General features: G+C 41.8%; 1 protein-coding gene across 1 annotated transcript; it reads right to left on the bottom strand.

Annotated features, from left to right (window-relative positions):
• Positions 1 to 38,213: 38,213 nt before the first annotated feature.
• LOC109875865 (p53 apoptosis effector related to PMP-22-like) lies at positions 38,214 to 52,358 on the bottom strand. Its single transcript, XM_020468295.2, has 3 exons — positions 51,832 to 52,358; positions 41,239 to 41,379; positions 38,214 to 40,080 (listed from the first exon to the last, which is right to left on the bottom strand). Exons 1-3 carry the CDS (start codon positions 52,034 to 52,036, stop codon positions 39,869 to 39,871), a joined length of 558 nt encoding a protein of 185 aa, XP_020323884.1. The 5' UTR covers positions 52,037 to 52,358; the 3' UTR covers positions 38,214 to 39,868.
• Positions 52,359 to 72,089: the final 19,731 nt, after the last annotated feature.

The raw sequence follows: 72,089 nt of genomic DNA, 5'->3' as shown, positions 1-72,089 counted from the left end.
AACTTCATGTAATTGTCAATAAAAATGCTTGTAATTATACTTCAGTATTCCATAGTAACATCTGACAAAAATATCTAAAGACACTGAAGCAGCTTTGTGGACATTAACTTTGTGGACATTAATATTTGTGTCATTCTCAAAACTTTTGGCCACGACTGTACTCTGAACGGTTGATGTTGAGATGTGTCTGTTACTTGAACACTGAAGCACTTATTTGGGCTGTAATTTCTGAGGCTGGTAACTCTAGCGAACTTATCCTCTGCAGCTGAGGTAACTCTAGGTCTTCCTTTCCTGTGGCGTTCCTCATGAGAGCCAGTTTCATCATAGCGCTTGATGGTTTTTGCGACTGCACTTGAAGAAACTTCCAAAGTGCTGGAAATGTTCCAGATTGACTGACCTTCATGTCTTAAAGTAACGATGGACTGTCATTTCTCTTTGTTTATTTGAGCTGTTCTTGCCATAATATGGACTTTACCGAATAGGGCTATCTTCTGTATATCACAACCTACCTTGTCACAACGAAACTGATTGGCTCAAATGCATTAAGAAGGAAAGAAATTCCACAAATTAACTTTTAACAATGTGCACCTGTTAATTGAAATGTATTCCAGGTGACTACCTCATGAAGCTGGTTGAGAGAATGGCAAGAATGTGCAAAGCTGTCATCAAGGCAAAGGGTGGCTACTTGGAAGAATCTCAAATATAAAATATATTTAGCTTTGTTTAACACTTTTTTGGTTACTACATGATTCCATATGTGTTATTTCATAGTTACGATGTCTTCACTATTATACAATATAGAAAATAGTAAAAATAAGGAAAACCCCTTGAATGAGTAGGTGTGTCCAAACTTTTGACTGGTACTGTATATATTTTTTTCACTTCGTCAGGTAGTTTTTTTCACTCTTTCTAACAATGTAATTCTGAAAGTAAACCCACACCGCTGTACCTCTTAAGGCCTTGGTTCATAGTGCTTGAAAAAGAGTCAACCCCCTTACTCAGAATCCTCACAGTTGAGTCACAGCAGAAAGGAAAGTCTTCATAAGAAGCTAATGCTGCTGAGGGAAGGGATATTTGTTGTTGGGCAGAGGTGACAGGAGTGAGTGGGAGGGAGGAAAAGTGTTAGCGTGGTTCAGCCTACCGCCATTAACATGTGATCTGAAAATAACTTTGCATGCAAAGTGGGTGGCTGTATTATCACCTGGCAGTTACCATGGTGTTGCACATGGTCAAGGGTTAGAACATATGTTTATGTTAAGCCTATCTGAAATTGTTATAGCTCAGAATTTCAGTTTCAATTCAGGAAGTTGAGCAATAGGAAGTGGGTGTATCCGCGTTAGTAACCAATGCTGATCCTGTTATCTAAAAGCAAGAACAACAAGTTGATCATGGTAGCAATACCCAACCGATCATTTCACAACTATTCATTTAGACACAGGCTATGTACACCTTGCCTATGGGGTGACTAACCGACACAGGTTATGTACACCTTGCCTATGGGGTGACTAACCGACACAGGTTACGTACACCTTGCCTATGGGGTGACTAACCGACACAGGTTACGTACACCTTGCCTATGGAGTGACTAACCGACACAGGTTATGTACACCTTGCCTATGGGGTGACTAACCGACACAGGTTACGTACACCTTGCCTATGGGGTGACTAACCGACACAGGTTACGTACACCTTGCCTATGGGGTGACTAACCGACACAGGTTACGTACACCTTGCCTATGGAGTGACTAACCGACACAGGTTATGTACACCTTGCCTATGGAGTGACTAACCGACACAGGTTATGTACACCTTGCCTATGGGGTGACGAACCGACACAGGTTATGTACACCTTGCCTATGGAGTGACTAACCGACACAGGTTATGTACACCTTGCCTATGGGGTGACGAACCGACACAGGTTATGTACACCTTGCCTATGGGGTGACGAACCGACACAGGTTATGTACACCTTGCCTATGGGGTGATTAACTGACACAGGCTATGTACACCTTGCCTATGGGGTGACTAACCGACACAGGTTATGTACACCTTGCCTATGGGGTGACGAACCGACACAGGCTAGGTACACCTTGCCTATGGGGTGAATAACTGTAAGTACCTGCTGAAAATGAGACACAGGGAGTTTCATTTTGCATCATGATCATGTATGAGTCTGAGGTACAGGATGACTCATAAGGTGTCTGCTAGCAGACCAGATGACACCCCTCTGGTACACCAGACAGTTTAAAGTAAGTCAGCAGTTATCAGAGACGTACTTGTGGCCACGATGTCTTAGTTACATAAAGGCTGATGATAAACTAAAGCTAACTAAGGCGGAGTGTCTGATGAAAATGGAACAGACTGATTGTAAAGAATGAAAAACAAACCAGATCCTGTGTGCTTCAATGTAGTCTTGCTGTAATGTTTGTATGTTCTGCATATAGGGTTTGGGTTGGGCTGACAAAAGCAAAAAGTTACGCTTATATCACCGATTTCACAATAAAATCACAGAAAGATTTGACGCTCCTCATAAATAAAAAACACATTTATTTCACCAAGTTTTTTACATTAACCCCAAAGAGCAATAAAATCAGCAGTCAGGCTACTTAAAATACCCATCCAGTGAAAATCTTATTTATGTACCTTTATTTAACTAGGCAAGTCAGTTAAGAACACATTCTTATTTTCAGTGATGGCCTAGGAACAGTGGGTTAACTGCCTTGTTCAGGGGCAGAATGACAGATTTGTACCTTCAGCTCTGGGATTTGATCTTGCAACCTTTCGGTTACTAGTCCAACACTCTAAACACTAGGCTACCTGCCACCCCCAAAATGATCAAATTTGATCATATCAAATTTCATATTCATACCCAAATAATGTTGTTGACTCGTCCTGTACTCGTATTTGTGGCCAAAGCATAAACTGGAAAAAAAAACACTTTTAAAAAACCCACCTCAAACTTTCAAAAAGACGTTTAAAAAATGCTTGCTATTTCCTCATAGAGGATGACGTTATGATCGGTATGCACCCAAACCATTCTGTTGTTGGGGTACGCCCACACAATTCCAAAACAGGAAATAATTTACCTTTCGCTAAACGGTGCGCCTGGCACTTACTACCATATACCTTTCAAAGGCACTTAAATCTTCTGTCTTGCCCATTCACCCTCTGAATGGTGCACACACACACATTCAATTGTCTCAAAGCTTAACAATCTTTCTTTAACCTGTCCCCTCTCCTTCATCTACACTGACTGAAGTGGATTTAACAAGTGAAATCAATAAGGGATCAAAGCTTTCAGCTGGTCAGTCTATGTCATGGAAAGAGCAGGTGTTCTTAATGTTTTATACACTTAGTGTAACTGGTTTGAATGGATAAATAATTGAACTGTGCAACAGGAGTACTTGCTACTGTGATTCCTGAAATGCAGAACCTAACCTGTTGATGGAGAATTTTACGAGGGTATGTTTGGCAGCATGAGTGAAGGATGCTTTGTTGCGAAATAGGAAGCCGATTCTAGATTTAATTTAGGATTGGAGATGCTTAATGTGAGTCTGGAGGGAGAGTTTACAGTCTAAACAGACACCTAGATATTTGTAGTTGTCCACATATTCTAAGTCAGAACCGTCCAGAGTAGTGATGCTAGACGGGCGGGCAGGCGCGGGCAGTGATCGGTTGAAGAGCATGCAATTAGTTTTATTGCATTTAAGAGCAGTTGGAGGCCATGGAAGGAGAGTTGTATGGCATTGAAGCTCGTCTGGAGGTTAGTTAACACAGTCTCCAAAGAAGGGAATTGTATACAGAATTGTGTCTTCTGCATAGAGGTGGATCAGAGAATCTCCAGCAGCAAGAGCGACATCATTGATGTATACAGAGAAGAGAGTATGCCCGAGAATTGAATCCTGTGGCACCCCCATAGAGACTGCCAGAGGTCCAGACAGGCCCTCCAATTTGACACACTGAACTCTATCAGAGAAGTAGATGGTGAACCAGACGAGGCAGTCATTTGAGAAACCATGGCTGTTGAGTCTTCCGATAAGAATGCGGTGATTGACAGAGTCGAAAGCCTTGGCCAGGTCGATGAATACAGCTGCACAGTATTGTCTCTTATCGATGGCGGTTATGATATCGTTTAAGACCTTGAGCGTGGCTAAGGTGCACCCATGACCAGCTCGGAAACCAGATTGCATAGCAGAGAAAGTACGGTGGGATTCAAATTGGTCGGTGATCTATTTGTTAACTTGGCAGAATAGATATAGGTCTGTAGGTCTGTAGTAGTTTGGGTCTAGAATGTCTCCCCCTTTGAAAAGGTGGATGACCGCGGCAGCTTTCCAATCTTTGGGGATCTCAGACAATACGAAAGAGAGGTTGAACAGGCTAGTAATAGGGCTTGCAATAATTTCGGCTGATAATTGTAGAAAGAGAGAGTCCAGATTGTCTAGCCCGGCTGAGTCCAGATTTTGCCGCTCTTTCAGAACATCAGTTATCTGGATTTGGGTGAAGGACAAATGGGGAGGCTTGGGGAAGTTGCTGTGGGAGTGCAGCGCTATTGAACGGGTTAGGGGTTGTAGCCGCAGTGGGCAGCTGGGAGGAGGTGCTCTTATTCTCCATGGACTTTAGAGTGTCCCAGAACCTTTTGGAGTTTGTGCTACAGGATGCAAATTTCTGTTTGAAAAAGCTAGCCTTTGCTTTCCTAACTGCCTGCCTGGTTCCTACCTGAAAAGTTGCATAACGCGGGGGCTATTCGATGCTAATGCAGTACGCCACAGGATGTGTTTGTGCTGGTCAAGGGCAGTCAGGTCTGGAGTGAACCAAGGGCTATATCTGTTCCTGGTTCTACATTTTTTGAATGGGGCATGCTTATTTAAGATGGTGAGGAAAGCACTTTTAAAGAATAACCAGGAATCCTCTACTATCGGAATGAGGTCAATATCCTTCCAGGATACGCGGGCCAGGTCAATTAGAAAGGCCTGCTCGCTGAAGTGTTTTAGGGAGCGTTTGACAGTGATGAGGGGTGGTCGTTTGACCGCAGACCCATTACGGACACAGGCAATGAGGCAGTGATCGCTGAGATCCTGGTTGAAGACAGCAGAGGTGTATTTAGAGGGCAGGTTGGATAGGATGATATCTATGAGGGTGCCCGTGTTTACATATTTGGGGTTGTACCTTGTAGGATCATTGATCATTTGTGTGAGATTGAAGGCATCAGGCTTAGATTGTAGGATGGCCGGGGTGTTAAGCGTGTCCCAGTTTAGGTCACCTAACAGCAAGAGCTCTGAAGATAGATGGGGGGCAATCAATTCACATATGGTGTCCAGGGCACAGCTGGGGGCAGAAGGTGGTCTATAGCAAGCGGCAACGGTGAGAGACTTATTTCTGGAAAGGTGGATTTTTAAAAGTAGAAGCTCAAATTGTTTGGGCACAGACCTGGATAGTAAGACAGACCTCTGCAGGCTTTCTCTGCAGTAGATTGCTACTCCGCCCCCTTTGGCAGTTCTATCTTGTCAGAAAATGTTATAGTTAGTGTTAAATTTCAGGGTTTTTGGTGGTCTTCCTAAACCAGGATTCAGACACGGCTAGAACATCCGGGTTGGCAGAGTGTGCTAAAGCAGTGAATAAAACAAACTCAGGGAGGAGGCTTCTAATGTTAACATGTATGAAACCAAGGCTTTTACGGTTACAGTAGTTAACAAATGAGAGTGCCTGGGGAGTTTGGGAGTGGATCTAGGCACTGCAGGGCCAGAGGGCCAGAGGAACAGAGGAGGAGTAGGATAAGGGTACGGCTAAAGGCTATAAGAACTGGTCGTCCAGTGTATTCGGAATAGAGAGTAAAGGGAGCAGGTTTCTGGGCACGGTAGAATAGATTCAAGGCATAATGTACAGAATATTGTAAATATGTAGAAAATGACAGAAAACAGAGTTTTAGTTATATAGTAAGCATAATCAAACTGTGTTTGTGAACTGTACTAAAATAATAGCCTCTTTTTACTTATGTTATGTTAAGATGTGAATACAGTGGAGGTAAACCTATGCATTGAGTGACGATGAGAGAGATATTGTCTCTAGAAACATCATTTAAACCAGGTGAGGTCACCGCATGTGTGGGAGGTGGAACTGAAGGGTTAGCTAAGGCATATTGAGCAGGGCTAGAAGCTCTACAGTGATATAAGGCAATAATAACTAACCAAAACAGTAATGGACAAGGCATGTTGACATTAGGGAGAGGCATGCGTAGCAGAGTGATCATTGGGTCTAATGAGTAGCTCGGCGAGCTGGAGACATGGCGATTCAGACAGCTAGCGGGCCGGGGATAGCAGGCTAGTAGAAGGGCCTTAGAGGGACGTCGCGACGGAAGAAGTCAGTTGTAGTCGTCCATCAGTCATGATGGATCAGCAGGGCTCCGTGGAGTTAAAGGGCCCAGGCCAATTGGCAAAATAGGTATAGTAGCCCCAAAAAATTGGCTGATGGACTTCTTCAGCTAACAGCCTGGTGTGCTCTAGACAGCTAGTTGTCCGAGCTAAAGGTTAGCTGATGACCGCTAGCAGTGGCTAGCTGACTACTAGCTAGTAGCTAGTTAGCTGGCTAGCTTCTGTTGGGGGTTCCGGTTCTGAAGTAAAGAAATAGCAGATCCATACCACATTGGGTGAGGCGGGTTGCAGGAGAGTATGTTGAAGTTGGGGATAAGAAAAATATAAAAAATATATGAGAAGAAAAAATATAGAAAAATATATATACACGGGACACGACAAGACAAAGACAAAAAACGCCTGGCTGCTACGCCATCTTGGAAACTAAGGACTAAGAATGATATGCTATGAATTTCAATTTGTATTATATGTTACAAATTTGCTAAACGTACAATATGTTACAAATTCTAGCTAAGTGGCTAATGTTAGCTAGGCTAGGGGTTAAGGTTAGGTTTGAGTTCAGGAGCTGGAATTTATTTTATTTTTTTATATATTTTTTTACCTTTATTTAACTAGGCAAGTCAGTTAAGAACAAATTCTTATTTTCAATGACGGCCTAGGAACAGTGGGTTAACTGCCTGTTCAGGGGAAGAACGACAGATTTTGTACCTTGTCAGCTCGGGGATTTGAACTTGCAACCTTTCGGTTACTAGTCCAATGCTCTAACCACTAGAGCATTGGACTCTTCCCCGGTTAGGGGAAGAGTTACCCAACATGCTAAGTACAGTTGTTGCAAAGTAGCTAAAATGCTTATGTTGTCCTTGATGAGATTTTAACTCATAACCTTTGGGTTGCAAAAAATGTATTTTGTTGATTAGACTTATGGCAGCCTAGATATAGATCTGCCCTTTAAGCAGATGATACACATAATATAATATATTACAAGGATAATTAGTTGTCAGTACATGCTCTTTGGTTATGGGTCTGAACCCCGTTCAGACCACTACATACTACACAATACTTAATAAGCTGCTCTGGTACTTTCCTTGACATACATAGGGACGACATTCCAATGTTACACATAAACATGCAAAGTTGTAACAAAACATGCAAAAGTTGTGAGACATTTTTGTGTAACCTGTCAATAATAGGGTATTGTATGAAAAGCTTTGTTTTGTTAAGTATTTATTAATATCAAATAATATCTGTACTGTGCGTTTCAATACTTATTTATATGTCCTGAAATGAATTATTTTTATTAAGAAAACCTGACATGGTCTTGTTGCTTATTTCAACTGTGTGTGTGTGTTTGCACGTAGGTGCGTCAAATTCTATAGAACATACACTACATGACCAAAAGTATGTGGACACCTACTTGTGGAACATCTAAGTTGGTCCCCCCCATTTGTTGCTATAACAGCCTCCACTCTTCTGGGAAGGCTTTCCACAAGAGCATTAGTGAGGTTGGGCAATGGATGTTGGGCGATTAGGCTGGCTCGCAGTCTGCGTTCCAATTCATCCCAAATCTGTTCTCTGAGGTTGAAGTCAGGGCTCTCTGCAGGGCAGTCAAGTTCTTCCACATTGATCTCGATAAACCATTTCTGTATGGACCTTGCTTTGTGTACAGGGGCATTGTCATGTTGAAACAGGAAAGGGCCTTCCCTAAACTGTTGCCACAAAGTTGGAAGCACAGAATTGTCGAGAACGTCATTGTATGCTGTGTCGTTAAGATTTCCCTTCACTGGAACTAAGGGGCCTAGCCCGAACCATGAAAAACAGTCCGACACCATTATTCCTCCACCAAAATTTACAGTTGGCACTATGTATTGGGGCAGGTACCGTTCTCCTGGCGTCCGCCAAACCCAGATTCGTCCACCGGACTACCAGACGGTGAAGCGCGATTCATCCCTCCAGAGATCATGTTTACACTGCTCCAGAGTCCAATAGTGGTGTAAAGCTACACCACTCAAGCCGACACTTGGCATTGTGCAAGAACACAGCCATGAATAAAGAATGGTACCAACACATTCTCCGAGAGCAACTTCTCCCAACCATCCAGGAACAGTTTGGTGATGAACAATGCCTTTTCCAGCATGATGGAGCACCTTGCCATAAGGCAAAAGTGATAACTAAGTGGCTCGGGGAACAAAACATCGATATTTTGGGTCCATGGCTAGGAAGCTCCCCAGACCTTAATCCCATTGAGAACTTGTGGTCAATCCTCAAGAGGCGGGTGGACAAAAAAAACAACCCAAATTCCGACAAACTCCAAGCATTGATTATGCAAGAATGGGCTACCATCAGCCAGGATGTTGCCCAGAAGGTAATTTACAGCATGCCAGGGCAGATTGCAGAGGTCTTGAAAAAGAAGGGTCAACACTGCAAATATTGACTCTTTGCATCAACTTCATGTAATTGTCAATAAAAATGCTTGTAATTATACTTCAGTATTCCATAGTAACATCTGACAAAAATATCTAAAGACACTGAAGCAGCTTTGTGGACATTAACTTTGTGGACATTAATATTTGTGTCATTCTCAAAACTTTTGGCCACGACTGTACTCTGAACGGTTGATGTTGAGATGTGTCTGTTACTTGAACACTGAAGCACTTATTTGGGCTGTAATTTCTGAGGCTGGTAACTCTAGCGAACTTATCCTCTGCAGCTGAGGTAACTCTAGGTCTTCCTTTCCTGTGGCGTTCCTCATGAGAGCCAGTTTCATCATAGCGCTTGATGGTTTTTGCGACTGCACTTGAAGAAACTTCCAAAGTGCTGGAAATGTTCCAGATTGACTGACCTTCATGTCTTAAAGTAACGATGGACTGTCATTTCTCTTTGTTTATTTGAGCTGTTCTTGCCATAATATGGACTTTACCGAATAGGGCTATCTTCTGTATATCACAACCTACCTTGTCACAACGAAACTGATTGGCTCAAATGCATTAAGAAGGAAAGAAATTCCACAAATTAACTTTTAACAATGTGCACCTGTTAATTGAAATGTATTCCAGGTGACTACCTCATGAAGCTGGTTGAGAGAATGGCAAGAATGTGCAAAGCTGTCATCAAGGCAAAGGGTGGCTACTTGGAAGAATCTCAAATATAAAATATATTTAGCTTTGTTTAACACTTTTTTGGTTACTACATGATTCCATATGTGTTATTTCATAGTTACGATGTCTTCACTATTATACAATATAGAAAATAGTAAAAATAAGGAAAACCCCTTGAATGAGTAGGTGTGTCCAAACTTTTGACTGGTACTGTATATATTTTTTTCACTTCGTCAGGTAGTTTTTTTCACTCTTTCTAACAATGTAATTCTGAAAGTAAACCCACACCGCTGTACCTCTTAAGGCCTTGGTTCATAGTGCTTGAAAAAGAGTCAACCCCCTTACTCAGAATCCTCACAGTTGAGTCACAGCAGAAAGGAAAGTCTTCATAAGAAGCTAATGCTGCTGAGGGAAGGGATATTTGTTGTTGGGCAGAGGTGACAGGAGTGAGTGGGAGGGAGGAAAAGTGTTAGCGTGGTTCAGCCTACCGCCATTAACATGTGATCTGAAAATAACTTTGCATGCAAAGTGGGTGGCTGTATTATCACCTGGCAGTTACCATGGTGTTGCACATGGTCAAGGGTTAGAACATATGTTTATGTTAAGCCTATCTGAAATTGTTATAGCTCAGAATTTCAGTTTCAATTCAGGAAGTTGAGCAATAGGAAGTGGGTGTATCCGCGTTAGTAACCAATGCTGATCCTGTTATCTAAAAGCAAGAACAACAAGTTGATCATGGTAGCAATACCCAACCGATCATTTCACAACTATTCATTTAGACACAGGCTATGTACACCTTGCCTATGGGGTGACTAACCGACACAGGTTATGTACACCTTGCCTATGGGGTGACTAACCGACACAGGTTACGTACACCTTGCCTATGGGGTGACTAACCGACACAGGTTACGTACACCTTGCCTATGGAGTGACTAACCGACACAGGTTATGTACACCTTGCCTATGGGGTGACTAACCGACACAGGTTACGTACACCTTGCCTATGGGGTGACTAACCGACACAGGTTACGTACACCTTGCCTATGGGGTGACTAACCGACACAGGTTACGTACACCTTGCCTATGGAGTGACTAACCGACACAGGTTATGTACACCTTGCCTATGGAGTGACTAACCGACACAGGTTATGTACACCTTGCCTATGGGGTGACGAACCGACACAGGTTATGTACACCTTGCCTATGGAGTGACTAACCGACACAGGTTATGTACACCTTGCCTATGGGGTGACGAACCGACACAGGTTATGTACACCTTGCCTATGGGGTGACGAACCGACACAGGTTATGTACACCTTGCCTATGGGGTGATTAACTGACACAGGCTATGTACACCTTGCCTATGGGGTGACTAACCGACACAGGTTATGTACACCTTGCCTATGGGGTGACGAACCGACACAGGCTAGGTACACCTTGCCTATGGGGTGAATAACTGTAAGTACCTGCTGAAAATGAGACACAGGGAGTTTCATTTTGCATCATGATCATGTATGAGTCTGAGGTACAGGATGACTCATAAGGTGTCTGCTAGCAGACCAGATGACACCCCTCTGGTACACCAGACAGTTTAAAGTAAGTCAGCAGTTATCAGAGACGTACTTGTGGCCACGATGTCTTAGTTACATAAAGGCTGATGATAAACTAAAGCTAACTAAGGCGGAGTGTCTGATGAAAATGGAACAGACTGATTGTAAAGAATGAAAAACAAACCAGATCCTGTGTGCTTCAATGTAGTCTTGCTGTAATGTTTGTATGTTCTGCATATAGGGTTTGGGTTGGGCTGACAAAAGCAAAAAGTTACGCTTATATCACCGATTTCACAATAAAATCACAGAAAGATTTGACGCTCCTCATAAATAAAAAACACATTTATTTCACCAAGTTTTTTACATTAACCCCAAAGAGCAATAAAATCAGCAGTCAGGCTACTTAAAATACCCATCCAGTGAAAATCTTATTTATGTACCTTTATTTAACTAGGCAAGTCAGTTAAGAACACATTCTTATTTTCAGTGATGGCCTAGGAACAGTGGGTTAACTGCCTTGTTCAGGGGCAGAATGACAGATTTGTACCTTCAGCTCTGGGATTTGATCTTGCAACCTTTCGGTTACTAGTCCAACACTCTAAACACTAGGCTACCTGCCACCCCCAAAATGATCAAATTTGATCATATCAAATTTCATATTCATACCCAAATAATGTTGTTGACTCGTCCTGTACTCGTATTTGTGGCCAAAGCATAAACTGGAAAAAAAAAACACTTTTAAAAAACCCACCTCAAACTTTCAAAAAGACGTTTAAAAAATGCTTGCTATTTCCTCATAGAGGATGACGTTATGATCGGTATGCACCCAAACCATTCTGTTGTTGGGGTACGCCCACACAATTCCAAAACAGGAAATAATTTACCTTTCGCTAAACGGTGCGCCTGGCACTTACTACCATATACCTTTCAAAGGCACTTAAATCTTCTGTCTTGCCCATTCACCCTCTGAATGGTGCACACACACACATTCAATTGTCTCAAAGCTTAACAATCTTTCTTTAACCTGTCCCCTCTCCTTCATCTACACTGACTGAAGTGGATTTAACAAGTGAAATCAATAAGGGATCAAAGCTTTCAGCTGGTCAGTCTATGTCATGGAAAGAGCAGGTGTTCTTAATGTTTTATACACTTAGTGTAACTGGTTTGAATGGATAAATAATTGAACTGTGCAACAGGAGTACTTGCTACTGTGATTCCTGAAATGCAGAACCTAACCTGTTGATGGAGAATTTTACGAGGGTATGTTTGGCAGCATGAGTGAAGGATGCTTTGTTGCGAAATAGGAAGCCGATTCTAGATTTAATTTAGGATTGGAGATGCTTAATGTGAGTCTGGAGGGAGAGTTTACAGTCTAAACAGACACCTAGATATTTGTAGTTGTCCACATATTCTAAGTCAGAACCGTCCAGAGTAGTGATGCTAGACGGGCGGGCAGGCGCGGGCAGTGATCGGTTGAAGAGCATGCAATTAGTTTTATTGCATTTAAGAGCAGTTGGAGGCCATGGAAGGAGAGTTGTATGGCATTGAAGCTCGTCTGGAGGTTAGTTAACACAGTCTCCAAAGAAGGGAATTGTATACAGAATTGTGTCTTCTGCATAGAGGTGGATCAGAGAATCTCCAGCAGCAAGAGCGACATCATTGATGTATACAGAGAAGAGAGTATGCCCGAGAATTGAATCCTGTGGCACCCCCATAGAGACTGCCAGAGGTCCAGACAGGCCCTCCAATTTGACACACTGAACTCTATCAGAGAAGTAGATGGTGAACCAGACGAGGCAGTCATTTGAGAAACCATGGCTGTTGAGTCTTCCGATAAGAATGCGGTGATTGACAGAGTCGAAAGCCTTGGCCAGGTCGATGAATACAGCTGCACAGTATTGTCTCTTATCGATGGCGGTTATGATATCGTTTAAGACCTTGAGCGTGGCTAAGGTGCACCCATGACCAGCTCGGAAACCAGATTGCATAGCAGAGAAAGTACGGTGGGATTCAAATTGGTCGGTGATCTATTTGTTAACTTGGCAGAATAGATATAGGTCTGTAGGTCTGTAGTAGTTTGGGTCTAGAATGTCTCCCCCTTTGAAAAGGTGGATGACCGCGGCAGCTTTCCAATCTTTGGGGATCTCAGACAATACGAAAGAGAGGTTGAACAGGCTAGTAATAGGGCTTGCAATAATTTCGGCTGATAATTGTAGAAAGAGAGAGTCCAGATTGTCTAGCCCGGCTGAGTCCAGATTTTGCCGCTCTTTCAGAACATCAGTTATCTGGATTTGGGTGAAGGACAAATGGGGAGGCTTGGGGAAGTTGCTGTGGGAGTGCAGCGCTATTGAACGGGTTAGGGGTTGTAGCCGCAGTGGGCAGCTGGGAGGAGGTGCTCTTATTCTCCATGGACTTTAGAGTGTCCCAGAACCTTTTGGAGTTTGTGCTACAGGATGCAAATTTCTGTTTGAAAAAGCTAGCCTTTGCTTTCCTAACTGCCTGCCTGGTTCCTACCTGAAAAGTTGCATAACGCGGGGGCTATTCGATGCTAATGCAGTACGCCACAGGATGTGTTTGTGCTGGTCAAGGGCAGTCAGGTCTGGAGTGAACCAAGGGCTATATCTGTTCCTGGTTCTACATTTTTTGAATGGGGCATGCTTATTTAAGATGGTGAGGAAAGCACTTTTAAAGAATAACCAGGAATCCTCTACTATCGGAATGAGGTCAATATCCTTCCAGGATACGCGGGCCAGGTCAATTAGAAAGGCCTGCTCGCTGAAGTGTTTTAGGGAGCGTTTGACAGTGATGAGGGGTGGTCGTTTGACCGCAGACCCATTACGGACACAGGCAATGAGGCAGTGATCGCTGAGATCCTGGTTGAAGACAGCAGAGGTGTATTTAGAGGGCAGGTTGGATAGGATGATATCTATGAGGGTGCCCGTGTTTACATATTTGGGGTTGTACCTTGTAGGATCATTGATCATTTGTGTGAGATTGAAGGCATCAGGCTTAGATTGTAGGATGGCCGGGGTGTTAAGCGTGTCCCAGTTTAGGTCACCTAACAGCAAGAGCTCTGAAGATAGATGGGGGGCAATCAATTCACATATGGTGTCCAGGGCACAGCTGGGGGCAGAAGGTGGTCTATAGCAAGCGGCAACGGTGAGAGACTTATTTCTGGAAAGGTGGATTTTTAAAAGTAGAAGCTCAAATTGTTTGGGCACAGACCTGGATAGTAAGACAGACCTCTGCAGGCTTTCTCTGCAGTAGATTGCTACTCCGCCCCCTTTGGCAGTTCTATCTTGTCAGAAAATGTTATAGTTAGTGTTAAATTTCAGGGTTTTTGGTGGTCTTCCTAAACCAGGATTCAGACACGGCTAGAACATCCGGGTTGGCAGAGTGTGCTAAAGCAGTGAATAAAACAAACTCAGGGAGGAGGCTTCTAATGTTAACATGTATGAAACCAAGGCTTTTACGGTTACAGTAGTTAACAAATGAGAGTGCCTGGGGAGTTTGGGAGTGGATCTAGGCACTGCAGGGCCAGAGGGCCAGAGGAACAGAGGAGGAGTAGGATAAGGGTACGGCTAAAGGCTATAAGAACTGGTCGTCCAGTGTATTCGGAATAGAGAGTAAAGGGAGCAGGTTTCTGGGCACGGTAGAATAGATTCAAGGCATAATGTACAGAATATTGTAAATATGTAGAAAATGACAGAAAACAGAGTTTTAGTTATATAGTAAGCATAATCAAACTGTGTTTGTGAACTGTACTAAAATAATAGCCTCTTTTTACTTATGTTATGTTAAGATGTGAATACAGTGGAGGTAAACCTATGCATTGAGTGACGATGAGAGAGATATTGTCTCTAGAAACATCATTTAAACCAGGTGAGGTCACCGCATGTGTGGGAGGTGGAACTGAAGGGTTAGCTAAGGCATATTGAGCAGGGCTAGAAGCTCTACAGTGATATAAGGCAATAATAACTAACCAAAACAGTAATGGACAAGGCATGTTGACATTAGGGAGAGGCATGCGTAGCAGAGTGATCATTGGGTCTAATGAGTAGCTCGGCGAGCTGGAGACATGGCGATTCAGACAGCTAGCGGGCCGGGGATAGCAGGCTAGTAGAAGGGCCTTAGAGGGACGTCGCGACGGAAGAAGTCAGTTGTAGTCGTCCATCAGTCATGATGGATCAGCAGGGCTCCGTGGAGTTAAAGGGCCCAGGCCAATTGGCAAAATAGGTATAGTAGCCCCAAAAAATTGGCTGATGGACTTCTTCAGCTAACAGCCTGGTGTGCTCTAGACAGCTAGTTGTCCGAGCTAAAGGTTAGCTGATGACCGCTAGCAGTGGCTAGCTGACTACTAGCTAGTAGCTAGTTAGCTGGCTAGCTTCTGTTGGGGGTTCCGGTTCTGAAGTAAAGAAATAGCAGATCCATACCACATTGGGTGAGGCGGGTTGCAGGAGAGTATGTTGAAGTTGGGGATAAGAAAAATATAAAAAATATATGAGAAGAAAAAATATAGAAAAATATATATACACGGGACACGACAAGACAAAGACAAAAAACGCCTGGCTGCTACGCCATCTTGGAAACTAAGGACTAAGAATGATATGCTATGAATTTCAATTTGTATTATATGTTACAAATTTGCTAAACGTACAATATGTTACAAATTCTAGCTAAGTGGCTAATGTTAGCTAGGCTAGGGGTTAAGGTTAGGTTTGAGTTCAGGAGCTGGAATTTATTTTATTTTTTTATATATTTTTTTACCTTTATTTAACTAGGCAAGTCAGTTAAGAACAAATTCTTATTTTCAATGACGGCCTAGGAACAGTGGGTTAACTGCCTGTTCAGGGGAAGAACGACAGATTTTGTACCTTGTCAGCTCGGGGATTTGAACTTGCAACCTTTCGGTTACTAGTCCAATGCTCTAACCACTAGAGCATTGGACTCTTCCCCGGTTAGGGGAAGAGTTACCCAACATGCTAAGTACAGTTGTTGCAAAGTAGCTAAAATGCTTATGTTGTCCTTGATGAGATTTTAACTCATAACCTTTGGGTTGCTAGACGTTATACATCCACCCAACCATCCTACTTTCATTTTTGCCTTGAGTAGCCACCTGTTTTATGTAACCATACCAAATGTAATATATACTAATTTGAGTGTCCCAGATTTACGTTTACTATACCCAAAAGTTTCCTGATTAGCAAGGGGTAGTCTGTGTTTAATTTCATTGTGTATTAGAAACACTGTTTGAGATCATTGGGGGGAGATTTCACCAGTGGTTGAATTTCGAAATGGGCTTTCAGGGAAAATGTTGTCTGAGGTTGCAACACTAACCAATGGGGGCGAGGCTTAGTGAAATGTCAATTATCCTTTTTTGGAAGGAAAACTATTTCACTCATATTGTAATTAGGTCATCATTACAATGGCTTTATAGACATCTGGAAACACTGGACAGTTGTTTTTAAGGGCCAGTCTCTATCCTTTAGTCCAAAAATAGACTTTATTAAGGGTCCTGAGTAGGTGTTGACTGGGGAGCATTATAAAGGAACCTATCATCAGAATAAATTGTTAGGAACCTACAGTCCACAGCATATACATTTATATATTTATACTCCAGCATTTTGGATTTGAGATCACTGTTTCATATTAGGTGACAGTACAGTATGTCACCTTTTATTTGTGGGGATTTTCATACATATCTGTTTTACAGTTTAGAAATTAAAGCTCTTTATGTATCTAGTCCCCCATTTGAAGAAATCATAAATATTTGGACAAATTAATTTATGGTGTATTAAAGTAGTCCAAACCTTAGTATTTGGCCCCATATTCCTTGCACACAATGACTACATCAAGATTGTGACTCTACAAACTTGTTGGATGCATTTGCAGTTTGTTTTGGTTGTGTTTTGGATTATGTTTGGCCCTTTTTAGTCAGCTTTTTGCAGACAGTCATGTTCTTCTGCTAAAATTCAATTTCAACTAGATTTTGAAAATACATTTACTGTTTTGCAGAAGGCCACAGAGTTTAGTGTTTTGTGTGCACTGTTTTGAAAATCGACAAGATTGTTCCAAAAAATGTATGAATGATTGAGAAAAACTGTAACTGAAGTCTTCCATGATAAGAAAAAAGCTTTAACAAGACAAAAACATGAATCCTTAAAATGGGGGTCTAATTAGGTCACATGTCATTGGGTTATTGGGTCACAGGAGCATCATGCCCATTGGCAATAGTTTTAGTTGCATCTCAAAGACAATACTAAAACACTTCAGTAAAAAATATAAAATTTAACATATGTGGGTCGGCCCGTTGATTCTTATCGGAGCTGACATTTTCAAAGAGCCAAATCGAAAGCTGCTCATATGTTAACGAGGCACGAGAAAAGAAGTGGGGAACAGGTGTGATTTGCATGTTGGTTTAAATGTGAGTCCATCTACAGATTAAAACAGTTAGCTGACTAATTCTCTGCACATGAACTGCTGGATGGATCCCGTAAATCTGAACTAACTCTCTCAGCTAAACATATGCATCTTCACCTCAGGGGGTTGTCCCCAGTGAAAGAACGTTTCTGAATAGGCCTCTGTAGAACCAGACTCAGACCCTTTGAAGACACTCAAAGTGCACCATGCCTCTGAGTCTGCCTAAGTCCCTGAGAAGAGGTTACAGACATGGGTGGCAGGCTGGCCTGGACGAGGTTGGGGTAAAGGCCTATATCAGATTTTGTTCACTGTTAGTTATTTGTCTAAATATAAAATCAATCTGTTTTTATGTCACTATTCAACACAAAGAAATGGCTACAGTGCAGATGAGACGTGACTGTCATGTTATCATCTACAGTATCTATCACCTTTTGAGCTCATTTAATACACAGCAGCTGTGAGTTGATACTACTCATTTCTAGATGTTAGATATGTTCAATCTGGTAGGTATTTCAACTTCACAAGTGAAAGGAGAACCAGGCATTGTGCCAAATCAATGTTTTATTATGGGGTCACTTATAATCATAATTAGCAATCTTATGAGACCTCTTCTACTTCCTCTCTAGATGAAATTCCACTTTGTCTCTTCATATAGATTATGTCAAACTGAAGTCTAGGGATTTACCCACCTGGGATTATTTGGATTGTTCTGGGTAGTTCCACCAATTAGGTACATTTTGAGTAGTGTAAAAACTTTTGATTCAGCTAATTGTAATATTCTGTCACAAAGAGCAGATGTTCAACTTAATAAAAACATGTTTTCCCATCTCAAGAGGTTCAATTTAAAAATACTATTGTAAGTCTCTATTAAATGCCAAATAAAGTAACAGCGTTGATCGTAACAGGGTTGATCGTAACAGGGTTGATCGTAACAGCGTTGATCGTAACAGGGTTGATCGTAACAGCGTTGATCGTAACAGCGTTGATCGTAACAGGGTTGATCGTAACAGCGTTGATCGTAACAGCGTTGATCGTAACAGGGTTGATCGTAACAGGGTTGATCGTAACAGCGTTGATCGTAACAGGGTTGATCGTAACAGCGTTGATCGTAACAGGGTTGATCGTAACAGCGTTGATCGTAACAGCGTTGATCGTAACAGGGTTTTCATCTTAAATAAGCCAGACATTCTCTTGTGAGGCTTGCTTTGTGCAACAGGAAGTGGTAATTCACTAAACAATTCAAATTGTTAAAACATTTCTAGCCTGGCTATCTATGGGTAACAGGGTTGTCGTGGTACTGTATGCTCGACCCACTAAGTTTTCCGCCACAAAACACCAGAAAATGGCCAAAAAGAGTAGGACCAGCTCACCTGCTTTTACACCAGGATTTGACTATTAGATGTTCAATGTTTCTTTAGATTTTTAAATGAATACTTTAACCATATTAAAACAAAATAACTAGGGCTTTACAATGATGGTGAAAACGTGGAGAAATGTTAAGGTTAAGTCTGTTATCAAAATGCAGAATTTTGGTACTTCAGCAAATGTGTATTTATATTAAGAAGCAGATTTATAGTATTTTCCATGTGGTCTATATTAAAGGGCACTTCATTTAATATAACAGGCTTTAAAACGTTACATATTTGGAGCACGATTACTATTTAAAATATCAAAGGGACGCAAAAGGAAGTGAATTTATTTCCCAGTTTAAGTGTCTCATCTGGGGAGTTTACAGACATGACATGAGAGCATTATCTGATAACCATTGCATATGATTTACACAAGTATGTTACATCAAATAATCCATTATTCTGTTTGGTTCCAGAGTGAATTACTTTTCAATAATATTTTTTTTATGTGGAATTCAAGTCTAGACATTATGTCTAGACAGTAAAAGAGCATCACAACCCAACTGATAAACCCTTTGAAGGAAGAAACTAAACAAATGCTTCTGAGAGATTTTCCTTGTGTAGACATATCATACTTTACCAAGTTGGTGATGCTGCCATCGTGTGGCTCGTTCTGTCAATCCCATCTAGAATACCTTTTTTATTTAACCTTTATGCAAGTCAGTTAAGAACAAATTCTTATTTACAATGACGGCCTACCAAAAGGCAAAAGGCCTCCTGTGGGGAAGGGGCCTGGGATTAAGAATAAAAATATGGGAGAAAACACACATCACGACAAGAGAGACACCACAACACGACATAAAGAGAGACCTAGGACAACAGCATAGCATGGCAGCAACACATGACAACACAACATGGTAAAAACACCACATGACAACATGGGTGCAGCACTACATGGTAGCAGCACAAAACATGGTATAAACATTATTGGGCACAGACAACAGCACAAAGGCAAGAAGGTAGAGACAACAATACATCACACGAAGCAGCCACACAGAGTGTCCATGACTGAGTATTTTAATTTAATTTATTTAATGAGGCAAGTCAGTTAAGAACAAATTCTCATTTACAATGACAGCCTACCCTGGCAAAACCAGGACAACGATGGGCCAATTGTGTTCCTCCCAATGGGACTCCAAATTACAGCCGGTTGTGATTCAGCCTAGAATCAAACCAGGGTCTGTAGTGATGCCTCCAGCACTAAGATGCAGTGCCTTAGACCGCTGTGACACTCGGGAGCCCTAAATTGAATGAAGAGATGGAGATAAAACTGTCCAGTTTGAGTGTTTTTCGCAGCTCGTTCCAGTCGCTAGATGCAGCGAACTGAAAAAAGGAGCGACCCAGGGATATGTGTGCTTTGGGGACATTTAACAGAATGTGACTGGCAAAACGGGTGTTGTAGGTGGAGGAAGAGGGCTGCAGTAGGTATCTCAGATAGGGGGAGTGAGGCCTAAGAGGGTTTTATAAATAAGCATCAACCAGTGGGTCTTGTGACGGGTACAGTATACAGAGATGACCAGTTTACAGGAGTATAGAGTGTAGTGATGAGCATTGGTGGCATATCTGATGCCAAATGGGAAAGAACATCTAGCCACTCGAGAGCACCCTTACCGCCGATCTACAGTGGCGAGAACAAGTATTTGATACACTGCCAATTTTGCAGGTTTTCCTACTTGCAAAGCATGTAGAGGTCTGTCATTTTTATCATAGGTACACTTCAACTGTGAGAGACGGAATCTAAAACCAAAATCCCGAAAATCACATTGTATGATTTTTAAGTAATTAATTTGCAAACAGTATTATTTCCCAATAAATACTATAATACTGACCTCTGGTGGTTATTGTTCAGAGTCACATTTAAAAAGGTGGAAGTATTATACTTCAAATCAAATCAAATTTTGTTAGTCAAACGTGCCGGTGTAGACCTTACAGTGAAATGCTTACTTACGAGCCCCTAACCAACAATGCAGTATTAAAAACAGATAAGAATAAGAAATAAAAGTAACAAGTAATTAAAGAGCAGCAGTAAAATAACAGTAGCGAGACTATTAGGGGGTACCAGTACAGAGTTAATGTGCGAGGGCACCAGTTAGTTGAGGTAATATGTACATGTAGGTAAAGTTATTAAAGTGACTATGCATAGATGATAACAACAGAGAGTAGCAGCGATGTAACGGGGGGGGGGGGGTGCAAGTAGTCTGGGTAGCCATTTGATTAGGTGTTCAGGAGTCTTATGGCTTGAGGGTAAAAGCTGTTTAGAAGCCTCTTGGACCTAGACTTGGCACTCCAGTACTGCGTGCTGTGCGATAGAAGAGAGAACAGTCTATGACTAGGGTGGCTGGAGTCTTTGACAATTTTTAGGGCCTTCCTCTGACACCGCCTGGTATAGAGGTCCTGGATGGCAGGATGCTTGGCCCCAGTGATGTACTGGGCCGTTTGCACTACCCTCTGTAGTGCCTTGTGGTCGAAGTCCGAGCAGTTGCCATACCAGGCAGTGATGCAACCAGTCAGGATGCTCTCGATGGTGCAGCTGTAGAACCTTTTGAGGATCTGAGGACCCATGCCAAATATTTTCAGTCTCCTGAGGGGGAATATATTACATACAATTGAAGTCGAAAATGTACATACACCTTAGCCAAATACATTTAAACTCAGTTCTTCACAATTCCTGACATTTAATCCTAGTAAAAATTCCCTGTCTTAGGTTAGTTAGGATCACCACTTTATTTTAATTAAAGTGAAATGTCTGAATAATAGTAGAGAGAATTATTTATTTATTTATTATTTAATATTTATTTAACTAGGCAATTCAGTTAAGAACAAATTCTTATTTACAATGATGGCCTTGGAACATAGGGCTAGGCCCCTTTTTTCTCCACTTCCTGTCTGAATGACTTGCCCAAAGTAAACTGCCTGTAGCTCAGACCCTGAAGCCAGGATATGCATATAATTGGTACCATTGGAAAGAAAACACTTTGAAGTTTGTAGAAATGTTAAAATAATGTAGGAGAACATAACACAATAGATATGGTAGGAGACAATCCAAAGACAAACTAACCAGATGTTTTGTTGTTGAGAGAGACCATCCCTTTAGAAAGGCAAGTAAAAGTAAATAGCTCCCTGGATGCAATTCCTATGGCTTCCACATGGTGTCAATAGTCTATGTTGAAGGTTTCAGGCTTGTAACCTCCAGTGTCTGACACTGGAGCAGAGACCAAGTCCTCATGTGAGGTTTCCAAGACCCTGGCTTCTGTTGTGGCTGCCTTACCTCTCCCCCCTGGCCTAAAGAGGAAGTTCTCAGACGAACCCCTAGGCTCTGCACCCCCCAACAAGCTGCCCAGAAAACTAATAAGAAATATCAGTTTTAGCAGAAGGACACAGTCTTGGAAACTCGTGTTTGCGCGCACCCTGAAGAAATTAAGCACCTGCGAAAATCGGTTTCCTATTGAGCATACTTCTTTCCGTAAGAAATATTATAGTTTGATTGCATTTTAGAGTATCAGAGGAGAAACGTATTTCGACTTGTTTTAACAAAGTTTAGGGGTAGGTTTTCGGATTCCTTTCTCTGCATGTTGAACGAGTGGATTACTCAAATCGATGGCGCCAGCTAAAAATACTTTTTGGGATATAAAGAAGGATTTTATCTAACAAAACGACACTACATGTTATACCTGGGACCCTTTGGATGACAAATCAGAGGAAGATTTTTTTTAAAAAGATTTTCAAAAGTGAATATTTAATCGTTATTTGTGAATGTATGAAACCTGTGCCGGTTGAAAAATATTTTGATATGGGGCACCGTCCCCATACAATCGCATGGCATGTTTTCGCTGTAATAGTTACTGTAAATCGGACAGTACAGTTAGATTAACAAGAATTAAAGTTTTAAGATGATATAAATGTTTAAAATCCATATTATGGGGGGATCACGTGACCCTTGGACGAGATGGCCGCATGAACTAAGAGCTCCGCACAAGTAGTTTCCAATTCCTAATCTTACCTCCACTCCAAGTTCAAACTCATTTAGCTTTAGTAAGAAAAAGTCATGGCGGCTACAAAAGGCGACACTACAGGTGACATTTTTACCCGGACTCGAGTATTAGCGACGGAAAAAGCCTCCAAGAAGAAGCTAGCTTCAGAAAAAACTAGCGCCATTAGCAAGAGAACCCGCTCCCCCACGAGGCACAACGAATGCCAACCTCGCACTCTGCCGAAGACATCCTTTCTGAGTTGAGATCCCAACGTACAGAACTAAACACTAAATTAGATGCCATTAACTCTCAGCTCAGTGCGATAGGGGGCAAGGTGACAATCCTGGAAAACGCTTTGCCTGACATCAACAACAAGAACCATAAACGCGGGGCGCCTGGACGAGGCAGAGGGGCGAATCCTATCCATGGAAAACTTATTGACAGTTGCCATGGAAACAATAGCATATGCTAAAAAGAAAATCGAGCATCTGGAAGAGAAAACAGGACCTGGAAAACAGGGGGCGAAGGAATAATTGTGTTCTATTCAATCTGGGCGAAAAAGAAGAGGGAAACATGCCACTGATCCGCTACCTGCAAGACAAACTTCCCGAGTGGCTCCACATGTCCACCGACAGGCCCATAGAACTCACCGAGCTCACCGAGCACTGAGGCCCCCACCAGCAGCCAGACAACCACCGCGCCCAATCACCATACGTTTCCTGAGATTCACCGACAAGGAACGAGTCCTACAGGCGGCGAAAAACAACACCATCACAGTGGGAAACACCAAACTCACTTTACACCAGGACCTGTCAGCTGGAATACGCCGAAAGCGCCGAGAATTTGACGAAGTGAAGAAATACTCCATTGACCGAGGCATCTTCAGGGGATTCAAATACCCAAACGAGCTCAGGATTCTTCACCAAGGAGCCTTGCGACACTTCAAAACTCCCGAAGAGGCAAAACGTTTTTTGAAAGACAATCCTGGCCAATGAGAAACAGACCAATGACTAAATGCGATTAATGCCATTACTAAAGGAGGTAAGACGACATATAGCCGATATCCAGAGACCCACCCCCTAAAGGTCATTATAGCCATCCAATTTATATTTATTTTCCTTTAACTGAGAGGGATGGGCTGTATAGCCTAACCCAGGCCTACTAATGTTTCAGCCTACTTTTATTTCCCTGTTTTTTTGTTTGTTGTTGCTATTATTACTTGGGGTTCCCTATGTCCCTTGGGGGAGGTATATGTAGGCTGGGCTATTGATTTTATTTTCCTCCCCTCTTTTACTGTGGTCTGGACAGGGGGGGGGGGGGGGGGGTAATAGATCCAACGGGAATGTGTCGAGTTGTTTGGGAACTCGGCTGGGGTGTTCAGAGATTATTTTATGTACACCATTTATTTTCCTTTTATGTGAACGCAGCTGTAATTACTATCCACTTTTACCCAGCGATGACTTGCACTAAAGTTCGATTACTGCTCGATGACGATGACTAGTACCTTAAATCTATTGACATGGAACTGCCATGGTCTAGGGCATGCAATAAAACGAAAAAAGATACTATGTGCTCTAAAAAAGGAAAAAGCAGACATCGCGCTATTACAAGAGACACACCTCTGTGATGCTGAACATGCCAAACTCCGCAGAGCTTGGGTAGGACAGGTGTATTTCTCATCTTTCAAATCAAACAGTAGAGGCACAGCCATACTTATCCATAAAAATGTTCCATTCATAATTTACAAAAACATATCTGATCCGGAGGGGAGATTTATTTTGATAACTGGGTCACTATATGGTCAACCAATTACTATATTAAACATATATGCCCCTAACACAGATACTCCTGCCTTCATGTCAAAAATTATAACCCTGTTCAATGAGCATTGTGTCTCCTTTGGCGTGGTGGCCGGAGATTTTAATTGTACCCTTAACCCAACCCTAGACAAATCATCTCAAGTCCCCACCACAAATCCTAGATCTGCAAAGATGTTGAACTCTCTTACTAAAGAGATGGGACTGATAGATATCTGGAGAGAGACTAATAGCTCATCTATGGACTATACATACTACTCTAATGTCCATAACACCTACTCCCGTATAGATTACATTTTTATCCCAAAGAGTTTCATAAATTCAGCCAATTGTACAATCGGACCATAGCACTTTCAGATCACGCCTTTGTCCACCTCCGCTTTGACCTCTGCAAAAACATCCCGAGGTCAAAGAGCTGGAAATTCAACACCTCCATGCTATCAAACGAAGCGTTCCATACATTGGTAACTACATGGATAGACAACTACACACAAGACAATAAAGATTCTCCTGTTTCTCCGGCCACAATGTGGGACGCTGCTAAAGCCACACTAAGAGGTCATCTAATTGCATATGCTTCCTCTAAGAAAAAAGCAATGGAAGCACACAGGCTAGATCTTGAGAGGGAGCTGGAATGCTGTGAAAAAATACATAAACAATCCCTAGACAGCACCTCCTGGAGTCATCTTAAAGTAGCCAAAGCCAAACTGAATTTGGACTACACTCGGGAGATAAAAAAAAAGTTTTCTTTACTAAACAGAAATACCATGAGTATAGCAATAGGCCCAGTAGATTGCTTGCTTACCAATTAAAAAAGGAGCAGTCAGAGCGTACAATCATGGCTATCCGAACAGCAGAGGATGAGGTCACATATGACCCCAAAAATATCAATTTAACTTTTCATGATTTTTACTGCAAACTATATACCTCTGAGAGAAAACACACGGAGGCAGAACTCCACTCTTTCCTAGAGGGAATCTCGCTACCTAAACTATCAGAGACCGACCAAGAAGATCTCAATTACCTCCATGCCACCTAATAAGTCCCCAGGCCCAGATGGATTCCCCAGAGAGTTCTACAAAGCTTTTTGGCCCCAGCTCAGCCCTATCTTCATGCCAATGCTGGAGGATTTGTGCAAAAACGGAGTTCTCCCAGACTCAATGCACACAGCTCGCATTACAGTGTTGCTAAAAAAGGACAAGGACCCCCTATCCTGCTCGTCCTTCCGGCCCATAAGCTTGTTGGATTTCGACTATAAAATAATTACCAAATTGCTCGCCAAAAGACTAAACACTCTTCTTCCCAAAATAATAAAAGCGGACCAAACTGGATTTATTAGAGACAGATACCCTTCTGATAACATTCGCCGTCTTTTTGATATTATTGATCAAGTAAACGCACAGAAGACCCCTGTCCTGCTGGCTTCACTGGATGCTGAGAAGGCGTTTGACAGGATGGAGTGGAGCTTTCTGTTTTCAGTCTTAGAAAAGTTAAATATGGGCCCAAATTTTATTAAATGGATCAAATCACTATACTCTCATCCAAATGCCATGGTGACTACTAATGGACTGAACTCTGACAGATTCCCTCTGGAACGGGGCACAAGACAAGGGTGCTCGCTGTCCCCGCTGCTCTACTTGTTGGGGGCGGAGCCTCTGGCAGAGCTGATAAGGAGCAATCCAAGTATTATGGGTGTTTCTGCAGGCGGCCTGCAGCACAAGATTTCGCTTTACGCGGATGATGTCTTGCTCTACATATCCAACCCTGAGAAATCCCTCCCTCTCATTTTAGACACAATTGCTCAGTATGGCAAGTTTTCAGGTTATAAGATCAATTTTAACAAATCCACTGTCTGCCCTCTCAATATTACACTCACCAGCTCTATGAAGACACTTTGTCCTTTCCAATGGAAAACACAGGGGTTTCAATACCCCGGGATCTTCATAACACCAGATCTGAATAGCCTTTTTAAGGAAAATTATCTTCCACTCCTGGACCGAATCAAGAACGATCTCCAAACCTGGATCTCCCTCCCAATTAGCTTAGTAGGAAGAATTAATGTAATCCGTATGAACGTCCTCCCTAGACTGAACTACTTATTTCAGATGCTCCCATGCTATCTCCCAGTTTCCTTCTTCAAAACAACTAACCAAAGCATCACCAAATTTATATGGGGCAATAAAAAACCTAGGATCAAGTTTTCCACTCTATCGAAACCTGAATCTAAGGGTGGTCTTGCCCTTCCCTCCCTTCAATTGTACTACTGGTCTGCCCAAATCCGCAACATGCTAACATGGATCACAAACAGACGAGTCAACGTGGATTCAGATAGAAGCCCAATCCTGTGGTTCATTGCCCTTAAGCTCAATTATATTCATTAATAACTTTAGTGAAGTGGGCAACATATACAAAACCTTTGTGATTTACAGCACCCTACTAGCGTGGAGGGACTGTAAGAAATACCTGGGCATTTCCTCCCAAATATGTTCTCACTCGCCTATAGTAGGCAACCCAGACTTGCCAAAAGCCCTGAGGGATGCCAACTTTAATCTTTGGCATACTCTAGGAATCAGGACCTTTTCAGACCTATTTCATCAGAAAACCACTACACTGAAATCCTTTCAAGAGCTCTGCAGTGAATTCGATGTGCCAAGATCCCATTTATTTTTTATATCTTCAAATTAGACATTTCATTTCCTCATTTACCTCCAAGAGGAGGTTTAGAACTCAGTTGAATGAAGTTGAAACCCTTCTTGTCACAGCACAATCCATTAAAGGCAAAATATCTTACATATATAGACTCCTTTCTGAGAAAGGAAGCTCCTCCTTTACTCCTTTGAAATAATCTGGGAAAAGGACCTTGGTCTGACTATCAGTGATGAGTTATGGGCGGAGGTTTGCGACAGGGTATACTGCTCCTCTACCAGTGTAAAAATGAAAGAATCTAATTACAAATGTTATTATACTCCTTTGAGACTCCATAGAATGAAAACAGATATGTCTCCTAACTGTAAAAGATGTACCTCTGAAAGTGGAACCTATATGCATGTATTTTGGAGCTGTAGAGAGATCTGTACATACTGCTGCACAGAAAATACTAGCGGTACAGTTTGATATGACCCCGTGTATCTATCTTCTTAATGCCCAGCAGGACTTTGTTCTTGATCCTGACAGAGAAAATTTGCTCATGACTATTACATACTTTGCTAAGAAATGTATTCTTCTATTGTGGGCCTCAAATACCCCTCCTACATTTAAATTGTGGATTGACCAGATTGTTGACTTTCTTCCTCTTGAAAAGCTCACTTATGACCTCCACAAGAGACAGCCCAAGTTTGATAGACTCTGGTCTCCACTATTCAACTATATTTCAAACTGGACAGAGTGAACGGGGTGACTAGGGAAATGCACAGATACATGTTGTGTAAGGTACTGTAAAACCTAAAAACAAATTATTGGCCCGTCGTCTCAGCGAATGCTTGAAATAGCTGATAAGAACCTTGATAGTGCTGCTGCAAGTGGTATGTTTTTCTGTGTGTTTTTATTTTAATTTAGTTTTTGAGTATGTGTGTGTATATATGTATGTATATGTGGGTATGTACGTATGTATGTATGTATGTATGTATATATATATATGCACCAAGGAAAATAAATGCTTTTATTTGACTTTATCATTCATTTAATTGTTTTTTTATTTTTTCAAATGTATTATTATTTTTTGACTTTTTCTTTTTTTAAAGCCTGTCACATCTGTGAATGTGGAATGTGTTTTTAAAGCCTGTCACATCTGTGAATGTGGAATGTGTTTTTAAAGCCTGTCACATCTGTGAATGTGGAATGTGTTTTTAAAGCCTGTCACATCTGTGAATGTGGAATGTGTTTTTAAAGCCTGTCACATCTGTGAATGTGGAATGTGTTTTTAAAGCCTGTCACATCTGTGAATGTGGAATGTGTTTTTAAAGCCTGTCACATCTGTGAATGTGGAATGTGTTTTTAAAGCCTGTCACATCTGTGAATGTGGAATGTGTTTTTAAAGCCTGTCACATCTGTGAATGTGGAATGTGTTTTTTAAGCCTGTCACATCTGTGAATGTGGAATGTGTTTTTAAAGCCTGTCACATCTGTGAATGTGGAATGTGTTTTTAAAGCCTGTCACATCTGTGAATGTGGAATGTGTTTTTAAAGCCTGTCACATCTGTGAATGTGGAATGTGTTTTGTTGGTTGATTGAAAAACAAGAAAACTTAATAAAACTTTAAATTGAAAAGAAAAATCCATATTATTTTTAAAAGATTATTTGAATCGCGTGCCCTCCAGTTTCACTGGAAGTTGTCCCGCTAACTGGACCACTAGCCCTAAGACGTTTTAACTGAGATTGCATCATCATCAAATTGGAGTGGGTCTAGGCTTTCGGGGATGATGGTGTTGATGTGAGTCATGACCAGCCTTTCATAGCACTTCATAGCTACAGACATGAATGCTACGGGTCGGTAGTCATTTAGGCAGGTTACCATAGTGTTCTTGAACACAAGCACTATGGTAGTCTGCTTAAAACATGTTGGTATTACAGACTCGGGCAGCGAGAGGTTGAAAATGTCAGCGAAGACACTTGCCAGTTGGTCAGCGCATGCTCGCAGTACACATCCTGGTAATCCGTCTGGCCCTGCGGCCTTGTGAATGTTGACCTGTTTAACTGTTTAAAGGTCTTACTCACATCGGCTGTGGAGAGCGTGATCACACAGTCTTCCGTAACAGCTAGTGCTATCATGTATGTTTCAGTGTTATTTGCCTCAAAGCGAGCATAGAAGTAGTTTAGCTCGTCTGGTAGGCTCGTGTCACTGGGTAGCTCTCGGGTGTGCTTCCCATTGCGGTCTGTAATGGTTTGCAAGCCCTGCCACATCTGACGAGTGCCAGAGCCGGTGTAGTATGATTCGATCTTAGACCTGTATTGACGCTTTGCCTGATTGATGTTTCGTCGGAGGGCATAGCGGGATTTATTGTAAGCTTCCGGGTTAGAGTCCCTCTCATCGATTTTATTCTCCAAAGATTGCACGTTTGTTAGCAGAATGGAAGGAAGTGGGGGTTTATTTGATCGCCTATGAATTCTCAGAAGGCAGGCCACCCTCTGGTCCCTTTTTCTCTGCCTCCTCTTCACGTAAATCACGGGGATCTGGGCCTGTTCCCGAGAAAGCAGGATATCATTTGCTTCGGGCTCATCAGACTCGTTAAAGGAAAAAAAAGATTCTGCCATTCCGTGGTGAGTAATCGCAGTCCTGATGTCCAGAAGTTGTTTCTGTCATGAGAGACGGTAGTGGCAACATTATGTACAAAATAAGTTACAAAATAAGTTATAAACAACGCAAATCAACAAACACAATCGGTTGGGGACACGTAAAACATCTGCCTTCAACTCCAGCGCCATTTTTAACCAGTCATGCTATACTGTTTAGAGGCTGTGTTTACACGGGCAACTCATTCCTGATCTTTTATTCTCATCTTTGGTCTTTTGACCAATCAGAGGCTACATTTACACAGGTAGCTCAATTCTGATATTTTTTTCTCATTCAGCAGACACTTTTATTGAGAGAAACTTACAGTAGTGAGTACATACCATTTCATTTGTCCATGGGAATCCAACCCACAACCCTGGCTTTGCAAGTGCCATGCTCTGCCACGCTCTGCCAACTGCACCACACAGGACACAGCTCAATTCTGATCTTTTTTTCACATCTTTGGTCTTTTGATCAATCAGATCAGATCTGAAAAGGATTGAATGTGAAAATAACTGACGTGATTGGTCAAAAGACCAATTAGTGGAACAAAGGTCTTGTCCTGCATGCTTTTTAAAAGGTTAGACATATGGCTGAAATAGTTATTTCAAAGGCAAAATGCTGAAGCATTGAGAGTATTGAAATCCAGACATGTACAGTGTACACAAAGAGGGTGTGCCAATTTCCTGGATTTGTGTGTGTAACGTGAAATCATTAACTCTAAACACTAAACAGTCATCAGAGTTCAGATGATCTCGCACCAGATGTCTTTGTCTGCCTGATGAAGCTCTTGTCAGGGCATGCTGAATAGAAAACAGTTCTCACTGTCTCAAAAAATGTGTCAGTCACACTAATAAGAACTCCCAAGGTGTGGCGTACTGGGTGTGTATTCAATGATCATCATTACACAAAGGTCAGCAACCGCTAAGCCGTGAAGTGGTAGGCCACATAAGCTAACAAAACGGGACCTGAGTGATGAAGCGCGTAGCGTGTAAAAATGCAACACACAACCAAATTCCAAACTGCCTCTGGAAGCAACGTCAGCACAAGAACTGTTCGTCGGGAGCTACATGACATGGGTTTCCATGGCCGAGCAGCCGCACACCTACAGTAAGATCACCATGCGTAATGCCAAGCGCCGGCTGGATTTGTGTAAAGCTGGACACAATTGGATTCTAGAGCAGTGGAAAGGCGATCTCTGGAGTGATGAATTACGCTTCACCATCTGGCTATCCAATGTACAAATCTGGGTTAGGCGGATGCCAGGAGAATGCTACCTGCCCCAATGCATAGTGCCAACTGTAACGTTTGGTGGAAGAGGAATAATGGTCTGGGGCTGTTTTTCATGGTTTGTGCTAGGCCCATTAGTTCCAGTGAAGGGAATCTTAACGCTACAGCATACAATGACATTCTAGATGATTCTGTGGTTCCAACTTTCTGGCAACAGTTTGGGGAAGGCCCTTTCCTGTTTCAGCATGACAATTCCCCTGTGCACAAAGCTAGGTCCATTCAGAAATGGTTTGACGAGATCGGTGTGGAAGAACTTGACTGGTCTGCACAGAGCCCTGGCCTCAACCCCATTGAACACCTTTGGGATAAATTGAAATGCTGACTGTGAGTCAGGCCTAATCGCCCAACATCAGTGCCCAACCTCACTAATGCTCTTATGGCTGAATGGAAACAAGTCCACGCAGCAATGTTCCAATATCAATTCCCAGAGGAGTGGAGGATGTTATAGCAGTAAAGGGAGGACCAACTCCATATTAATGCCAATGGTTTTGGAATGAAATGTTCAACGAGCAGGTGTCCATAGACTTTTGTTTATGTAATGTAGCTTGCTATTGTGTATCAAATGCTTTCTCCTTTGTCCTCAATGGGATTCTCACAGCAGAGGCAAGATAATTATTTTGACCACACGGTCAATCTATGATAGGACCATTATCAATACGTCCAGCTTTATTTTACTGGTTGACTGATCTCTCCTGAGTTTTTGCGAGACCAAACTGCAGAGGCATCACCATTTGCACTAATCTAAAACATATGGTTGATTCACTGATTAAAAACACCCAATTAGATAAGATGACTCAGTTACTTATCTAGTGCAATCCCTGTCCTTGGGCCTGTATCAGATCAGCAAGAAGATAACGGATTCAATTGTGTTATCATTGAAGTTGGAATACTGTACTGTAAAGTGGTTAAAATATTCAACATCTCCTAGCTATAGCTAATAGCAACCCGATGAACTCTGTCCTAGTGAATAATATACTGTACAGTCATGGCCAAAAGGTTTGAGAATGACACAAATATTAATTTTCACAAAGTCTGCTGCTTTAGACTTCTTTAGATATTTTTGTCAGATGTTATTATGGAATACTTAAGTATAATTACAAGCATTTCATAAGTGTCAAAGGCTTTTATTGACAATTACATGAAGTTGATGCAAAGAGTCAATATTTTGCAGTGTTGATCCTTCTTTTTCAAGAACTCTGCAATCCACCCTGGCATGCTGTCAATTAACTTCTGGGCCAGTGAGGGCAGCCCATTTTTGCATAATCAATGCTTGGAATTTGTCAGAATTTGTGGGCTTTTGTTTGTCCACCTGCCTCTTGAGGATTGACCACAAGTTCTCAATGGGATTAAGGTCTGGGGAGTTTCCTGGCCATGGACCCAAAATATCGATGTTTTTTGTTCCCCGAGCCACTTAGTTATCACTTTTGCCTTATGGCAAGGTGCTCCATCATGCTGAAAAGGCATTGTTCGTTACCTCCAAAGGCCATCCTCCAAAAGTTTTCAGATGCACTCACACCTGCCTGCTGCCATTCCTGAGCAAGCTCTGTACTGGTGGTGCCCCGATCCCGCAGCTGAATCAACTTTAGGAGACAGTCCTGGAGCTTGCTGGACTTTCTTGGGACCCTGAAGCCTTTTTCACAACAATTGAACCGCTCTCCTTGAAGTTCTTGATGATCCGATAAATAGTGGATATTGGTGCAATTTTACTGGCAGCAATATCCTTGCCTGTGAAGCCCTTTTTGTGCAAAGCAATGATGACGGCACGTGTTTCCTTGCAGGTAACCATGATTGACAGAGGAAAAACAATGATTCCAAGCACCACCCTCCTTTTGAAGCTTCCAGTCTGTTATTCAAACTCAATCAGCATGACAGAGTGATCTCCAGCCTTGTCCTCGTCAACACTCACACCTGTGTTAATGAGAGAATCACTGACATGATGTCAGCTGGTCCTTTTGCGGCAGGGCTGAAATGCAGTGGAAATGTTTTTTGGGGATTCAGTTAATTTGCATAGCAAAGAGGGACTTTGCAATTCATCTGATCACTCTTCATAACATTCTGGAGTATATGCAAATTGCCATCATACAAACTGAGGCAGCAGACATTGTGAAAATTAATATATGTGTCATTCTCAAATCTTTTGGCCACGACTGTACATGCAAAACCAACAGGCTCTCACAGTCTCACAGCAGAATTACATGTTTATCCACATGTCTCCAAACATCAAATTTCGTGTTCAAACTGGTGTTCAGCACTGGGCTCAAACATGCAACCCTCTGATACAAAGTCATGGGATTATGACCCTCCTCTTGCTTGCCGAATGACTATAAAATAGGCTACAAAGTTGGCAATACACTGGCGGGGAAATTGAAATTGAGAGAGCAATATGTAGCCTACCTACTCCAAAAGGACTAGGCTTATTAGTTTGTAAAAATGTATTGAAATAAGTTTCAAACTATATTGCTGTTCATTGTCTATATAGGCTACATGTTCAAGAGCTAGAGAGAGGGGGAAGAGACATGTCAATGGAGATGCCAGCGGAGATGCGTGAATTGCAGTTAATTGAAGTTAATATATTGATGCATCATTCATATGGCCTATATATTAGGGGAAAGGGGGATACCTAGTCAGTTGTACAACTGAATGCCTTCAACTGAAACATGTTTTCTGCATTTAACCCAACCCATCCCATCTGAATCAGAGAGGTGCGGGGGGCTGCCTTAATAGACATCCACATCTTCGGTGCCAGGGGAACAGATTTTCACCTTGTCAGCTAGAAGATTCAATCTAGCAACCGTTTTGTTACTGGCCCAACACTCTAACTACTAGGCTACATATTATAGGCCTGCTAAAGTGAATCTAGGCTTAGACCACCTGTGCTATAGGCAAGCCTAAAAGACAGAGACAAAACAATATCCGCCAGAGTTGACCCTTATCAATAAGTGGTTGCCCAGATTTAGATGAAGCACTGTAATTAAAATGTAGTGTGAACATAACCACCCATTGTTCACTCATTAGGCTATGGACACAGCGTATCTGTGAGGAATAAGGACAGAAGACAGTTTTGCAATTCCTCTCTTATTAAATGGGGTGCAACTGAATTAAACATAGCCAAGCTCCTTTCATGATTCATCCTATAGAATTAGTAGCCTATATCCTAATATTTTAAGTAGCATGTTATTTTTCCTGTAGGATATGATTATCTCTCCTATTTTCTCTCCTATTTGTTGACTTCTGTAACCATAAAAGCCTTGGTTTCATGCATGTTAACATTAGAAGCCTCCTCCCTAAGTTTGTTTTATTCACTGCTTTAGCACACTCTGCCAACCCGGATGTCGTAGCCGTGTCTGAATCCTGGCTTAGGAAGACCACCAAAAACCCAGAAATGTCCATCCCTAACTACAACATTTTCTGACAAGATAGAACTGCCAAAGGGGGCGGAGTAGCAATCTACTGCAGAGAAAGCCTGCAGAGCTCTGTCTTACTATCCAGGTCTGTACCCAAACAATTCGAGATTCTACTTTTAAAAATCCACCTTTCCAGAAATAAGTCTCTCACCGTTGCCGCTTGCTATAGACCACCCTCTGCCCCCAGCTGTGCCCTGGACACCGAATGTGAATTGACTGCCCCCCATCTATTTTTAGAGCTCGTGCTAAACTGGGACATGCTTAACACCCCGGCCATCCTGCAATCTAAGCCCGATGCCCTCAATCTCACACAAATTATTGCCCTTGGTCCATGCCAGACCTGACTGCCCTTGACCAGCACAAAAACATCCTGTGGCGTACTGCATTAGCATCGAATAGCCCTTGATATGCAACTTTTCAGGGAAGTTAGGAACCAATATACACAGGCGGTTAGGAAAGCTAAGGCTAGCTTTTTCAAACATAAATTTGCATCCTGTAGCGCAAACTCAAAAAAGTTCTGGGACACTGGAAAGTCCATGGAGAATAGGAGCACCTCCTCCCAGCTGCCCACTGCACTGAGGCCAGGAAACACTGTCACCACTGATAAATCCAATTGAGAATTTCAATAAGCATTTTTCTACGGCTGGCCATGCTTTCCACCTGGCTACCTCTACCCCGGTCAACTGCCCGACACCCCCCAAAGCAATTCGCCCAAGCCACCCCCATTTCTCCTTCACCCAAATCCAGATAGCTGATGTTCTGAAAGAGCTGTAAAATCTGGACCCCTACAAACCAGCGGGGCTAGACAATCTGCACCCTCTCTTTCTAAAATTATCTGCTGAAATTGTTGCAATCCCTATTACTAGCCTGTTCAACTTTCGTATTGTCTGAGATTCCCAAAGATTGGAAAGCTGCCACGATCATCCCCTCTTCAAAGGGGGAGACACTCTAGACCCAATCAGCTATAGATCTATATCTATCCTACCCTGCCTTTCTAAGGTCTTCAAAAGCCAAGTTAACAAACAGATTACCAACCATTTCGAATCCCACCGTACCTTCTCCGCTATGCAATCAGGTTTCAGAGCTGGTCATGGGTGCACCTCAGTCACGCTCAAGGTCCTAAACGATATCATAACCGCCATCGATAAGAGACATTACTGTGCAGCCGTATTCATCGACCTGTCCAAGGCATTCGACTCTGTCAATCATCACACTCTTATCGGCAGACTAAACAGCCTTGGTTTCTCAAATGACTGCCTTGCCTGGTTCACCAACTACTTCTCTGATAGAGTTCAGTGTGTCAAATCGGAGGGCTTGTTGTCCGGAAATCTGGCAGTCTCTATGGGGGTGCCACAGGGTTCAGTTCTCGGCCCGACTCTCTTCTCTGTATACATCAATGATGTCGCTCTTGCTTCTGGTTATTCTCTGATCCACCTCTATGCAGAAGACACAATCCTGTATACTTCTGGCCCTTCTTTGGACACTGTGTTAACTAACATCCAGACGAGCTCCAATGTCATACAACTCTCCTTCCATTGCCTCCAACTGCTCTTAAATGCAAGTAAAACTAATTGCATGCTCTTCAACCGATCACTGCCCGCACCTGCCCGCCAGTCCAGCATCACTACTCTGGACGGTTCTGACTTAGAATATGTGGACAACTACAAATACCTAGGTGTCTGGTTAGACTGTAAACTCTCCTTCCAGACTCACATTAAGCATCTCCAATCCTAAATTAAATCTAGAATCGGCGTCCTATTTCACAAGAAAGCATCCTTCACTCATGCTTCCAAACATACCCTCGTAAAACTGACCATCCTACCGATCCTCGACTTTGGCGATGTCATTTACAAAATAGCCTCCAACACTCTACTCAACAAATTGGATGCAGTCTATCACAATGCCATCCGTTTTGTCACCAAAGCCCCATATGCTACACACCATTATGACCTGTATGCTCTCGTTGGCTGGCCCTCGCTTCATATTCGTCGCCAAACCCAGGTCATCTACAAGTCTCTGCTAGGTAAAGCCCCACCTTATCTCAGCTCACTGATCACCATAGCAGCACCCACCCATAGCACGCGCTCCAGCAGGTATATCTCACTAGACACCCCCAAAGCCAATTCCTACTTTGTCCACCTTTCCTTCCAGTTCTCTGCTGCCACTGACTGGAACGAACTGCAAAAATGACTGAAGCTGGAGACTCATATCTCCCTCACTAACTTTAAGCACCAGCTGTCAGAGCAGCTCACAGATCACTGCACCTGTACATAGCCCATCTGTAAATAGCCCATCCAACTACCTCATCCCCATACTGTATTTATTTATCTTGCTCCTTTGCACGCCAGTATCTCTTGCACATTCATCTTCTGCACATCAATCACTCCAGTGTATAATTGGTATATTGTAATTACTTCGCCACCATGGCTTGTTTATTGCCTTACCTCCCTTATCTTACCTTATTTGCACACACTGTATATAGACTTTTTCTACTGTGTTATTGACTGTATGTTTGTTTATTCCATGTGTAACTCTGTGTTGTTGTATGTGTCAAACTGCTTTGCTTCATTCTTGGCCAGGTCTCAGTTGCAAATGAGAACTTGTTCTCAACTAGCCTACCTCGTTAAATAAAGGTGAAATTAAAAAACAATAATAATAATTGCATCCTCTCTAGCCACTTTGAACAGCATATAGCCTGTAAGAATGGCCCCAGCAGCGTTGATGACATTATGCAAATGTTTTGGAAAAGTGCATTGGACTTGGTGTGAACAAAATTGCTGTGCATCAAAAGTGGTATCTGTATTTTTTCAGAATTTGGACAAAAAGAGCACAATGTAGTTTGTGAGATAAGGCCTTAAAAATCAAGCCTACTTGATGGTAATAGCACTCAATGTTGCCCCTAGTGACTGGTTTTGAATGCGTTTCCTGACATCCTCAGGACACGGATAGACATCTAATTTGAAAGTCAGTCTTGAGTGACCTACCTGTGCAAAAAGTTTGATTGTGCTATTTTTGTTATTAACACACACACAGGGCCGGTCCTTGCCTTTTTTGGGCCCTGAGTGAGATTTGGTTGGGGGGGCCGCACACCTTGCGGGCAAAACATTTTTGTTGCTCCCTTGTTGATGGTGGAGAGAATTGTTTTAAGTATATTAAAAAGTAAATTTCTTCCCATTTTGCCATGGGGTGGAGAGAAAGTATTTGAAGGTTTAAAACAAGTTTTCTGGAATTCTACACATTTTGCCATGGGGTGGAGAGAACATTTAGCAGTTTTATAACAAATTCCATGCAATTCTACACAGTTTGTCATGAATTATGCCATGTTAATGATATCTGAGTGAGACTATAAAAATCAATGGGGGCCACATGGAGGTCAGGGCCCCTGGGCACGTGCCTTGCAAGTTTAGAAACTAATCAAAAAATTGGTAGCTGACATGCTAATTAAGTGACTGACTGACATAAGAGAAAATCTGCTGATGTACAAACACATTTAGAAAATGTTACCTGTGTTGCAATTGTGTGTTCTACTATTGTAACTTAACAGTAAGACTACAACTAAGTTCCCTCACCAACACATGCACACACAGCCATGGAGACACACGCAAACACGGTCTGAAGATATAACTTGATGAAAAAACAACTCTTTATTGCATAAAAAGACACTGCTGAAAGTTGTATATTTAAAAGGACTAAATAAACCCAAAAGATTATCACCAGAATACCGATATGACCTTTTCCATTCCAACTGAACTATGACTTGAGTTGAGTCCATAGAATGTCCCCTTCAATGTCAACCACTCATTTTGCAATTATGAAAAATGAAGGCACGTCCGAGTATGACATGACACTAGTCTTCTATAGCAGACTCATCACCTGATGCTGTTGAAAGACGCTACATTGTCTTCTGCAAGCATTTATAAGTCAAATGCTGAATGAAGTGTATATCTAAAAGTCTGTGTTTGGGTGCTTCATGTTGGTTACCATTATCAGCACATGGAATGGACATTCAATCTGCAGTGCCGAATATCAGCGTTGTAGCGCGGTTGAAATTTATAGGTGATTGAATCCACAATCTACAGATTGAATCCAGGCCAAATGTGTATTTCTCCTTTATTTGTTTAAGTTTTCACAATACAATCCAGCAATACCCATTCATAGGCAAATCAACAACAATGTCCAGCAATACCCAATCAAGAACACGGTCCAGCAATACCCATTCATAGCCAATCAAGAGCATTGTCCTTGTTGGAGTAAGAAAACTTAAATGTAAAAAAAGAACAGAAAATCTTAAAACACAGCTGTGTGTTGCATAATACAATGACTAGAAACAGAATTCTTAAACTAATCAAATAAAAGCAAATCAACACTCTTTCCTTGCACCATACACAGTATACATTCATGTTTACATTTTCCCTATTGTACTTACAATTCAGTTTAGCCAGTAAATGACCTGAACCATTAAAATTAGGATTAAAGTGAATACATTTTTGAAAAGCGACATCTTAAAACATCCAACAATCCTGCAGTCAAATACATTAGCTTTGTGTGTAGGGCATACGCCCTCTAACTCAGCTGGTTAGAACGCTTGACATTATCCATCAACTCTTGGATGGAGTCCTTACCATTGATATTAAGTGCACTTCTGTGATTTTGCATTCAACTAATTTAAGGATAAGGTTATGGCGGTTTATGCACATTTTTTATGTATAATCTGCAATATTGCTTCTGAGTCACTTCAACTACTCTACACAAACATCAAATGTGGAAAAACATTGAAGGTGATAGAAAAAAGGCCACTGGAATAGCCATACCTGGCAACCTCCTTTGGTAACATGTGGACCACTCAAATCAATATGGGGATCAGTATAGGGTCGGAAATAGGGCACATCTATGGGATCCTTCCAACGGAGAGGGCATTCAGCGTTGTTAGAAATGACAAAAGTGACCTCCAATGATATGTCTAAGTGTCAGTGTCCTCTGTGGTGGCAGAGGTGCTTCTGTTCGCCTGGGGCTGCATCTCAATAGTCTAAAGTGGGCTTCCTTTCCTTCATCTGGCTGATATGAAAGAACCTGAGCAGGTGAAAGTAAATTCTTGGTAGGTGACTACTATATTGCTTTCACTGTCCTGTGTTGTTTTCCTCAGTGCAGATGAAGGGAAGGAGATGAAGAGAAGAGAAGGAGATGAGAAGGGAAAAAGAAGATAAAGGGAAGGAGATAAGGAGAAGGGAAGTCAATTCAGACTATTGAGATGTAGCCTGGGGGTGTCCGTGGTTCCTCTAAGCTGAGGTATAGATGTATTTGGTCTTGGCGAGGCCCGTGAGCTCATCCTCGTAGCGAGGCAGGCAGCAGAAGAGGATCCCACAGCCGATGCAGAGGATGGTGGCCCCCCAGCCGAAGCCGTAGGCCCAGGTGTAGTCGTAGTGGCCCTCGAAGATCAGGTCATTGAACCTGACTGGGTAGATGATGAGGGCGATGAACTGAAGGACCACTGTGGTGAGAAACAGGCAGAACAGAGATTTGTCAGTGGTGGATCATTCAGGAACAGAGAGGGTCATCAGTGATGGATCATTCCAAACAGGGGAGGAGGCTGACTCTGTGGAACAGTGACACATAAGTGTGAGAGTCTATCAAAACTAGCGTGAGGGTGTGTGAACTTAAATCTCTAGGGCTTAGATGTAACAACAAGTTAGAGCATGTGTCATTTAGATTAGAAGGTGGATGACTAGATTAGAAGGTGGATAATAAAGTGGATGTACTTTAAGGTAAAGTTGATATTTTACACATTCACTGTATGGATGGCGAATCACAAAGTGGGATCAAACAATGGATCACATAGCGATGATTACTACTGTTACTACTTTACATCCACATATACTGGTGATCCAGTCAGAACTAGTTCTAAATGCTAATACTTATTTACTTCACTCTAAACACTGGTAAAACATTCCCATGAGAGGACAGCGGCTTTATAGTCAGACACCTCTATGATTCAGCTATGTCTGAGACAGTTTCAGGGTAATTCTGAGTGACTGTGTAGTCTCTCTTTCCCCTAGGCATAGGCCGGGCTGGGCTATCAGGTTTCACATTAGGGTGGCAGCTGCAGAAGGGGGGCATAGGGAGGAGGGGGAGTGTTCCTATTATCTCACTATCAGTGCTGTGACTCAGCCAGATGCAGAACATTCTCTCAGCCCTTCCCTGAACCTCAGAGCAGAGTAGGGACACAAACAACTCCCACTCCCTCTCCTCATTGGCAACGGCTAAAATAAGAAGACTAGCTTTAAGACTCGCCAACTCCACAGTAGCTATGGTTGCCATGCTACTTGAGCCCCCTCGGAACGTGGACGAGCATAGGAAACACTAAAGTATGAGAGTAATTGTAGTTTGAGGTTTGGAGCAATACATTGAGGCAGGCCAAATTAACAAAGGAAAGCCAGTTGTTAATATTTCACTACGTCTTCAATAACTAACTTCTCCTCCATTAGCTCAGACACTTGAAGTACAAAAACACAAGGGAGCGGTTTCCCTGACACAGATGACGCCTAATATTGGACTAAAAAGCATTTAATGGAGATTGCTTTTTAGTCCAGGAGTAAAATTAATCCGGGAAACCACCCCAAGAAGAACAGAAAGGTGTTGTGTTTCTTACCAGTGATGAAGAGCAGGACTCCAATGACAGGCAGAAGGCTGATGTTGAGGGTGCAGCAGAGAGCGATACAGGAGATGATGAAGGCTATGATAAGGATGATGAGGCCGATGATCATAAGAGCTGCCACAGCCTGGGCCCAAGCTGAAAAGACAACAAGCAATGTTTAGTACAGTGCCTTCAGAAAGTAGTCACACCCCTTTACTTATTTCACATATTGTTGTTTTACAGCATGAATTAAAATTGGAGATTTTGTGTCACTGGCCTACACACAATAAGTGGAAGTAAACATGTGTCAGGAGTAAACATGTGCTTAACAAGTCACATAATAAGTTGTTTGGCAATAATAGTGTTTTTTGAATGACTACCTCATCTCTGTACTCCACACATACAGATAATTGTAAGGTCCCTCAGTCGAGCAAAGAATTTCAAACACAGATTCAACCACAAAGACATGGGAGATGGGTAAAAATGTAAAAAGCAGACATTGAATATCCCTTGGAGCATGGTGAAGTTATTACTTACATTTTGGATGGTGTATCAATACACCCAGTCACTACAAAGAACAAGGTTTCCTTCCTAACTCAGTTGCCGGAGAGGAAGGAAACCATTCAGGGATTTTACCGTGAGGCCAATGGTGACTTTTAAACAAGTTCAATGGTTGTGATAAGAGAACTGATGGATCAACAACATTGTAGTTACTCCACAAAATAACCTAAATGACAGAGTGAAAAGAAGGAAGCCTGTACATAATACAAATATTCCAAAACATGTATCCTGTTTGCAATAAGGCACTACAGTAAAACTCAAAAAAAAAAAAAAAAGATTAAAAAAAAGTGGCAAATAAATTAACTTTATGTCCTGAATACAAAGTGTTATGTTTTGGGGCAAATCCAACAACACTTCACTGAGTACCACTTCATATTCTCAAGCATGGTGGTCGCTGCATCATGTTATGGGTATGCTTGTCATCTGCAAGGACCAGGGAGTGTTTTTAGGATAAAAAGAAATGGAATAGAGTTAAGCACAGGAAAAATCCTAAAGGAAAACCTGGTTCAGTCAGTCTTCCAACATATACTGTGTGACAAATTCACCTTTCAGCAGGACAATAACCTAAAACACAAGGCCAAATATTCACTGGAGTTGTTTACCAAGATGACATTGAATGTTCCCGAGTGGCCTAGATACAATTTTGACTTAAAAATCGTCCTGAAGATACATGGCAAGACATAAAAAAATGTCTGTCTGGCAAAGATCAACAACCAACTTGACAGAACTTGAAGAATATTAAAAAGAATGTGCAAATATTGAACAATCCAGGTAGGCCAGTTGAGAACAAGTTCTCATTTACAATTACAATTTAGCATTAACACTGGAGTGAGACGTGCAGATGATTATGTGCAAGTAGAGATACTGGGGTGCAAAAGAGTTGGGTGGGCTATTTACAGATGGGCGGTGTACAGGTGCAGTGATCGGTAAGCTGCTCTGACAGCTGATGCTTAAAGTTAGCGAGAGAGATATGTCTCCAGCTTCAGTGATTTTTGCAATTCGTTACTGTCATTGGAAGCAGAGAACTGGAAGGCGGCCAAAGGAGGCGTTGGCTTTGGGGATGACCAGTGAAATATACCTCGTGGAGCGCGTGCTACGGGTGGGTGTTGCTATGGTGACCAGTGATCTGAGATAAGGCGGGGCTTTACCTAGCAAAGACTTATAGATGACCTGGAGCCAGTGGGTTTGGCAAAGAATAGGAAGAGAGGGCCAGTCAACGAGAGCATACAGGTTGCAGTGGTGGGTAGTATATAGGGATTAGGTGACAAAATGGATGGCACTATGATAGACTGCATTCAATTTGCTGAGTAGAGTGTTGGAGGCTATTTTGTAAATGACGTCGCCGAAGTCAAGGATCGGTAGGACAGTCAGTTTTATGAGGGTATGTTTGGCAGCATGAGTGAAAGAGGCTGTTGCAAAACAGGAAGCTGAATCTAGATTTAATTTTGGATTTAACATGTTTAACATGAGTCTGGAAGGAGAGTTTACAGTCTAACCAGACACCTAGGTATTTGTAGTTGTACTAACAAAATAGCTACACGGACCGAGTTTACCTTGATTCTTTATTGATCTTTTATTTCAGTAGTTGATCGCTCTATGCACACTCACAGGGCAATACACATGCACAGACACTGTCACTACTTCACACACACAAACACTCACTCCATCACCTGATCCCTCACACACATTTATACTGACTACATACCCGCACACCCGCTCACATACCACCATCTGTGAATTGATTGCCCCCCATCTAGCTTCAGAGTTTGTTCTGTTAGGTGACCTAAACTGGAATATTCTTAACACCCCGGCAGTCCTACAATCTAAGCTAGATGCCCTCAATCTCACACAAATCATCAAGGAACCCACCAGGTATAACCCTAAATCCGTAAACATGGGCACCCTAATTGACATTATCCTGACCAACTTGCCCTCCAAATACACCTCTGCTGTCTTCAATCAGGATCTCAGCGATCACTGCCTCATTACCTGTATCCGCTATGGGTCCGCGGTCAAACGACCACCCCTCATCCCTGTCAAACGCTCCCTAAAACACTTTTGCGAGCAGGTCTTTCTAAATCGACCAGGCCCGGGTATCCTGGAAGGATATTGACCTCATCCCGTCAGTTGAGGATGCCTGGTCATTCTTTAAAAGTAACTTCCTCACCATCTTAGACAAGCATGCTCCGTTCAAAAAATGAAGAACTGAGAACAGATATAGCCCTTGGTTCACTCCAGACCTGACTGCCCTCGACCAGCACAAAAACATCCTGTGGCGGACTGCAATAGCATCGAACAGTCCCCGCGATACGCAACTGTTCAGGGAAGTCAGGAACCAATACGCAGTCAGTCAGAAAAGCAAAGGCCAGCTTTTTCAAGCAGAAATTTGCATCCTGTAGCTCTAGCTCCAAAAAGTTCTGGGACACTAAAGTCCATGGAGAACAAGAGCACCTCCTCCCAGCTGCCCACTGCACTGAGGCTAGGTAACACGATCACCACCGATAAATCCGTGATAATCAAAAACTTCAACAAGCATTTCTCAAGGCTGGCCATGCCTTCCTCCTTGCTACTCCAACCCCCCCCCCCCCCCCCCCCCCCCCCCCGCAGCTACTCGCTCAAGCCTCCCCAGCTTCTCCTTTACCCAAATCCAGATAGCAGATGTTCTGAAAGGGCTGCAATACCTGGACTCGTACAAATCAGCTGGGCTTGACAATCTGGACCCTCTATTTCTGAAACTGAAGCTGCCATTGTCGCAAACCCTATTACCAGCCTGTTCAAACTCTCCTTCGTATCATCTGAGATCCCCAAGGATTGGAAAGCCACGGTCATCCCCCTCTTCAAAGGCGGAGACACCCTGGACCCAAACTGTTACAGACCTATATCCATCCTGCCCTGCCTATCTAAGGTCTTCGAAAGCCAAGTCAACAAACAGATCACTGACCATCTTGAATCCCACCGTACCTTTTCCGCTGTGCAATTCGGTTTCCGAGCCGGTCACGGGTGCACCTCAGCCATGCTCAAGGTACTAAATGATATCATAACTTCCATCGATAAAAGACAGTACTGTGCAGCAGTCTTCATCGACCTGGCCAAGGCTTTCGACTCTGTCAATCACCATATTCTCATCGGCAGACTCAGTAGTCTCGGTTTCTCTAATGACTGCCTCACCTGGTTCACCAACTACTTCTCTGAGAGAGTTCAGTCTGTCAAATCGGAGGGCATGTTTTCCGGTCCTCTGGCAGTCTATGGGGGTAGCACAGGGTTCAATTCTTGGGACGACTCTTTTCTCTGTATATATCAATGATGTTGCTCTTGCTGCGGGCGATTCCCTGATCCACCTCTACGCAGACGACACCATTCTGTATACTTCTGGCCCTTCCTTGGACACTGTGCTATCTAACCTCCAAACGAGCTTCAATGCCACACAACACTGCTTCCGCGGCCTCCAACTGCTCTTAAATGCTAGTTAAACCAAATGCATGCTTTTCAACCGTTCGCTGTCTGCACCCGCACGCCCGACTAGCATCACCACCCTGGATGGTTCCGACCTAGAATATGTGGACATCTATAAGTACCTAGGTGTCTGGCTAGACTGTAAACTCTCCTTCCAGACTCATATCAAACATCTCCAATCCAAATCAAATCTAGAGTCGGCTTTCTATTTCGCAAAAAAACCTCCTTCACTCACGCCGCAAAACTTAACCTAGTAAAACTGACTATCCTACCGATCCTCGACTTTGGCGATGTCATCTACAAAATAGCTTCCAATATTCTACTCAGCAAACTGGATGCAGTTTATCACACTGCCATCCGTTTTGTTACTAAAGCACCTTATACCACCCACCACTGCGATCTGTATGCTCTAGTCGGCTGGCCCTCGCTACATGTTCGTCGCCAGACCCACTGGCTCCAGGTCATCTGCAAGTCTATGCTAGGTAAAGCTCCGCCTTATCTCAGTTCACTGGTCACGATGGCAACACCCACCCGTAGCACACGCTCCAGCAGGTGTATCTCACTGATCATCCCTAAAGCCAACACCTCATTTGGCTGCCTTTCCATCCAGTTTTCTGCTGCCTGCGACTGGAACGAATTGCAAAAATCTCTGAAGTTGGAGACTTTTATCTCCCTCACCAACTTTAAACATCTGCTATCTGAGCAGCTAAACAATCGCTGCAGCTGTACATAGTCCATCGGTTTATAGCCCACCCAATTTACCTACCTCATCCCCATACTGTTTTTATTTTATTTTATTTACTTTTCTGCTCTTTTGTACACCAGTATCTCTACCTGCACATGTTCATCTGATCATTTATCACTCCAGTGTTAATCTGCTAAAATGTAATTATTCACTCCTATGGCCTATTTATTGCCTACCTCCTCATGCCTTTTGCACACAATGTATATTGATTCTTTTTTTTCTACTATGTTATTGACTTGTTTATTGTTTATTGTTTACTCCATGTGTAACTCTGTTGTTGTCTGTTCACACTGCTATGCTTTATCTTGGCCAGGTCGCAGTTGCAAATGAGAACTTGGTCTCAACTAGCCTACCTGGTTAAATAAAGGTGTTCTCAACTAGCCTACCTGGTTAAATAAAGGTGTTCTCAACTAGCCTACCTGGTTAAATAAAGGTGTTCTCAACTAGCCTACCTGGTTAAATAAAGGTGTTCTCAACTAGCCTACCTGGTTAAATAAAGGTGTTCTCAACTAGCCTACCTGGTTAAATAAAGGTGTTCTCAACTAGCCTACCTGGTTAAATAAAGGTGTTCTCAACTAGCCTACCTGGTTAAATAAAGGTGTTCTCAACTAGCCTACCTGGTTAAATAAAGGTGTTCTCAACTAGCCTACCTGGTTAAATAAAGGTGTTCTCAACTGGCCTACCTGGTTAAATAAAGGTGTTCTCAACTAGCCTACCTGGTTAAATAAAGGTGTTCTCAACTAGCCTACCTGGTTAAATAAAGGTGTTCTCAACTAGCCTACCTGGTTAAATAAAGGTGTTCTCAACTAGCCTACCTGGTTAAATAAAGGTGTTCTCAACTAGCCTACCTGGTTAAATAAAGGTGTTCTCAACTAGCCTACCTGGTTAAATAAAGGTGTTCTCAACTAGCCTACCTGGTTAAATAAAGGTGTTCTCAACTGGCCTACCTGGTTAAATAAAGGTGTTCTCAACTAGCCTACCTGGTTAAATAAAGGTGTTCTCAACTAGCCTACCTGGTTAAATAAAGGTGTTCTCAACTAGCCTACCTGGTTAAATAAAGGTGTTCTCAACTAGCCTACCTGGTTAAATAAAGGTGTTCTCAACTAGCCTACCTGGTTAAATAAAGGTGTTCTCAACTAGCCTACCTGGTTAAATAAAGGTGTTCTCAACTAGCCTACCTGGTTAAATAAAGGTGTTCTCAACTAGCCTACCTGGTTAAATAAAGGTGAAATTAAACATTTAAAAAAATAAAACATACAAACTGTGCTACTATTTATCTTATATTCTGTTGCCTAGTCACCTTACCCCTATACATATCAATCCAGTATCCCTGCACATGTAAATATGGTATTGGAACTAACTTGTTAAATATTTACTGTATATAGTATGCTATTCTTACTTACTTAATTGTGTATTTCATATTTTTTATTATTATTTCTCATTTTATTTTTTTCATCTAGTAGTACATTGTTATTGATTACTGGTTGGGTTTTGAGTTTGTAAGAAAGGCATTTCACTGTCCTTGTGCATGTAACATTGAAACTTTAACTTGAATAAATGCGATTCTAACGACTCAGGGGTGTGAATATTTATGTCAATTAGATATTTCTGTATTTAATTTAAAAAATAAACATTCAAGTTCCAAGTTTTATTAGAGTCGTATGTCATGTACATGAAACACATGGTTTACACCGTCTAACGAAATGGCTACTGGCAGGTTCATGCTGGACAAAGCAACAACAATAAGAAATAAGAAAATATAAGAACATGAAGAAAAAGTAAATGTCAGTAGAATAGAATAAACTATTTATCATAAGTATAATAGAGGAAGGCCCAATTTAGTCAAATATTTACACCTGTATTAGGTAAGGAGGTTAGTACATTGTCATGCCGCAACACAAATATTGCAATGAAACCCGTGTATTAGAATAAATGTATGAATGAATCCTGATAGGTTTGCTCCGCATTGCAATGAAGCCTTTGTTCTACAGTATCACAACTGCATCGTATTTCAACACATTACTGGTGGTAGGTTACTGGTTACACATTACTGGTGGTAGGTTACTGACATCTGTTGCATGCAAATGCAGAGCTCACACCTTAAATTATTCACTCTCTGTCTACCATCAGGATTAAATGGCAGGCAGCCTACGCCTGAGCTTCAGGCACTGCAGTCATGCCTTCACTTGCCTCTAACAGACAACAGGATCCTAGTCTAACAAGTTGTCACGCCTTGGTCATAGTATTTTGTGTTTTCGTTATATATTTGGTCAGGCCAGGGTGTGACATGGGTTTATTTTGTTGTGTTTCGTATTGGGGTTTTGTAGGCATTGGGATTGCGGCTGAGTAGGGGGTTTGGCTGCCTGAGGCGGTTCTCAATCAGAGTCAGGTGATTCTCGTTGTCTCTGATTGGGAACCATATTTAGGTAGCCGGGGTTTCACTGTGTATTTTGTGGGTGATTGTTCCTGTCTTTGTGTTTGCACCAGATAGGGCTGTTTCGGTTTTCACATTACGTTTCTTGTTTTTGTAAAGTTCGTGTTTCTTTATTATTTAATAAACATGGATTGCAAATAGCCACGCTGCATTTTGGTCCGATCCTTGCTACACCTCCTCGTCCGAGGAGGAGATAGAAGAAAGCCGTTACACAAGTTTAACTTTGTGTGAACTAAACCATACTGAAGAGTATCATTCAAACATTAAAACAGATGTACAGAGAGGTGGCGTGAGAAAGGATAATGTCCCTTGTGTTCAGAAAATGTAGATATTCTCACGCTCAAAGTCCATGGTCGAGAACAGTTTTAGTGTATTAGTAGCCGACTGTTACACTTGTTTGACTGTTGCAAAGGATCTCTTTAAAATGTTAGTGTGAGTACTTCAATCTAATTCAAAAAGTGTGATGTGGACAGCTCACAGGGCCGAAAATAGCTCACAAATACAACTGAGTCTAAATACTCTCCAGAAGGGGAACATCTGCCTTGTGTCTTTCCTAATCAAGTTCAAAATAAGCAACCAATGGCAAACCAATGTTGTTCATTTGAAAAAGTATGGGTCTGAACTTAAATCGATTGAATCAGTCGAGTCGTCATCTACAGCGATTAAGTAGAGATTCTATAATTGAGTTTGGCACTGTTTTGTTCAGGTGCACGTTTGAGTATTGTTGATGTCATTCATGCACTGTGCATTTTAAATAAGCAAGTTCGTTATGTGACTCCAAGCTAAGAAGTATGCTTGCAGTTTTAGGTAGGCTCCATCACATTGATTTGGCAACAAAAACTTTACATAGCCTAATAATCACAAAAAGCTTAACCTCATTAAGCAATTCCTATTATTGAGTGATTAATAAATTAGTCTGACAATATTAAAACAATGTAGATACAATAGGATTACTGTTATTACACAATATACAGAGAAAATGTAAAATGTTCACACGGGTTTGATTGTGAAGACAAACTACTCCCTTATCATCCATGCAACATGACACCACTAATTCCAGAGAATCCCTCCATGCCATCTCCCCACCCAGGAAGGGACAGTAAGTGGCCCTTGGAATGGACAACATCCGGCTGAGGTTGATTAATCACAACAAAGTTATGTTCCAGTGGTAATGTCAATACTAGTTCATCTTGATGGCACCAGTCAGATAGCGACATTACAGCCAACTGCACTCACCCAAACATTGTTAACCTTGGACCAGCAGCACTGACTCCAAATACACTGCATAATAAAAAGGAATATATCATTCTCCTTGATTTGTATTTGACTAGTTAAGAACTAACTTTTTATGGTATAAAAAGGAAGGGTACAATTATAACAATTTTATTTCTCCAATTCCACCTGCTTGTTTTGTTCACTACTGGGCTATGCAATTCCACAGTTTAGGGTAAATGAATGGTTGCATTTATGTAAGTAACCCACTGACTGAGCAAGGACACTGGGGTAAGCAACCCACTGACTGAGCAAGGACACTGGGGTAAGCAACCCACTGACTGAGCAAGGACACTGGGGTAAGCAACCCACTGACTGAGCAAGGACACTGGGGTAAGCAACCCACTGACTGAGCTAGGACACTGGGGTAAGTAACCCACTGACTGAGCAAGGACACTGGGGTAAGTAACCCACTGACTGAGCAAGGACACTGGGGTAAGTAACCCACTTACTAAGCAAGGACACTGGGGTAAGTAACCCACTGACTGAGCAAGGACACTGGGGTAAGTAACCCACTGACTGAGCAAGGACACTGGGGTAAGTAACCCACTGACTGAGCAAGGACACTGGGATAAGTAACCCACTGACTAAGCAAGGACACTGGGGTAAGTAACCCACTGACTAAGCAAGGACACTGGGGTAAGTAACCCACTGACTAAGCAAGGACACTGGGGTAAGTAACCCACTGACTGAGCAAGGACACTGGGGTAAGTAACCCACTGACTAAGCAAGGACACTGGGGTAAGTAACCCACTGACTAAGCAAGGACACTGGGGTAAGTAACCCACTGACTAAGCAAGGACACTGGGGTAAGTAACCCACTGACTAAGCAAGGACACTGGGATAAGTGTAACTGTCTTTTCCTCACCTTATAACATCAACAATGTTGTTTACTGAGATCTGAAACTATTCCTCCATTCGGACTGCTAACTGAATGACAACACAGCTGTCCTAACTGACTGACTGAAGCAGTACTTCCTGAGTAATAGCATATGTCCCGAATGTACCAGACATGGATATTTTTCACCAGTGTCCAGTGAAGACCGAGGCATTTTCTCTATATTTTTTCTCACCACAGATTGTCTGGCAGTGGTTTGTAGCAGGACCTCTCCAGGACATCACACTTCTAAAAAATAGCCCTGAGAACATGACTGAGAAAGCCATCTTGATATGAATCCATCCTGCCTGTTAATACCAATATTCAAAGGTAATCCTCTATTCTATTTTGTTCTATCATATACTATTGTTAGGAATTGGAACCTTGGTTATATGTTAAAAATTTGACGCAGCCTCTGACGTTTGATTTCTATTCTTACAATATATGTAAAGCAGCCAACATTTTAATTTAGTATGAGAAAGGATCTGAGTGGATATGTGCTTGATCAGAAATATTTTCTGATTACCATGATGAGTTGAGATGTTATAGTAGCTGTAAAATGTGCAGGAAAACACCAACAAACAGGGGGTAAATACAATGGGAAACAGGGAAAATCAAGTGTTGTTCGAAGTTTACTCTGACTGGCTGCCACTTTGCCATTGAAAAACTCCCAGGAGAGCATTCCTTTGCTTGTTGAAGGCTGACTTAAGTAAAAGGAATTGTGGACCGAAATAAAGAAATAGGTTGTTCATGAAGTAGGGCCATGCACTTGCCCAACAAACAATATACAACTAATGAAATGCCATCTGTGGAATACCTTTTGTACTGTGTAGGCTGAATATGAGTTATTATGATCTTGATCAGAGAGCGGGTATAATTTGTGGAACGTTCCAACAGGAATCTGTTACAAAAACTTCATAAATAACAAGGTTGCCAACAAACACATACAAAGTTGTAGGGAGTGGGTTATTTAATTACGTTTTTCAGGCAGCTAGTTAGCTTGGTGAACTGATCATGCTACTTTGTATGTGTTGTTGGTTGGCAAACCTTGTACTTTGGAACAGATTCCTGTTGGAACGTTCCACAAATTACACCCACCCCAGATCAGCTTACTGTGAGCAGTCTCCAAATCAAATTCTGAATACATACACACTATAGTACAGTAGGCTATATTGTCAAATAATGAATATGGTGTTATTTTCCTTGTCACTATGATTAGGGCTGTTAAGTGAATCTTTATAGATGGTTTTACAACATGATACTTACAGAATTCCATGAGAGATTTGCATTCCCAGTTGTCATTCCGACCTCGGCATTGACTCCACATACTTGCGTAGTGGGACTTTGCGTCCTTGTCCTCAACCCACCCCGAAGTAGCAGCAATTGCAATAATGTCAAATATAATCGCAAAAAGCAAAAGAAGTGGTACGATCCACCTGCATCTTGGATACGCAATTCCACAGCGAAACATATTCGACAAAACAGAACAGAGCGTGGTGATAGAAGCGGTCAGGCGTCCAAATACTGTATGGGTTTGTGTGGGCTACACCTTTTTTACTGATCAAATCTGAAAGCCCCACCCTAGTTTGCAACGTAATCCATGCACAGTAGCCTAAACCTGTTTAAATTACTTGGAATGGCATGCAGGCTCATTCTCGTCAGGCTTGGCGAAGGGGCGAGAGTCAACCCAACCAGCATCTCAAAAGCCCAACCCATTGACGGTGGCCGCAATACAAACACTTAAAAAACACACCCTATCCCCTCAGCCCTTAAGTGGACACTTCTGATGACGTATCATAACGTCTGACGATTATACACCGTTTTAAATGAACTATTTGTGTTTTATTTACAATTATCAAGAAACAAAAAGAATAGTCACATGCAAACAAGCATACATAAAAACGATTTACATTGCCAGGAATCCTAAAGAAACAAATCATATTCATTAATAATACAAGTTTTAATTGCCTTTTTGTTTTTCATTTTTGTTAACGTAGTGCCATATTGTTTACATTCATTTATAAAGGGAAACAAATAGGGTTTTTGCATTTCTCAATTTGAAATGTACCTAATATTAATAGCAGTTGAATTAAATATACTACATCTTTGTCAATGTCAGAATTTCTGAAATAAATCATTATATCAAAACTATTAATGTACAACCTGTCCCGTTTTCTTTGTAATAAAGTTCTGTATGTCAATCCCCAAAAAATCAACTATAAATACAGGTTAAAAAAATTGTCTCTTTCTCCAAACCACAATTATAGTCAATATTCAGTCAATGTCTCAGCCTCCAGTATAAATGCTGCAGTAGTTTATGTGTCGGGGGGCTAGGGTCAGTTTGTTATATCTGGAGTACTTCTCCTATCCTATTCGGTGTCCTATGTGAATCTAAGTGTGCGTTCTCTAATTCTCTCCTTCTCTCTTTCTTTCTCTCTCTCGGAGGACCTGAGCCCTAGGACCATGCCCCAGGACTACCTGACATGATGACTCCTTGCTGTCCCCAGTCCACCTGGCCGTGCTGCTGCTCCAGTTTCAACTGACCTGAGCCCTAGGACCATGCCCCAGGACTACCTGACATGATGACTCCTTGCTGTCCCCAGTCCATCTGACCGTGCTGCTGCTCCAGTTTCAACTGTTCTGCTTTATTATTATTCGACCATGCTGGTCATTTATGAACATTTGAACATCTTGGCCATGTTCTGTTATAATCTCCACCCGGCACAGCCAGAAGAGGACTGGCCACCCCTCATAGCCTGGTTCCTCTCTAGGTTTCTTCCTAGGTTTTGGCCTTTCTATGGAGTTTTTCCTAGCCACCGTGCTTCTACACCTGCATTGCTTGCTGTTTGGGGTTTTAGGCTGGGTTTCTGTACAGCACTTTGAGATATCAGCTGATGTACGAAGGGCTATATAAATACATTTGATTTGATTTGATTCAGCTTGAATCTTTGCAAAACATGTTTCACGGGATAAATTATATGTAACATTTAAATGAAACTTCCTTTACCTTGTTACTGACACAATATTTGTTAGGAATTTTCCATGCTTTCCCCCATTTTATATCACCATAGACATTTGACCAAAAAAATCTTGCTGAGGGAAATGTAGTATCACAAACAATATTTATAATCTGTTTATTACTACATTTATCTTTGAGGATGTTAATATTGCCAATGAATATCTTTTCATTTAAAATGTATGTTACTTACATCAGCCACAGAGGAATTTAAAAGAAATACAACCCCCTTTGGAATCGCATCAAAAACAATTGCATATTATTTCAGGGTTATTGGAATTCTAAACTTAGCAAGAAATTCCCCATATGAGAGTCCATCCATCCTCATTCAGTAACTGACCAACCAAAATAATTGTATTCTCAAACCAGTAACGAACAAAACATACTTATTTTTAAATCCCATATCTTTGTTGTTCCATAGGAAGTATGTTTATAGGCTAACATCCAAGATAAAAGTGCCTGCTTATGGAATTTGGCCAATTTTACTGGGATTTTATCGACATCAAAATTCCACCGAAGCAGAAATTCTAAACCACCACCAGAGTCAAATAAATACTTAGGGAAGAGATTCCAAATACTGTTCTGGTTCTTAATATACTTAATCCAATTTATTTTAAAAGTATTATTTAGAGTATTGAAATCTAAAACCTCAAGACCTCCTTGTTCTTAGGTATTACTTACTGAGAAGATCTTTCCGTAGATAGTGAGGCTTGTTCCTCCAAATAAAATTATAAAGAATCTGATCGAAGTAATTTTCAATTTTAGAGGGTAAGTGAAGTGATAACGAGACATAAACCGATCTGGATAACTAATTCAACTTTGGACAATAAAACCCGACCATATAATGAAATCTCTCTCATCAACCAGCAACCAGAGGTTCAATTTCTCCTTTGTTTTCATAATAATGGGGTTAAAGTTGAACTCACTCCTTTGTTTTTCATCCTTGCATATAACAATTCCAAGATAAGTAACCTTATCTTTAATTTGGACACCATATACTTCCTGTAAAACACAGTCCTTGAGAGGAAATAAGACTGACTTATTGATATTAATTTTCAAACCTGAAACTAAGGAAAAGTCTTCAATACAGGAAACTGCTTTAGAAACCTCATTCCTGTGTCTCAAAAATATGTGGATATTATCAAGCTAGTTGATATAGTTTTAATTCATTGCCAAGTGCTGAAAAACCTTAAATTCCCTTTCTTGATATGAAGAGCCATAATTTGAGTAACCAATAAAAATACAAATTGACTAATTGGGCAGCCCTGTCTAATGCCACGCCCAATATCAAATCTTTGGGGTGTCCCGTGAGCTAATTTCAGAGCCAGTACAACCACTATATAAAGTTTGGACTGCTTTAAAAAAAAGTCACCAAACCCCAAAAAACATATTGCTTTGAACATAAACTTATATTCTACAGTGTCAAAAGATTTATAAAAATCAACAAACATTAGAAAACTATCATCAAGGATCAGGTCATTCTAGTCAATCATATCTAAGATCAACCTGATGTTATTACTAATGTGTCAACCATGCATAAAACTAGATTGTTTTTCATCAATTATATGACGTAAGCCTTGTTTCAACCTCTTAGCAAATACAAGGGAAAATAACTTTCCATCATTATTCAACAGGCTAATGGGCCTCCAGTTGTCTATATAAAGACTATCCTTATTAGGTTTGGGAATCAAAACAATTACACATTGCTTTAAGGAAGTCGGTAACTCCCCTTTTTCTATTGATTCTTGGAACATAGCAAGAATGAAAGGAATCAATCGATCACTGAACGTTTTATGGAACTCACTTGTTAAACCATAATTTCCAGGGGATCTATTGTCTTTAAGGCTTTTAATACAATATTTTATCTCAATTTCAGAAAACTCATCACAGAAATCATTCGCTATCTTCTTAGCAATGTTTTCTGCATTGTCTAAGAAATAATATATATTGGAAGTTGACTGGGCTGATGTATACAGATTCTGTTAAAACTGGGTAACATGCTGAGAGATTTATTTTGGATTTTCATTAGGAGTATTATTAATCATTAATTTACACACGGAAGTCATTTCGCCTGCCCTTTTTTTCTAAATTTAAAGAATATTTTGTATTTCTCTCTCCCTCTTCCATCCATTTGTCTTGATCTTACAAACACTCCCTGGGCCTTTTCCTCGTAGATACAGTCTAACTGCATTTGCAGTGATGATAGCTCCAGTAATTCCTGATTAATTCGATCAGTTTTTTTTTGTATAATGCAATATTCCCTTTATGATGTTATATTCTCTCTCTTCACACAAGCAATTTCTTTCCCCATTGAAATAGGCAATACCCTTATATCACATTTCATTAGTTCCCAGTAACTTCCAAACGTATTCATAACGCGCACACACACACGGATCCAATATTTATCAATAATTCCTTCTACTTCCTTCTTAAATACTTAATTCTCTAGTAATGTCTTGTTAAATTTCCAGTAACCTTTAACATTGTTTTGTTGACAAACCAAGCATATTTATCTTTATTGAAATCCCTTTGTGGTCTGTTAAAAATCTATGGTTCAATTGAGACTGTATCAACTTTGTCAGCCATATCTTCAGATATCAGCCAGAAATCCATACCGGATTGTATAGATACATCTTTGGTACTCCATTTAAACATAATCTTATGTCTAAAAATGTATAGAACACCTAACCTTAGACATATACTCATTATCTCACAATCAGAATTGCTATCCTTAGGAGGCCATCTATCTATATTATCATGCATTAAAATCTCCACCCCACATTACTTTGGCTAACGGAAATGTAGACATAATTTTACTTATTTTCCTCTTAATATCTCTAAATAAAATAGTTACTTGACTTGTTATTGGTAGCATGAGTATTCACAACAATGAATTGAATGTGGTTGACATCTACCAACAGCATAATCCATCTCCCAGACGATGTTGTCCTGTAGTTGGCTCAGTGATGGTTCGCTTCCCAGCCTTTTTGGAAGTTGCACCTTGGTTGGTGTATTCATTGTATGGCTAAATCTTGTTTTGTTTTGTTGCAACTGCAGCCTAAAATGTATAAACTTTGTAAGAAAACCCCCAAATTGTTCCTCAGCTAGAAATGTTACGACCTCTCATGCCCCCATCTCGAGCGCCCCTCCTGACGAGTATACACTTGCAGGGCGAGGGAGGAAGGAATTATTTTTAAATGGACCGCACTTGGCCGGAAATTCGTCACTCGTTCATCCCGCGATGATTGTGTTTTCAACCACCGGTAGTTTGTGGGTGTTTTATATGAGCTACAGTCAATTATGATTGCATTTCTACTTACATTAAATATACAATTATTAATATATGCCTACTGTATGATAGCTAGCAAATTAATTAGCTAAATAACGTTAGCCTGCCTAGCTGGAACTAGTGAAGAACGAAAATGTTTTATTTCTACAATTTCCAAAATCTAACCAAACAAAAACATAATTACTTTTACGAGACTTGTTTGCATTTGTAGCACCATTTCTAACTTATTTACATTCGTCTTAATTTACACTTTTATGTTGACTCCATATATTGACGTTAAGGTTTTAGTTTTTGCTGAACCTTTCTTAGCGGATGTACAATCGTCGCGAATTGAATTATGGTGAGTTTCAGGCTCCGAAGTATGAACACTCGCAAACTCGACTAAAAACAAAAAACAAGTGCTGAGGGGCTTACGTTGCAAACGTCCCTTGCTTGGCTAATAATTTGGACGGCCCTTAATGGTGACTGGGATTCCCCCAAGGGCATAAGGCAAGGTGGACGAGGGTGTGTCTCAAGTGTTTGGACCGCAGAATTCTGTTTTATTCTGTTTCATATTACGCAGCGCTCTGTAACTCCATTACTGTCACACAGAAGCCATTAAGTGAATATGTCTTCTCACTGGATGGGCTCTGAGTGACACCTGGCGGTTCTAGCTTGTATGAACCCCCCAACACATAAATAATCATAACATTTAAAACTATTTAAATATATACAAAAATAACTCATAACAAAAAGAAGTAACAAAGACAAATGGAAACAAATTGTAGTATAAAAATACAAATAAGATAATCAAATTAATACCCTATTGCTAACAGAAAACACACAGATAAAACTAAATTGCACACAAATAGAGTAACACACTTATAGAGAAGAGAACCTGATTTTTACACTTCAAACAAGAAACGCACAAACTAAATTGCACATCTGCCATCTAAACCCTGACCTTTCTTGCCTTCCTTGATGCAAAGTCATTAATTACATCATCGTAAGAAAATCTGCCCAGCAATTGCATGGTTAATACTGATAACAGCAAGGCTACTAAGGCGTTCCTGTGACATGGCGGACCTCCGGTAGGATTTGATGAGATTCAGCTCTGAAAAGCTCCTCTGCTTCAGCTACGGTCACTGGAAGAGTAAGACAAATTCCCGAGAGCAGTCCACAAATTTGGGTACATTTCTGAGAGCTCCCTTTCGTGTATAAATTTCAGCACCTCAAGCAGGCTCATGGTCTTTGATGGCAAGTCATGCAAGTTCTTCAGATCCTGTGCAAGCTCTCTGTCTTCCATGTCTGAGTGTTCTTTATAGTGCAGTGTCATACTAAGGGCCTCACCTTGTTCTGTCAGCTCCTCATTTGAGAGACTTTGGAAGGTTGACAGCACTCCAAACTTCTCTCCCACATTTTCCAATGTGGAAAATCTTTCCTGTAGGGCTGAGGTTGCAGCATCAACAACGACCTCCAGCTTCTTCAGGGCATCACTCAAAGGCTCATCAAATGATTCGAATGAAAAGTGCCGCTTTGTGGACCTCAGCCTTTTTTGTTGTAGAACGGCATCTATATTTATACCCTCGCAAATATCCTTGACTTACATTTGTGCAGTCATAAAGCCTGTTGCCCTCTAGTTGCTGAGACCTCTCTGTCTTTCTGAGAAGACTGACTGCAACATCCACATGCATACTGGGAGACTGCATCAGCTTGCTCACATGTTGGATATGGCTCCAGATGTCATACCACACCACTGGACAGATGCTGAAGCGGTATGATCCCACCTCCTCTGACAAGGACTGGGCCTCAATCTTTATCACAGGGTCTTTGATTTGATCCCTCACCTCAATCAGTGCCTCTTTCACCGCTGCTGCCTGAGACCTCAGTGGCTCGACACTCTTAACTTTACTCTCCCACCTATCAGTCCACATCTTCAAAGGGATGTCCATATGTTTTTTCAGGATGGCCCATTGCTGTGTGGAGGCTGAGAACTAGGTATACAGTTTGTGTAAGATGCCAAAGTAACGTGTGGCATCGACAAAACTTTTACCAGTATCAGCCACAATGTGTGAGCCCCACATGGCACAAATAGAGCTCTTGGATTCATTTCCAGGAGTCTGGCTTGGACACCTTTGTTTTTGCCTCTCATGTTGGCCCCATTATCATAAGACTGTCCTCTGAATTTTTAGCTCCTCTAATATTTTGAGAATCAGGGATTCTTTGGCCTGTGGACTCTGCCTCCTAAAACCCCATAAAATGTTCCTTTGTGGGGCTCATCCTTCAGTGACCATTCTAATCACAACTGACAACTGTTCAATGTGGCTGACATCTGAGGTGCAATCTAGAATGATAGAGAATATTTTTTGCCAGCTTGATGTCACTCATTATTATTGAAATGACCTTGCTGCTCAACAAATCAATGAGTTCATTCTGTATTTGGTGGCCAGGTAGCTGGTGGTGTGACTCCAGGTCCCTTTTTGGACATGGTTAAGGTGCTCTTTTATGACTGGATCAAATTGTGCCATCAGTTCAAACGCTGAGGATATTTCCATTTGGTGAAGAGGACAGTGTTTCTGTGTGTCCCCTTAGTGCCAGATTTCTAATTGCCGGAGACTGCACAATAGCAGTCAGACGTGTCAACGCCTCCATCTTATCCTCTCAGCCTCCATAAGTGCCATCTCATGCTTATCAATTGTTTCCCCCTTTTTGATCCTCATTGCCAGTTCTTTCCATGTTTTCAAGCAGTTTTGGTGTTCTAGACTGCTGTCGTGTGAAGTCAGCAAAGAACTTGCATGTTTCCAGTCTGTCTGTCCTGAGTTTGGTAAATACATTTTCTTCTTAGAAGAGAATTTGCAGCAGAAGAGTACCAACAACCAACTTCTAGGGATTTTTTTCACGAGTCACCAAGGTCTTCCTGAAATACTGGTGGTGGCAACTTCTTCCATCACTCTCATTCCTTGGGAAAACAAAGTGAGGTGGTACCTCACTTGGTTCTCTGCAAACTAGTTGTGTCTGAATTCTGTCAGTCAGAACTGAAGGCCAGTCAGCAGGGTCTGTAGACAGTGGTTCATCCTCAGCAGCAGGATTTGGTGGGATGCTGCTACAGGCATTTCTAATGGAGAGCATATGGGCATTAGTTTACACATGTTATTCACAGCATTTATAGCAGTGGAACATCAAATCAAAGTTTTTTGTCACGTGTGCCGAATACAACAGTGAAATGCTTACTTACAGGCTCTAACCAATAGCGCAAAAAACGTATTAGGTGAACAATAGGTAGGTAAAGAAATAAAACAACAGTAAAAAGAGAGGCTATATACAGTAGCGAGGCTATAAAAGTAGCGAGGCTACATACAGACACCGGTTAGTCAGGCTGATTGAGGTAGTATGTACATGTAGATATGGTTAAAGTGACTATGCATATATGATGAACAGAGAGTAGCAGTAGCATAGAAGAGGGGTTGGCGGGTGGGACACAATGCAGATAGCCCGGTTAGCCAATGTGCGGGAGCACTGGTTGGTCGACCCAATTGAGGTAGTACGTACATGAATGTATAGTTAAAGTGACTATGCATATATGATAAACAGAGAGTAGCAACAGCGTAAAAAGAGGGGTTGGGGGGGCACACAATGCAAATAGTCTAGATAGCCATTTGATTACCTGTTCAGGAGTCTTATGGCTTGGGGGTAAAAACTGTTGAGAAGCCTTTTTGTCCTAGACTTGGCACTCCGGTATAGCTTGCCATGCGGTAGTAGAGAGAACAGTCTATGACTGGGGTGGCTGGGGTCTTTGACAATTTTTAGGGCTTTCCTCTGACACCTCTTGGTGTAGAGGTCCTGGATGGCAGGCAGCTTAGTCCCAGTGATGTACTGGGCCATACGCACTGCCCTCTGTAGTGCCTTACGGTCAGAGGCTGATCAATTGCCGTACCAGGCAGTAATGCAACAAGTCAGGATTGTCGTGTCTTTGGCTATGCCGGATTAAGTGATATGACATGCTATTCTATAAAATAATTTCTCTGTAATTAATATTACCTGGTTAAGATAATCAGGTTTATGTAATTAACTAGAAAGTCGGGGCACCACGAAATAATGTTTATAGAGCTGTTATCCTCCGAATAAACTCTTAAACTCTTTTACATCAGTAGCAGTCAATATTTAATCGTCACTTTATTCAGTCTCATCTGAAAGTTGTCAATTCTTCTTCACGAACCCTGGTTAACAAGTTAAATCACAAAATTTGGTTTAATTATTTATTTACTAAATAATCACACAGAATTACATCTACAGAATGGATCATACATTGATTACAAATTATGTCATAAAGGAAAACGTCCCTAGAGGATGGAACAGATATGACAGCTGGTTACACAAAGAAAGGGGGTTGGGTTTTGAATGAAAGAGTGGGAAGATTGAGGAACAAAAATATATATTTTTCTCTATCGGCCCGTAGGCAGCTATGCTATCGTAAATACAGTATCTTATGCATTCTAAATAACTGCCCATTTGAAAAAGGAAAATGCAATAAATATTTACTCTGAGCTGCGCTTTGGTAGATTGGTCGTAGATAGAAGGCCGGTTTGTCCAGCATGTATCTCTTGTCCTCTGAAGAATGTCTCTGGTGGTAAAATGGATACGTTGTAGTATCATTGTGTGTATTAGAATGGATACGTCGTCCATCCATTCCTAGCCCACGTTTACAGCGGCTGCTGCTAACTCAACGGCTAGGAGGTATCACTTCTGGAGTGAATAGGAGTTCAAAGTTCATACTAAGTTGCCATACTTTTAAGCTCGTGCTATATTCTGGCTGGTATAGTCAAAAATTCATCCTTTCGGCGTGTCGATCGTCACCTTCACATTGAACCCGATGCTAATTTCGTTAGGTTATTATCTGAGCCCTTTTAACGTAGGGCTGTCGTCCTCACGTCCTCGGAACAGGAAGTTACATTTTGTAAAGGTTCTTATATAGGGTTGGGAGATAGGGCCGTGTTTCATAGTTTACAACCAATGTCTGTTCATATGGGCGGGGCCAATGCGTTGAGCATAGTTCACTCATGAAAACCAATTCCCGTATTTAGAAGCTAAAATTACATTTAATCTTTTCACAAATAGTTTCATATTTAAAAACATTTAAATTGCACAACAATTCCATGTGAATATGATAACTAGAATGTGTAGACTTTCCATGATACAGTTTATGTTGTCCAACCATCACTAATAATGTCTCAGATGCCAACTGATCTGACTCATATTCATTAAGTACCAACGCATATTTTCAACTGCTGGGTTTCCGAAATAGGGTTCCGTTTCCCACCTTTTGATGTTTTTGGATCTCAAGACCCATGCCAAATCCTTTTAGTTTCCTGAGGGGGAATAGGCTTTGTCGCGCCCTCTTCACGACTGTCTTGGTGTGTTTGGACCATTCTAGTTTGTTGTTGATGTGGACACCAAGGAACTTGAAGCTCTCAACCTGCTCTACTACAGCCCCGTCGATGAGAATGGGGGTCAATAGTCAATGAATAGCATTCTCACATATATGTTCCTCTTGTCCCGATGGGAAACGGCAGTGTGGAGTGCAATAGAGATTGCATCATCTGTGGATCTGTTTGGGCGGTACGCAAATTGGAGTGGGTCTAGGGTTTCTGGGATAATGGTGTTGATGTGAGCCATTACCAGCCTTTCAAAGCACTTCATGGCTACGGACGTGAGTGCTACGGGTCTGTAGTCATTTAGGCAGGTTGCCTTTGTGTTCTTGGGCACAGGGACTATGGTGGTCTGCTTGAAACATGCTGGTATTACAGACTCAATCAGGGACATGTTGAAAATGTTAGTGAAGACACCTGCAAGTTGGTCAGCACATGCCCGGAGCACATGTCCTGGTAATCCGTCCTATATAAGAACCTTTACAAAATGTAACTTCCTAACTTGTATGTTGACCTGTTTAAAGGTCTTACTCACGTCGGCTACGGAGAGCGTGATTACACAGTCGTCTGGAACAGCTGATGCTCTCATGCATGCCTCAGTGTTGCTTGCCTCGAAGCAAGCATAAAAGTGATTTAGCTCGTCTGGTTGGCTCGTGTCACTGGGCAGCTCACGGCTGTGCTTCCCTTTGTCGTCTGTATAGTTTACAAGCCCTGCAACATCGGAGCCGGTGTAGTATGATTCAATCTTAGCCCTGTATTGACACTTTGCCTGTTTGATGGTTCGTCGCAGGGCACAGCAGGATTTCTTGTAAGCTTCCGGATTAGAGTCCCTCACCTTGAAAGTGGAAGCTCTACCCTTTAGCTCAGTGCAAAAGTTGCCTGTAATCCATGGCTCCTGGTTGGGGTATGTACGTACATTCACTGTGGGGATGACGTCCTCGATGCACGTATTGATAAAGCCAGTGACTGATGCGGTGTACTCCACAATGACATGTTCCAGTCTGTGATAGCAAAACAGTCCTGTAGTTTAGCATCTGCTTCATCTGACCACTTTTTTATAGACCGAGTCACTGGTGCTTCCTGCTTTAATTTTTGCTTGTAAGCAGGAATCAGGAGGATAGAGTTGTGGTCGGATTTACCACATGGAGGGCGAGGGAGAACTTTGTACACGTCTCTGTGTGTGGAGTACAGGTGATCTATAATTTTTTTTCCTCTGGTTGCAGAGGAGATTTGGTAGAACTGATTTAAGTTTCCCTGCATTAAAGTCTCCAGCCACTAGGAGCGCCGCTTCTGGGTGAGTGGTTTCCTGTTTGCTTATTTCCTTATACCCCTGACTGAGTGCGGTCTTTGTGCCAGCATCTGTCTGTGGTGGTAAATAAACAGCCACGAAAAGTATAGATGAAAACTCTCTAGGCAAGAAGTGTGTCCTGCAATTTATATATATACTCTATATACTCTACTTCAGTTGAGCAAAATCTAGACCACACATCCCACAATCATACCCAGTAATAATACAATCATCATTGTTACCTACAATATGGAAACTTTAAATCTTTGCAAAAGGGAAATTATTTATTTTGCCTATGTTATGCAGGGATGCACACAAACACGTGCGTGTACCCACACACATCAACATATGCGTGCGCACAAACACACCTGAAGAGTCCTGCTGGGGGTCTTCATCCTCAGGCTCAGACACCTGTGTGGCTGAGGAGGTGGATGGCTCCTCATCCTAAAGCTCCAAGATAATTTCTGAAGAGGCCTGTGTAGCTGAGGTAGATGGCTCCTCAATCTGGCCAGAGCCAGAGTGTGCTCCAAAATATTGCAGAAGTGCCCCAGAATTTTCATTGAAATACAGTATATGAGTCTGACACCCCAAATACATTTGTCGCACCTTTAAAATATACATCTCATTATGCACAATTTATCGAACTTTCAGAATAGGAACCAAATTAATCATACAACCTCCTTATTATAATTCTAGGCATAAAACACCCCAAAAGGTTCAATATATCACAAAAAATACAAAATATCAACATAATATAGATGTCTTTTAAGTTAACCTACAGCATTGGAAATTCATCTTACTGTGCTCAGGACCTAGTCAATACAATCACAGAAAACCTTTATGATGTCACCTCAATGAAAGTGAACCAAATCAATAACGTGCTAGTTAGGTTGTAATAGTTTTGCTGCAGGCTGCACACATTATCATGATGAAACTGAAATTATATCCAAAATCAAATCAAATGTATTTGTCACATACACATGGTTAGCAGATGTTAATGCGAGTGTAGCGAAATGCTTGTATCCAAGCAGCTATCCAATGTTATGTCAGCTAGTTGGACAGAAAACGGAATATTGTCGCTCTGTGTGTAATAGCATAGCAAGCAACATAGCTACATAGGCTAGTATAACACTTATTTGTTAGCCTATTTCATTACATGCATAATATTATACTCATGAAGAGATGACATAGCTGCATACCTTTTATCTTTTGCATTTTCCTCCTCCTTGGCTTAGTCTTGTAGTGAGGAGCCTATAAAAAGTTGCTAGATTCATAAACATATTTTTGGCAATTCTGAAATGTATTGGAATAAATTACCAAACTATAAAACTAGCTAGTCAGCTATGGGTAACTGTAGCTAGCAACATGGCAGGTGGGCTACCTAGCTATGTTAGCTTACTAGGTACATTAACAGCTTTAGGTTGGTTGTTTTTAAGCTCAACTTCAAGATTTCCACCAAGGTCGTTGCCTCTGCGATCATCACTCTCCCTAGCTTGGGTAAGGGACATTTAAGGTACACTTGGATGTGACATTGTAAAACGTCATTCAAGGGCTGAGGGTTTAGGGCCAAGGGCGGTCTACTTTGAGTTTGAAACGAAGCCCTAGACTACTGTCTATAGCTTGCTATATGGTGGTATTCAAACTGAGGTTAATCAATGCAAACAGATATTTTGATTAGCTAGGTAAATAACTAGCTAACGTTACCTAGCTAACGTTAGCTTGCTGGTACAAAGTCCAGAAGACTACATGGCAGGACCAAATTTGGGAAACCCTGTTCTACTACACTGCCCACACTGATGTATGGCAAAGTGGCGGATTGTGGGCATGCGCTTGTCATGGAGCACTGGGCCATCTCTATGTGTTTGTTGATGTCCTCCTTCCACTGGAACATCTAACTAGCCCACTGTGTGATGTCAAAGTAGACCACCATTGTCCCAGGGAACATTCTGATGACTACCTCGAAGTCTGCTCTCGTCTGACGCACCAGGGCTGTCTCCTTTGTGTGTTCCAAGTCGTTTCCACCGAGATGGATGACTATGATCTTTCACGGTCACTTCGCTTTGGAGAGAGTGTATTTCAGAAACCTTCCATTGAGAACAGCTCTTGCCAGCTACATTGCATAATCCTCCTGTAGTCATCTAATCAAATCAAATTGTATTTGTCACATACACATGGTTAGCAGATGTTAATGCGAGTGTAGCGAAACGCTTGTGCTTCTAGTTCAGACAATGCAGTAATAACCAATGAGTAATCTAACCTAACAATTACACAACAACTACCTTATACACACAAGTGTAAAAGGATGCAGAATATGTACATAAAGATATATGAATGAGTGACGGTACAGAACGGAATAGGCAAGATGCAGTAGATGGTATAGGGTACAGTATACACATATGAGATGAGTAATGTAGGGTATGTAAACATTATATTAAGTGGCATTGTTTAAAAACCTCTTGTGACTAGGGGGAAGTATTTTCCTTTTTGGAAAAATAACATTCCCAAAGTAAACGGGATATTTTGTCAGGACAAGATGCTAGATAGAAAACAGCTTAGGATAGAAAACACTCTAAAGTTTCCAAAAATGTAAAAATATTGTCTGTGAGTATAACAGAACTGATATTGCAGGCGAAAGCCTGAGAAAAATCCAATCCGGAAGTGCCTCATGTTTTGAAAGCTCTGCGTTCCAATGCGTCCCTATTGAGCAGTGAATGGGCTATCAACCAGATAACTTTTTCTACGTATTCTCCAAGGTGTCTACAGCATTGTGACGTAGTTTTACGCCGTTATGTTGAAGAATACCCGTAAGCGGCTACATTGTGTAAGTGGTCACCTGATGGCTCTCAGAGTGATTCTCGCATAAAATACAGAGGTAGCGATTTTTCCAATCGGTCCTACTGAAAAACCAATTGTCCCGGTGGATATATTATCGAATAGATATTTGAAAAACACATTGAGGATTGATTCTAAACAACGTTTGCCATGTTTCTGTCGATATTATGGAGCTAATTTGGAATATTTTTCGGCATTGTCGTGACCGCAATATCCGGTCGATTTCTCAGCCAAACGTGAAGAACAAACAGAGCTATTTCACCTACAAAAATAATATTTTTGGAAAAAAGGAACATTGGCTATCTAACTGGGAGTCTCGTGAGTGAAAACATCCGAAGCTCATCAAAGGTAAACGATTTAATTTGATTGCTTTTCTGATTTGTGACCAAGTTACCTGCTGCTAGCTGGACATAATGCTATGCTAGGCTATCGATAAACTTACACAAATGCTTGTCTTGCTTTAGCTGTAAAGCATATTTTGAAAATCTGAGATGACAGGGTGATTAACAAAAGGCTAAGCTGTGTCTCAATATATTTCACTTGTGATTTTCATGAATAGGAATATTTTCTAGTAATATTTATGTCCGTTGCGTTATGCTAATTAGTGTCCGTCGATGATTACACTCCCGGACCCGGGATGGGGTGCCACTAGAGGTTAAAGTGGCTAGTGATACATTTTTACATCCATTTTTACATTATTAAAGTGGCTGGACTTGAGTCAGTCTGTTTGCAGCAGCCACTCAATGTTAGTGGTGGCTGTTTACCAATCTGATGGCCTTGAGATAGAAGCTGTTTTTCCGTCTCTCGTTCCCTGCTTTGATGCACCTGTACTGACCTCGCCTTAGCGGGGTGAACAGGCAGTGGCTCGGGTGTTTTTTTAATTTCACCTTTATTTAACCAGGTAAGCTAGTTGAGAACAAGTTCTCATTTGCAACTGCGACCTGGCCAAGATAAAGCATAGCAGTTCAACACATACACATACACCAACATGGAATGAACAAAACTTAGTCAATAATACAGTAGAAAAAAATAAAACAAAGTCTATATACAGTGAATGCAAATTAGGTCAAATAAGGGAGTTAAGGCAATAAATAGGCCATGGTGGCGAAGTAATTACAATACGGCAATTAAACACTGGAATGGTAAATGTGCAAAAGATGGATGTGCAAGGAGAGCGACTGTGGTGCAAAAGGAGCAAAATAAATAAATACAGTACGGGGATGAGGTAGATAGATGGGCTGTTTACAGATGAGCTATGAACAGGTGCAGTGATCTGTGAGCTGCTCTCCACTATGGTGGTCTGGAGGCAGGGCTTTCTCCTATATAGCTCAATTTTTTTGGAATAGTCTGTCTACCCATGTGAGAGACGCAAACTCGGTCTCAACCTTTAAGTCTTTACTGAAGACTCATCTCTTCAGTGGGTCATACGATTGAGTGTAGTCTGGCCCAGGAGTGTGAAGGTGAACGGAAAGGCTCTGGAGCAACGAACCGCCCTTGCTGTCTCTTCCTGGCCGGTTCCCCTCTTTCCACTCGGATTCTCTGCCTCTAACCCTATTACAGGGGCTGAGTCACTGGCTTACTGGTGCTCTTTCATGCCGTCCCTAGGAGGGGTGCGTCACATGAGTGTGTTGAGTCACTGATGTGATCTTCCTGTCTGGGATGGCACTCCCCCTTGGGTTGTGCCGTGGCAGAGGTCTTTGTGGGCTATACTCGGCCTTGTCTCAGGATGGTAAGTTGGTGGTTGAAGATATCCCTCTAGTGGTGTGGGGACTGTGCTTTTGCAAAGTGGGTGGGGTTATATCCTTCCTGTTTGGCCCTGTCCGGGGCTATCATCGGATGGGGCCACAGTGTCTCCTGACCCCTCCTGTCTAAGCCTCCAGTATTTATGCTGCAGTAGTTTATGTGTCGGGGGGCTAGGGTCAGTTTGTTATATCTGGAGTACTTCTCCTGTCTTTTCCAGTGTCCTGTTTGAATTTAAGTATGCTCTCTCTAATTCTCTCTTTCTTTCTCTCTCTCAGAGGACCTGAGCCCTAGGACCATGCCTCAGGACTACCTGGCATGATGAGTCCTTGCTGTCCCCAGTGTACCTGGCCGTGCTGCTGCTCCAGTTTCAACTGTTCTGCCTGTGATTATTATTATTTGACCATGCTGGTCATTTATGAACATTTGAACATCTTGGCCATGTTCTGTTATAATCTCCACCCGGCACAGCCAGAAGAGGACTGGCCACCCCTCATAGCCTGGTTCCTCTCTAGGTTTCTTCCTAGGTTTTGGCCTTTCTAGGGAGTTTTTCCTAGCCACCGTGCTTCTACACCTGCATTGCTTGCTGTTTGGGGTTTTAGGCTGGGTTTCTGTATAGCACTTTGAGATATCAGCTGATGTACGAAAGGCTATATAAATAAATGTGATTTGATTTTGATTTGGTCATGGCTCATATTAACACCATCATCCTAGAAACCCGAGACACACTCCAATTTGCATACCACCCCAACAGATCCACAGATGATGCAGTTGATATTGCACTCCACACTGCCCTTTCCCACCTAGACAAAAGGAACACCTATGTGAGAGTGCTATTCATTGACAACACCTCAGCATTCAACACCATAGTGCCCTCAAAGTTTATCAATAAGCTAAGAACCCTGGGACTAAACACCTCCCTCTGCAAATTTATCCTGGACATCCTGATGTGCATGCCCCCAGGTGGTGAGGGTAGGTAACAACACATCCGCCATGCTGATCCTCAACACAGGGGCCCCTCAGCGGTGCGTGCTCAGCCCCCTCCTGTACTCCCTGTTCACTCATGACTGCACGGCCAGGCACGACTCCAACACCATCATTACATTTTCCTGATGACACAACAGTGGTAGGCCTGATCACCAAGAACAACGAGACAGCCTATAAGGAGGAGGTCAGAGAACTGGCTGATGCCAGGACAACAACCTCGCCCTCAACGTGATCAAGACAAAGGAGATAATTGTGGACTACAGGAAAAAGGGGACCGAGCACGTCCCATTCTCATCGACGGGGCTGCAGTGGAGCAGGTTGAGAGCTTCAAGGTCCTTGGCGTCCACATCACCAACAAACTAACATGGTCCAAGCACACATGACAGTCGTGAAGCGAGCACGACAAAACCTATTCCCCTTCAGGAGACTGAAAAGATTTGTCATGGGTCCTCAGATCCTCAAAAGGTTCTACAGCTGCACCATCGAGAGCATGGTTGCATCACTGCTTGACCTGCTTGGCCTCTGACCGTAAGACACTACAGAGGGTAGTGCGAACGGCCCAGTACATCACTGAGGCCAAGCTTCCTGCCATCCAGGACCTCTATACCAGGCGGTGTCAGAGAAAAGCCCTAAAAATTGTCAAATACTCCAGCCACCGTAGTCATAGACTGTTCTCTCTGCTACCACATGGCAAGCGGTACCGAAGTGCCAAGTCTAGGTTGAAGAGGCTTCAAAGCAGCTTCTACCCCCAAGCCATGAGACTCCTGAACATCTAGTCAAATGGCTACCCAGACTATTTGCATTGCCCCTCCCCACCACCACCCCCACCATTGCCACTCTCTGTTGTCATCTATGCATAGTCACTTTAATTAACTCTACCTAGATCTACATACTACCTCAACTAACCAATGCCCCCACACAATAACTCTGTACCGGCACCCCCTGTATATATATTGTTATTTTTACTGCTGCTCTTTAATTACTTGTTACTTTTCTCTTATTCTTATCCGTATTTTTTGAAACTGCATTGTTGGTTCGGGGCTCGTAAGTGAGCATTTCACTTCAAGGTCAACACACGTTGTATTCGGAGCATGTGACTAATACGATTTGATTTATTATTATATTGTAGGCCTTTCTCAACCTTACACAAATGTTGAGTTAATACATGTATTTGGTACACGCACCATTGTATCCAAAATCAAATAAGGTAGACCTCTTAATAGTGTTTTTGGACACGCGCAGCTACTGTGGCTACTGTGTTGCATCACGTTGTTAGGGGTCGTCACTAGTTACTACAGCCACAAAAGACTAAACCCCACTGGGCACATTCTTTAGGCCCTACACAGAGCCATATTTATTGACCCCTGGGCACATTTTTTATGCCCTACACAGAGCCATATTTATTGACCCCTGGGCACATTCTTTAGGCCCTACACAGAGACATATTATTGACCCCACTGGGCACATTCTTTAGGCCCTACACAGAGCCATATTATTGACTCCCTTAGGAACTTGTATTCACAGAATATGACAGGTAGGCCTATTCAATAATGGCACAGCAGTTTTCCCATTAGTACAGAGCACATTTGCATATTCACATTTGAATTTCAGGCCAAGCTCTATCACTGACAGCCACATTTTCTTTCATGCAATACCAAAATGCCAGGTTGTTGTGAAGTACATTACTGAGTGCTGTAGTTGTCCACGCTACGGTGGAACCTGCTCTTTGCAAGGCTCCTGTCACCTCTCTGTGAGGAATTAGAGTGACACGATAGCACAGGGCTGCCTGGCAGACAGCTGCCCTCCTTCCTGCAGCTGCATTCCAATGGACAGCAGGTATGCTGGTGCGAGATTAATGCAATATTGCACATGGATAAAGGAAAGGGCAAGGAGAACTTATCCACTACCACACCACATGTGAATATCATCCTATGGTGATGGCTTTTTATGAACTTCCTGTTTTTCTAGAAAACATCGACCAAACTGACCTAAGTTTCTGATACTATACCACAACAAAGACTGTTTTGTAAAGAACGACTGAAGAACCAGATTGCTGTCCAGTCCTATGTTATTCTACAGACAGACGGAGAACCATGGGGCCAGTCCAGTCCTTTGTGTTTTGCTGTTTTACCTGTAATCTGTTACTTTTGTGTTGAATAGGATTACAAAATGGATCAGCCAAGGTTCCCCCATCTCGGCTCAGGTAAGTTAGTAAACATCATCAAGAGTGTATTTATGACTGTCCACCTTGATTCGGTCTTATGTAGCAACATTTGAAATTGTGTTTTTTACATTGGATAAAAGCAGAAACACATGGCTACAAAATTGTATATCATACACTGCATTTTTGGAACATTGGGGAACTAATTCTGCTTTGAAAGTTGATACACTTTTGAGAAAATGGCCTTTGAATGTTTTGGTACCTACTAGAAAGCTCTCCTTTGTCTACACCCATTCAGCATTGTTTACACCCTCTTAAGCCAGCCCCACCCATCTCTTTAAGGATTCACATGAGGTCATGTGCTAAACAGTGAGTAGTGTAGTAAAGATTAAGACTAAAAGTAGTAACCTACAATAAGGAAAAATTCAAGGTAAATAGAAAGTGTCCAATAAATGATTTTATAAGTATTAGATGACGCTTACCCAAACACACTTGTCTAAATTGATGGGTCATGTGAAAGAAAAGCTATAACCCCTAGCCACGTCTAGCTAAGTGGATGGGTCTCTATAGAAGGTGAAAATGGTACAGCGAAATGATTACTTGCATAGTAGCAATATCAGAAATAGTGATAAAATAAAGAAAATAATATAGAGTATGTACAAGAACAATATCAATAACGATATCAGTGATAGATTAGGTAGTTCTATGTACACAATCAGGGGTAAAGTGGCTGAGCAGCAGGATACATTTTTTTGTAGAAAATCAAACTTTATTTGCCACATGCGCCAAATACAACAAGTGTAGAC

This window comes from Oncorhynchus kisutch, linkage group LG11 (assembly GCF_002021735.2).
Source record: "Oncorhynchus kisutch isolate 150728-3 linkage group LG11, Okis_V2, whole genome shotgun sequence".
NCBI lineage: Eukaryota > Metazoa > Chordata > Actinopteri > Salmoniformes > Salmonidae > Oncorhynchus > Oncorhynchus kisutch.
The sequence above is the reverse complement of the archived record's forward strand: the minus strand, read 5'-3'. Positions and strand labels throughout refer to the sequence as shown.

What these genes read in the sequence shown, in the direction of transcription:
- LOC109875865 (XM_020468295.2), bottom strand. Translation starts at nt 52,036, where the DNA reads ATGTTTCGCTGTGGAATTGCGTATCCAAGATGCAGGTGGATCGTACCA. An exon ending in CAAATCTCTCATGGAATTCT is followed by an intron (nt 41,380 to 51,831) that starts GTAAGTATCATG and finishes TTGTCTTTTCAG; the next exon opens with CTTGGGCCCAGGCTGTGGCA. An exon ending in AGTCCTGCTCTTCATCACTG is followed by an intron (nt 40,081 to 41,238) that starts GTAAGAAACACA and finishes TTCTCACCACAG; the next exon opens with TGGTCCTTCAGTTCATCGCC.